The following is a 72,089-nucleotide window of genomic DNA, read 5'->3' as shown; positions in this document are numbered from 1 at the left end:
CCAACAAGGAAGACTAAAAGCACGTAAAGTTTCAGAACTGTATGCAGACCTCAGCTTTTCAAATTGTTCCATTTGCCTCGCAAAATTACAGCAACTTAGCATGAACCTTTGTTGCTCATTGTCCGAATTGCATTGCCAAGCAGGGTCCCTTCCTTTTCCGAAATGAACCCGAGTGTCGTTGAAATTCAAACGCCAGCATTAAAATAATATGATTAGATTTCACTGCTTTAATTTCAAAGTTCAGTAGCTGGCTACAATATTTAGGTTACACGAGCACAAATTTAGAGTGCGAGTTTTGTTAGCATATTTTAGCTTACCTGTGACTGCAGCTCAGCTTGGTACGTACTAAATTTTACTATTGTTAATAGTTCATTTAATTCAAGTTCAAAGTTAAATATCTTGTTTCTAAATTGCGTAGAGTCAAGTTGCTTTTGAAATGATTGTTGAGGTAGTCCAAGACTAACCGTATTTTACTGGATTCCGATGTGCTTCAGAAAGAAAGCTCACTATTAACTTCAGTCACTAAATTAATTTTCGATTTTCCGGTTTTATTAATTCTTTTGCTAAATTAAGTCAGAGTGTAGCGAAATTTATTACTTCTGACAAACTTTCAGTTTTCACACTACACGTGTCAACCTTCAGTTGCCACGCTTCTAGTGCTAATTATATGTGTAATAACCTTTCTTTTTCAGTTACTATAGTAATTGTCCTTAGGACTGGCGACCGTGATTTCCCCCAAATCTCAAATATCTAATTACCGCTAGTTAATTGTTAACGTAACGGCCGCACATTTACTTTCTTTATTAACTTTACCCCTTTTCAAAATTAATTTCCACCAGTTTCATTTGCATTTTTCCTTTCATTTAGATGTAACCCTTTCCTCCCTCTTTACCGATAGATTAACTTCGGTGACGATTGCTTTTCCCAAATTTCCATTAGGTACACGCGGTTTAATTTTTCACTATCATTAAGGTCGGTAAGTGAGGGGGAGGTTACAAACAGTGAAATAGTTAACAGGCACTTATATGCTATTATCTGTTATGAAACGTAGCGAAACTCACACGTTTACAGCTAGCTATGATTATTTACTGTTTCATACTATCGCCACATTTATTGATTTATAATTTATTTTACACTTCAATACGTTTTCTCGTTCTCAGAATTAACATTCTGGGTCATTACTCAATACATAATACATTAATGAAAGTTGTGAAATAGTGTTTCGATAGTACTTTCCAAGCGCTATTTGTGGAACTTCGTTCTTTCAAGTCGCTTATGGTGTGTAGAAGTTATTTTTAGAGTTATCATGTACATCCCCCCAACGAACCATGGACCTTGCCGTTGGTGGGGAGGCTTGCGTGCCTCAGCGATACAGATAGCCGTACCGTAGGTGCAACCACAACGGAGGGGTATCTGCTGAGAGGCCAGACAAACGCGTGGTTCCTGAAGAGGGGCAGCAGCCTTTTCAGTAGTTGCAAGGGCAACAGTCTGGATGATTGACTGATCTGGCCTTGTAACAATAACCAAAACGGCCTTGCTGTGCTGGTACTGCGAACGGCTGAAAGCAAGGGGAAACTACAGCCGTAATTTTTCCCGAGGGCATGCAGCTTTACTGTATGGTTAAATGATGATGGCGTCCTCTTGGGTAAAATATTCCGGAGGTAAAATAGTCCCCCATTCGGATCTCCGGGCGGGGACTACTCAGGAGGACGTCGTTATGAGGAGAAAGAAAACTGGCGTTCTACGGATCGGAGCGTGGAATGTCAGATCCCTTAATCGGGCAGGCAGGTTAGAAAATTTAAAAAGGGAAATGGATAGGTTAAAGTTAGATATAGTGGGAATTAGTGAAGTTCGGTGGCAGGAGGAACAAAACTTTTGGTCAGGCGAATACAGGGTTATTAATACAAAGTCAAATAGGGGTAATGCAGGAGTAGGTTTAATAATGAATAAAAAAATAGGAATGCGGATAATTTACTACAAACAGCATAGTGAACGCGTTATTGTGGCCAAGATAAACACGAAGCCCACGCCTACTACAGTAGTACAAGTTTATATGCCAACTAGCTCTGCAGATGACGAAGAAATTGAAGAAATGTATGATGAAATAAAAGAAATTATTCAGATAGTGAAGGGAGACGAAAATTTAATAGTCATGGGTGACTGGAATTCGGTAGTAGGAAAAGAGAGAGAAGGAAACGTAGTAGGTGAATATGGATTGGGGGTAAGAAATGAAAGAGGAAGCCGCCTGGTAGAATTTTGCACAGAGCACAACTTAATCATAGCTAACACTTGGTTCAAGAATCATAAAAGAAGGTTGTATACATGGAAGAACCCTGGAGATACTAAAAGGTATCAGATAGATTATATAATGCTAAGACAGAGATTTAGGAACCAGGTTTTAAATTGCAAGACATTCCCAGGGGCAGATGTGGACTCTGACCACAATCTATTGGTTATGAACTGTAGATTAAAACTGAAGAAGCTGCAAAAAGATGGGAATTTAAGAAGATGGGACCTGGATAAACTGACTAAACCAGAGGTTGTTCAGAGTTTCAGGGAGAGCGTAAGGGAACAAATGGTAGGAATGGGGGAAAGAAATACAGTAGATGAAGAATGTGTAGCTTTCAGGGATGAAGTAGTGAAGGCAGCAGAGGAAAAAGTAGGTAAAAAGACGAGGGCTAGTAGAAATCCTTGGGTAACAGAAGAAATATTGAATTTAATTGATGAAAGGAGAAAATATAAAAATGCAGTAAAGGAAGCAGGCAAAAAGGAATACAAACGTTTCAAAAATGAGATCGACAGGGAGTGCAAAATGGCTAAGCAGGGATGGCTAGAGGATAAATGTAAGGATGTAGAGGCTTATCTCACTAGGGGTAAGATAGATACTGCCTACAGGAAAATTAAAGAGACCTTTGGAGAAAAGATAACCATTTGTGTGAATATCAAGAGCTCAGATGGAAACCCAGTTCTAAGCAAAGAAAGGAAAGCAGCAAGATGGAAGGAGTATATAGAGGGTCTATACAAGGGCGATGTACTTGAGGACAGTATTATGGAAATGGAAGAGGATGTAGAAGAAGATGAAATGGGAGATATGATACTGCGTGACGAGTTTGACAGAGCACTGAAAGACCTGAGTCGAAACAAGGCCCCGGGAGTAGACAACATTCCATTAGAGCTACTGACGGCCTTGGGAGAGCCAGTCCTGACAAAACTCTACCATCTGGTGAGCAAGATGTATGAGACAGGCGAAATACCCTCAGACTTCAAGAAGAACATAATAATTCCAATCCAATCCCAAAGAAATCGGGTGTTGACAGATGTGAAAATTACCGAACTATCAGTTTAATAAGTCACAACTGCAAAATACTAACGCGAATTCTTTACAGACGAATGGAAAAACTGGTAGAAGCCGACCTCGGGGAAGATCAGTTTGGAGTCCGTAGAAATGTTGGAACAAGTGAGGCAATACTGATCCTACGACTTATCTTAGAAGCTAGATTAAGGAAAGGCAAACCTACGTTTCTAGCATTTGTAGACTTAGAGAAAGCTTTTAACAATGTTGACTGGAATACTCTCTTTCAAATTATGAAGGTGGCAGGGTTAAAATATAGGGAGCGAAAGGCTATTTACAATTTGTATAGAAACCAAATGGCAGTCATAAGAGTTGAGAGGCATGCAAGGGAAGCAGTGGTTGGGAAGGGAGTGAGACAGGGTTGTAGCCTCTCCCCGATGTTATTCAATCTGTATATTGAGAAAGCAGTGAAGGAAACAAAAGAAAAATTCGGAGTAGGTATTAAAATCCATGGAGAAGAAATGAAAACTTTGAGGTTCGCCGATGACATTGTAATTCTGTCAGAGACAGCAAAGGACTTGGAAGAGCAGTTGAACGGAATGGATAGTGTCTTGAAAGGAGGATATAAGATGAACATCAACAAAAGCAAAACGAGGATAGCGGATGTAGTCCAATTAAGTCCGGTGATGCTGAGGGTATTAGATTATGAAATGAGACACTTAAAGTAGTAAAGGACTTTTGCTATTTGTGGAGCAAAATAACTGATGATGGTCGAAGTAGAGAGGATATAAAATGTAAACTGGCAATGGCAAGGAAAGCGTTTCTGATGAAGAGAAATTTGTTAACGTCGAATACAGATTTAAGTATCAGGAAGTCGTTTCTGAAAGTATTTGTATGGAGTGTAGCCATGTATGGAAGTGAAACATGGACGATAAATAGTTTGGACAAGAAGAGAATAGAAGCTTTCGAAATGTGGTGCTACAGAAGAATGCTGAAGAGTAAATGGATAGATCACATAACTAATGAGGAGGTGTTGAATAGGGTTCTGGAGAAGAGAAGTTTGTGGCACAACTTGACTAGGAGAAGGGATCGGTTGGTAGGACATGTTCTGAGGCATCAAGGGATCACCAATTTAGTATTGGAGGGCAGCATGGAGGGTAAAAATAGTAGAGGGAGACCAAGAGATGAATACACCAAGGAGGTTCAGAAGGGTGTAGGTTGCAGTAGGTACTGGGGGATGAAGAAGCTTGCACAGGATAGAGTATCATGGAGAGCTGCATCAAACCAGTCTCAGGACTGGAGACCACAACAACAACAACATGTACATTCAAATCTTCCATCTGCATTATCTTAATTAGTATTCCCTTTACCTAGCCGGCGTTTAGATGCACTTTCGCGTCTAATTTTTATGTTTCATTTGGTGTCATTGTTTTGAAGCTATCAGCTTGTATTGTACGTAGTTTTCGACAGTGTAGTAATTTTGCGGGCTTTGTTTCCAAGCCACGCCGGCACTTCGCAGCACAAGTAGTCATCAACGGCCAAGCTCCCACCGGAAAACTACTCACAATACTCTCCGAGCTAGTTGTTGCGCTTCCACTAATTGACATACTTCGTGGCGCTCCTATTCCGACAGTTTCAGAGGATGCCGTGTCGCCTCCTGGGTAACAGACAGCTACTTTTGCTACCTCCTCGGCTGCAAAGCTTCACCTGTCAAACAAGCGGGCTTTTAGCCGTGTTTAGCCGCTTATGTATCATATCAGCTCGACCGTCAGAATTGCGGAGGTTGTTTATGGGTATCTCATGAGTACCGTGGTCTATAGTCGCTCTTATCAGAGAAACTGTACCTCGTTTTCCTTGCCCCAATTTATCTTTGTATCTCTATTGCACTGAAAATATTCACAACTATGCAAATTTGAGCGCCGTCTCTACTGTTCAGAGACAAACTTTTTCATTCACTGTGGATTTTGACAAAGGTAATGCACACTCTGCTTTTCATCCTCGAGTTTGCGTTGAATACCGTTCGATTCTGTCTCAGGTTTCGCTTTTCAACGGTGTTAGTAGTACATTAAGAGCGATACACAGTAGTTTGGTAGATTTAATAATAATACTAATAATAATAATAATTCCATGTGGCTCAACAGCCGACTGGACGCCACTTCGGCAACTTTCGTCTACCTAACCTGTCTATTAATCCTAACGTGGAAAGGGGATCTACACCGCAGTGTGGAATTCGAACCAAATGATCGTTCTTGGCGAATCTTCACACCATTCAGAGATGAAGGAAAAGTTAGCTGACATGCACTTAGTTTTTGGGTACACTGACAGAACTGATTGCACGTGGTATGATAAAAGTGTACACACATCGTCTGAGGGTTTTTGCATTACTCTACGTTTACTGTTGTATGTTTTGTTGATTGCCTATGCAGTCTTCTTCACTGTTGTGAAGGTATATTCACCGAAATAAAGAACAATAAATCATAATTACACTATTAGTCTGCAGCAAGTCACTGGAGATCGTAGGTCTCTTTGAAGATTTCGGATTCGGATTCACTACGTAGGTGTAACAATCAGGAATGGATAAATAGTATGGAGATACGGAAGGCAACGTAATGCTCTTCAAAAAAGACACAAGAAGTGTATCCATTTGAAATGTTATCATTACAGGATTGTGTAGAACCTTCTGTACATTATCGAGTACTGGTAGCTTCTCATCTCCAGCTAAATGATGTCATGTGAATTTGGTTGGCGAGTTAACAAGTCACTTCGTATCTGAAAGTAATTTCGCTGTGCGAAGATATTTCGAGGCAATATTTGCGATTTTTTACATTTAGCTTTCGCAAATCCTTTTTCAGCTGTATTCCCCTGAGTTTTTGACAACCTAGACAAACACTACACATATTATACCGAACTGGGTCTGTAAATAACATGTTTCAACTTCATCAAAACAGAGTAAATGTTGATATTGTATGTCCAGTTCTAGTCGGCGTTCACTTGTTCTCAAGTGAGTTTGGCGGTAAATTTGAATTTTGTGTACTTTCTCACTCCGTGCCCCCAATTTCTCACCCCATCCCCACTCTTTGTCTTTCAATGTGTGTGTGTGTGTGTGTGTGTGTGTGTGTGTGTGTGTATCTTTGTGTTTGTGCCGTTTTTTCGGTGAAGATACTTTAAAGTGTTAAGCACCGTGGTATTGCTTGGTGTGGTATAGTCTTTAAAATCTGATTTCCTTCTCTTAATGACTTCTGTATGTGGGAATTTTCTTCTGCTGGTAAGTTTATGTCATAGGCTGTGGTTGGGTTATAGTTTTTTAAATCTGTTTCTAGTTTATTTGGTTGTAGGTTGTTAACTAGTCAGAAAATGTACTACGGGAACTGTTACTTTATAGACCTCAGATGTGTTCTGAATATGTTATTTTAAAGAACGTGCGTATAACGACTGACAATGCTCCATGTAAGTTCATATACTCATGATCTGTTGAATTTATCTACAGGTGTTTCTTGTGTTTTGAGCTTTTTCTGTGTTTTGTTGTCTGTCTGTATCCGATTTAAAGTCTCTGTTTCTTTACAACGTTCCTAATTCTGTGAACCATTTTGTTATTAAAGTTGTCCAATGCTTCATACATTCTTTGTTATGTCCAACAACTGATTCTCGTTATGCTTATAGCAGCTTTCATAAATAAAAGTGTGCGACTATTTTTCACTAAACTTTAGGGACTTAGCAGCTTCTTTTCAGCACCTCCAAAAAGAATAGGAATTGTCGATGAAAAAGTATGAAACCAACTGCAATTTTCAGTGCCTGATCGATGGAATTTCTGGTGAAGGAGTATCAATACTGTTTCCAAATGTAGGAACAATTATTGTAAAGTGCATGAATAATGTGAGCAATGGGGTAAAACCGCGTAATGAAAACACCATTCTATCAGCCTGGGGCTTAGTAACGATTTTAAAGGATGAAAGGTTCGTTTTCAGCCTCTCGTTTTTTCATATAATTATCAACCACGTGGATATTTTGTACGATCAGCTAAAGATGATGATGATGTTTGGTTTGTGGGGCGCTCGACTGCGCGGTCATAGTGCCAATTTTTTTCACAGTGCAATTTTTTATATAGTCCAATCCAGCCACTGTCACGAATGATGGTGATGATGATGAACTGGTGAGGACAACACAAACGCCCATTCCCCACGAACAGCTACAGAAAAGGGGGTTTGACACCACCTATGCACAAAATCAGCTGACAGTTTTTGACCGCGAAATTACAAAAATTAGGGAAGAAGTGAATGAAAAGTCAACAGACTTTCACGAGTATCATAAAAGAGGAAGGACTGAAAATGGATGATTGATGCGTAATTTGCTTGGGAGGGAAAATAAATAGGTGATATTATAAGGTACGAGGTGCAAGAAAGATCCAAGTTCACAGGACATATAGTCGCAGCCTCTCTTTTTCTACCAGAGAAATGCGTTACTTGCTCTTCCAGTTTTTGAGAAAATTCCTTCAGAGCTGCTAGTGAAGGGTATTCCTTTTTGGAAGCAAAGAAACTTTGAACGAAACTCTCCGTTATTTATAGAAGAGAAGAGTTTAAAGGTATGTGCGGAGTTTTGAGCTTGCTGGATTACATAACAGACAATAATCTTCGTGATACATTCAGCGAATCTGTGAAACTCTTGAAAGCGATAATTATAACTCCTATGGTACACCAGCAGCAGGACGTTGTTTTTCATCGCTGAAATACATCAAAACCTCCTTCGAAATACTATGGACGAAGATAGACTATCAGCACTCGCAAGGCTCTCTACTGAACGAGACTTCGTTTCAGGAATTCCAGACTTCAGTCAAAGACAAATTGAAAAAACTGCTAATATGAAGGAAAGAAGAACGGAGTTCCTGCACAAGTGATCACCACATCAAAATCCGGTGATATAACTGGACATTGGTCCTGCAGAGGAAGGTTAGTAAAGGTGTCCTACCACTTTTTGTATACGGAGAGTTGCAATTCGTATTAATTTATTTTGTCCTGAGAAGTAGCACTTTAATCTGCCCACACATTTTGGTGTTATTGCAAGTAAATTCTCCAGTGACATGAGCGAGCGACTTTTATATGATGCATTTCAATCGTATGATCAATGCGCTTATTTAGTCTCCTTTGCTCATGTATTTCTTAGTGAAGAAAGTGCACCCCCATCTTATTTGCGAGGAGGTGCCAATGGAAGAGGCCTGTCCTGTATAGTCTAGCGTGGAGAACTGCGTCAAACCAGTCTTCGGGCGGAAGACCACGACAGCAAACCAATAATACACTACTGGCCATTAAAACTGCTACCAAAAGAAGAAATGCAGATGATAAACGAATATTCATTAGACAAATATATTATACTAGAACTGACATGTGATTAAATTTTCACGCAGTTTGGGTGCTTAGATACTGAGAAATCAGTACCCAGAACAACCATCTCTGGCCGTAATAACGGCCTTGATACGCCTGGGCATTGAGTCAAACAGAGCTTGGATGCCATATACAGGTACAGCTGCCCATGGAGCTTCAACACGATACCACAGTTCATCAAGAGTAGTGACTGGCGTATTGTGACGAGCCAGTTGCTTGGCCCCCATTGACCAGACGTTTTCTGTTGGTGAGAGATCTGGAGAATGTGCTGGCCAGGGCAGCAGTCGAACATTTTCTGTATCCAGAAAGGCCCGTACAGGACCAGCAACATGTGGTCGTGCATTATCCTGCTGAACTGTAGGGTTTCGCAGGGATTGAATGAAGGGTAGAGCCACGAGTCGTAATACATCTGAAATGTAACGTCCACTGTTCAAATTGCCGTTAATGCGAACAAGAGGTGAACGGAACGTGTAACCAGTTGCACCTCGTACCATCACGACGGGTGATACGCCAGTATGGCGGTGACGAATACACGCTTCCAATGTCCGTTCACAGCAGTGTCACCAAACACGATGCGACCATTATGATGCTGTAAACAGAACCTGGATTCATCCGAAAAAATGACGTTTTGCCATTCGTGCACCCAGGTTGGTCGTTGCGTACACCATCGCAGGCGCTCCTGTGTGTGATGCAGGGGTAGCCATGGTCTCCGAGCTGATAGTCCGTGCTGCTGCAAACGTCGTCGAACTGTTCGTGCAGATAGTTGTTGTCTTGCAAACGTCCCCATCTGTTGACTCAGGGATCGAGACGTGGCTGCACGATCAGTTGCAGTAATGCGGATAAGATGCCTGTCATATCGACTGCTAGTTATACGAGGCCGTTGGAATCCAGCACGGCGTTCCGTATTACCTTCCTGAACCCACCGATTCCATATTCTGCTAACAGTCATTGGATGTCGACCAACGCGAGCAGCAATGTCGCGGTACGATAAACCGCAATCGCGGTGGTCTAGAATCCGACCTGTATCAAAGTCGGAAACGTGATGGTACGCATTTCTCCTCCTTACACGAGGCATCACAACAACGTTTCACCAGGCAACGCCGGTCAACTACTGTTTGTGTATGAGAAAGCGGTTGGAAACTTTCCTCAAGTCAGCACGTTGTAGGCGTCGCAACCTGCGCCAACGTCGTGCGAATGCTCTGAAAAGCTAATCATTTGCATATCACAGCATCTTCTTGCTGTCGGTTAAATTTCGCGTCTGTAGCACGTCATCTTGGTTGTGTAGCAGTTTTAATGGCCAGTAGTGTATGGTCAATGCGCTAATTTAGTCTCCTTTGCTCGTGTATTCGACGGTGAACAAAGCGCACCACCATCTTATTTGTGAGGAGTTGCTAGTGGAAGAGGCCTGTCCTGTATTGACCAGCGTGGAGAACTGCGTCAAACCAGTCTTCGGGCGGAAGACCAAGACAGCAAAACAATAATAGTATCGGAATGACCCTGGCAGAATATCTATGGTGCACGTCACTTGTACAGCACTGGATATGTAAGGCGGAGATGACTGTCCCGGTCCCGTCCACATCATCTGTAACGGAGGTTTAACTTGGCAAACAGTTCGCAGTGGGCTAAGGACGCCGCTGGTGCGTGGTAAGTTTCCACGCCAGAGCTGCGCCTCTCGTGTCTCCGGCAGGATTTAGCTCCGGACATTTCTGCGTGCTGAGTAAGGCGGTAGGCCGACGGCGGGCGCAAATAGCCTCGCGCCGCCCTGCGTGCTGTGTCCCCACGTCGCACTGTCGCTGCTCTGGCAGGCCGCGGCTCCTGTCCGTCCTACGCAGGCGACGGCCGCATTTACGGCCCCGTAAATCATGTCGCTCTTTCCTTTCAACGGAAACCGGCTCTGGAGATTACGCGTCGTCGCGGTGATACAGCGTAGCGTTCAAAAACGTGTAACAAAAGAGCGTGATGAGGTCAAGGAGAGCTCTACAGGCATGAACAACAACTAACTGCGGATTCCTGCAATAGCCAGACAATTTCTGATAACCTGTTTATAGTGGCTATATATTTTCAATGACTGTGTGTACCATCAACGAGAAACGTTCGAAATTTTTACTGGCATCTAATAATCATTCGACGAGACGTATATCGACAGAGTCCCAGGAACCCACTTTGCAGCCGCGCGGGATTAACCGAGCGGTCTTGGGCGCTGCAGTCATGGACTGTGCGGCTGCTCCCGGCGGATGTTCGAGTGCTCCCGTGGGCATGGGTGTGTGTGTTTATCATTAGGATAATTTAGGTTAAGTAGTGTGTAAGCTTAGGGACTGATGACGTTAGCAGTTAAGTCCAATAAGGTTTCACCCACATTTGAGCATTTGAACCCACTTTGCATATGTACACTGCTCACTACTAAAACTAAAACTCCAGGAAGGTTAGCAAATAATAAAGTTTTCTTCATTGTACACGTGCATACAGGGAGCAATCAAATGGAAACGAGACAGATGGAAAACAATAAGTAAACTTTTTGTTATATCAAAAGCACTCGCCATAACTGTTAATTCACTCTAAGGCAAAAAAAAAAAAAAAAAAAAAAAAAAAAAAAAAAAACCAAAGGAATTATCCGAATGGGACAGAAATTGGTAATTGGTAGATGTGACGCATATGTACAGACAAACAAATGATTACATATTCGCCGGCCGGAGCGGCAGAACGGTTCTAGGCGCTACAGTTTGGAACTGCGCGACCGCTACGGTTGCAGGTTCGAATCCTGCCTCGGGCATGGATGTGTGTGATGTCCTTAGGTTAGTTAGATTGAAGTAGTTCTAAGTTCTAGGGGACTGATGACCTCAGAAGTTAAGTCCCATGGTGCTCAAAGCCATTTGAACCATTTTTGGTGATCTCGCTTGGCCTAGGTACGTTTTGACAAGCAGAAAGACAGTAGAAACACTCGCCGTGTGCGAGCGGGCGATACATTGCTGAAACGTAAGCCCAGGATGGTTTTCCATGAGGGAAACAAAACAGGCCGTAGACTACTGCCGATGTAAGGCTGTGCTGTAAAGGCTGCCGCGGACGACAACCGAAGGGGTCCTACTATGAAGAGAAATCGCATACCACACCATCACTCCTGGTTGTCGCGCCGTAAGGCGGACGGTAGTCAAATTTGTATTCCAGCGCTGTCCCCACGTCTCCAGACACGTCTTCGTTGGTCATCGGAGCGCAGGGCGATGTGACACTCATCCATGAAGACAATTCTTCTCCAGTCGATGAGATTCCAGGCCGAAGACGGGTCTAGATTGGGGAGTATAGTTGTAGAAGGATACGTGATTAAATCGGTATGCAAATTCCGTTATACAGAGCTCCAGATATACTACACAGAGCTGTCAGCTCTGACATCTCTACCCTGCTCGGTATGGAGTCGAACTGAACCACGATGATGTGATATAGTATACAGGGTGGTCCATTGATCGTGACCGGGCCAAATATCTCACGAAATAAGCGTCTAACGAAAAAACTACAAACAACGAAACTTGTCTAGCTTGAAGGGGGAAACCAGATGGCGCTATGGTTGGCCCGCTAGATGGCGCTGCTATAGATCAAACGGATATCAACTGCGTTTTTTTAAATAGGAAACCCCATTTTTTTATTACATATTCTTGTACAAGGCCCTACGTTAAACGATCACCTCAACTCTCACCACTGAGTCACCTTTGCAGAATGAAGTGGTATCAGTTGAAGTGCATAGTGATTTTCCGCTGCTCATGTTCTGTAGTTCTGCGTATCGACATATCATTGGAGGGGGAAATGGACTTCGTCTGTCCACACGACGTTCCACGGACTTTCGTTGACCACTTCCATACGAGGAAGAAATTCCAGACGAATGTGTCTTGCTGCAGGTCAGCAGGAAGTAACTCATGAACATTGGTGATTTTATATGGATAGCAATTCAGGATGCTTCGTAGTATTTTATGCTCCGTGCTCGCAGGCATATCCAACTTTCGGGCAGTTACCGGTGCACTGCATATTTGCACACAACCGCACTTCCCCTCCTGCAGTGCTGTGGCCCCACCTTCGACAGACGGCGGATCAGCTGCTTTCCTCCCTCTGCCACCCTGCACTTCGTAAGTACCTGTTTTTTCGAATTCTGTATTCCTTTTCTCCAAACCCTTAGTAGATATCACGCCAATGTCTTTTTTTTTTTTACCCTCGAGTATCCGTAACTTTTGCAAGGCTATCGGCGCACGGTCATCGTTCTTGTAAAAGAGTTTTACCAGCTGCGCCCGATCCTTCATGAAGACAGTCTTGCTGGACGTCTTGGACGCAAAATGAGGAATAGCCGTGTGGCATGCGTCTGTTGGTGTTCATATTCTGGCGCTTACACTGCCATTTATCGGTGAAATTTTCATTAATTTTTTTTGATCCATGACGTTTTCCTCTGCGTCAATAACATGTTCAGATTTGACAGTATTCTAATCAGTGGTCCTCTTCCCACAGCGCTTTGAAACTGGAACTACGAGGGTCACTCCAAAACAAATGCACACTATTTTTGTAAAAATACAGTTTTCATTCTGCATGTGTGAAAGTTTTACAGTGTGTCGATACATCCTTTCCGCTTGTTTTCAAACTTAGTTCAACCTGTTCCCGTGAGTGGCGCCGTCACAGCATGTCTTCAAGATGGGTGCTACACTTGACGTTCGTCAGAAGCAACGTGCTGTCATAGAATTCCTATGCTGTGAAAACGAGACAGTGGGAAACATCCACAAGAGGTTGAAAAAGGTGTATGGAGATGCTGCTGTCGATCGCAGTACAGTTAGTCGGTGGACAAGCAGGTTACGTGACGAAAGCGGGCACGGCAATATTGAGGATTGTCCTCGCAGCGGCAGGCCTCGTACTGCACACACTCCAGACAATGTGCAGAGACTTAACGAATTGGTGATTGCTGACAGACGCATCACAGTGAACCAATTGCCACGCTACGACGGGATAGGGGAAGGAAGTGTTTGCAGAATACTGAAAGTGTTGGCGTTAAAAAAGGTTTGTGCCAGGTGGGTTCCCAGGATGATGACAGTGGCTCACGAAGAAACAAGAAAAACGGTATGCAGCGAACTTTTGGAACAGTACGAGAATGGTGGGGATGAATTTCTTGGAAGAATTGTGACAGGTGATGAAACATGGCTCCATAATTTTTCACCAGAGACGAAGAGGCAATCAATCGAGTGGCATCATGTAAAATCACCCAAGGGGAAAAAAAAAATTCAAAACCACACCTTCTGTTGGAAAAGTTATGGCTAAGGACTCTTGCTTGTGGACATCATGCCAAGTGGAACCACCGTAAATTCTGATGCATATGTGACGACACTGAAGAAACTTCCAAGCTCGACTGAGTCGTGTTCGCCACATCGGCAAAAGCAGTATGTTTTGCTGTTGCACGACAATGCAGGGCCACATGTCAGTCAAAAAACCATGGAAGCGCTCACAAAACTAGGTTGGACAACACTGAAACACCCGTCTTACAGTCCTGAACTGGCTGCATGTGACTATCATCTCTTTGGGAAACCAAAAGACTCTCTTCGTGGAACAGGGTTTGAGTATGATGACTCCCTTGTGCACGCTGCCAAACTATGGCTCCAACAGGTTGGCCCAGAATTTTACCGTGCGGGTATACTGGCGCAGGTTCCAAGATGGCGTAAGGCAGTTGAGATAGATGGAAATTATGTGGAGAAATGAAAATATTGTTCCTAAAGGATGTATCTACACACTGTAGAATTTTGAAACATGTAGGTTAAAAGATGGATTAAAAAAAAAGTAGTGTGCATTTCTTTTGGAGTGATCCTCGTATAATTATGGGCACCCTGTATGTATACTGAGTCGATTTTCTTAAACTTACTAAGTCTATCAGCGTCCATCTGCATTTTCGGAGCTAAAGGATATTATCAGTCTTTCGGATCTGTTCTACACAGTACCTGCTTTTCTTGAATATCGTATTATGTCCACAATCCGCATGGCCTCTCTGCACTTAAGGTTTGTAGAGTAGAGTTGGGAATGAATTTTACGGATAAGCTTCAACTAGTTGGACCCTCGTTAGTTGTTACTTTAATCCACCTTCTTACGTAGTGGATAGTTTTCGAAGAATTGTTGGTCATGAAAGATTTTCTTTTTCTGATTGAAATGTCGGTAAGAGACGTGTGAAGTTTCTGATCGAGATTTCTTCAAGCGTATTTTTCATGTTGTGGCCATTGTTATCTTCCCCTGTGGTATTGTTGTACTTGATTTCGCGTATTATTTCCTCAGCTACTTTTGTTTGTAAGCTGTGTCAAGCTAAATGGAAAATTTAAACAAATAGAATATAAAACAGAAGCGACGGATGCCTTGTTTAGTCTCTGTCAACTGCCACATTTTTTACTAACTGCAGTCCGTCTTCTCTTAGTAAGCACTATAAAACTCTTGTTTGTTGCATACAGTAATGTCAAATCAAACGAAAACGAGCGAATCTACGAGGGTGAGTCAAATGAAAACGTTAAATTTTTTGTAAAAAATTGAAATCTCGCGCCGTTATCCTGTAAGTTGGTAAGCGTGCTACAAACAGCGTGCAGGTGGCAGCATAGTGCAGATGCACACATACCGCCGCAGTATCAGATAAAGATTGCCGCTCCACTTGCAACTTGCACCAGGGAAGAACAGCGTTCTGTTATTCGGTTTTTGCGTAGTGAAGGTGTGAAACCTATTGAAATTCATCGAAGAATGAAGGTTCAGTACGGTGATGCAAGTCTACGATTGGAGTAGGAAGTTCGCAAATGATGTGACTTCAGGTCAGGCACAACGAATTGTGACTCCACACAACACTGCAGCAGTTGAAGCTATAGTGAAGGAAAACCGCCGAGTGACACTGAATGACATTGCAGCATGTTTACAGATTAGTCATGGGTCAGCACACCACATTGTACATGATGTGCTCCAGTTTCACAAAGTGTCTGCAGGATGGGTGCCACGGCAGCTGACTCCTGAAATGAGAGAACAACGTGTTGATGCTTGTGAAGAACTTCTTCGGCGCTTTGAACCAGAAGGTGATGGCTTCCTTGCAAGAATCGTTACTGGGGACGACACCTGGGTTCACTTCCACCAACCGGAAACGAAGAGAGAGAGAGAGAGAGCAAGGAATGGCGCCATTCTTCATCACCAAGTGATTTCCATATGTTTGTACCACTCAAAGACGCAATGGGAGGAAAGAAGTTCCGTTCTGATGAAGAGGTACGCCACGCGGTGCATGAGTGGTTGCGCCGACTACCAAAGAATTTTTTTCTAAAGGAATTTATGCACTTTGTAAGCGATGGAGAACTTGTATTGAACGTGGGGAAGATTATGTTGCAAAGTGATACAGCTTTGTACCACTAGTGCACAATAAATAATATTTAAAAAATATTTAAGGTTATCATTTGACTCACCCTCATTTTTCCTCAGATACTTTTGTTTGTAAACTGTGTCAAGGTAAATGGAAAATTTAAACAAATAGAATATAAAACAGAAGCGACGGATGCCTTGTTTAATCTTTGTCAACTGCCACAGTTTTTGCTAACTGCAGACCGTCTTCTCTTAGTAAGCACTCTAAATCTCTTGTATGTTGCACACAGTAATGTCAAATCAAACGGAAACGAGGGAATCTAAATTACATTCACCCTCCCTGACTTGCGATAAGCATGCATATCGAAGTTTGAAGCCCTATCGTAAGTTGCTTGTTTTCGATCGCTGTGGAAACCTGTGAGGAGGAACTGATGAAGTCCTATCTTTAAACGTTTAGTTAGGTTCTCATTAATCCGGGGGCTGGTTTGAACACCACTGTGCTTTACTAGATATCGTCCTGTTGGAGGTGATATACCGTACCTTCCTCAAACCTTTCTACTGAAATACACAGCCAGCTATAGTGAATCTCACAATTTATCGTAGACATCGAACCACGGCGCCACTATGCATTCTTCACATTTCCAGAGGCGAGAAAACTGCAAAGTGACAGACAAAAGAATTGCATCTGAGATCTTTCAATCAGCAGTCCAGCACTTTATTTTTCCGTCGGCGTTTGATCTGGGCGGACGCCACTTCAGATCCCTTCATGTTCAAATCTGAATACATCGCTCAGTTTTTTTATGACAGAAAGCTGCCATCCCACTGACCGAAAACGTTGAGCTATCGTGCCGGTAGCATTCAATTAGAGAATGACCTCATAAACCGCTTTCAACTCGAAACCTTGGCTTTAAATAATGTAATTATTCACATTTCCTAGAGCTACATAAAGTATGCAGCAAAATGCTATTGCATCAGTCTAGTTGGAATGACTGCAGTGGGTCCGAAAGATGATCTTATGAAGTACTGAAATTCGATTCGGCTGCTGTTGCATGTACAGGCGGTGAGTGAACAGAAGTTACGACCGTGGAGAGCGATCTCTGTCACACTGTATTCTAGTGCAACGGCGACGTGTAGTACAGCCACGCCTCACGCCGAAGGCCGGCCGTGTGTGACACCTTTGCCTTTCTCATATGCCTCCGCTGCCCACACGGGCTGCGTCGCTTAACATAAACCAGCTGTGCAGATTAGGTTACACCCCTCCGCGCGCCGACGGCAACCTGTTGCACCCGTTATAACGCTGTGCGCCGAGGTACAATTAGCAATAAGGAAATGTTAACAACGCGTGCTACAGTAAATTGAGAGCGAGGTACTTGTGTCACATACTTGGGATACACAAGGTCGACGTAAGGTCATATCTTTTTCTCCTAGCTATTAAACGTCAGTGAGTTTGCCATTACATTCGCTGACAATGCAAAAATGACAAATGACAAATGAGATCTAACTAAAAATGTCTATAAAGAATGTATCCAGTGGCATATAAATGTTTCTTGCACCCAAGAGGTAAGACGGACAAGATTTAGAGTGGTGGTGAGCGGCAGATGTTTAAAGAAAAAAAAAATGGTTCAAATGGCACTGAGCACTATGGGACTTAACTTCTGAGGTCATTAGTCCCCTAGAACTTAGAACTACTTAAACCTAACTCACCTAAGGACATCACACAGATCCATGGCCGAGGCACGATTCGAACCTGCGACCGTAGCGATGTTTAAAGACTAACGTGCGTTCCACACTAGAACTCTTAGTGAATAGTGTACCTCGCAGCTATGACGTGGAGCACATGGATTTATGCTGTTGTGGGGGAGTTGCTGGATAGCGAAGGTATACAGATTATTGTGAAAACATACTGCATAAGCCAATCATTGCTAATTACACTGAGGAGAGAAAAGTCATGTGGTAGCGATATGCGCATATACAGATGGCTGTTGTATTGTACATATTGTATAAAAGGGCATTAAATTGGCGGAGCTGTCACTTGTATTCTGGTGACTCGTGTGAAAACGTTTCCGACGTTATTAGGGCAGCACGACGGGAAGAAACAGACTGAACGCGGAATGGTAGTTGGAGCTAGACGCATAGAACATTCCAATTCGGAAATCACTAGGGAGTTCAATATTCCGAGATCAACTGTGTCAAGAGTGTGTCGGAAATGCCAAATTTCAGGCATTATCTCTCACCACGGACAACGCAGTGGCCGACGGCCTTCACTTGAAGATCGACAATAGTGACGTCTGCGTAAAGTTATCTGTGCTAACAGACACGCAACGCTGCTTGAAACAGCCACAAAAAAATGTGGGACGTCCGACGAACGCGTCCGTTAAGACAGTGCGGCGAAAAATGGTTCAAATGGCTCTGAGCACTATGCGACTTAACTTCTGAGGTCATCAGTCGCCTAGAACTTAGAACTAATTAAACCTAACTAACCTAAGGACATCACACACATCCATGCCCGAGGCAGGATCCGAACCTGCGACCGTAGCGGTCGCTCGGCTCCAGACTGTAGCGCCTAGAACCGCACGGCCACTCCGGCCGGCTAGTGCGGCGAAATCTGGTGTTAATCGGATAAGGGATCAAACAACCGACGCGAGTTCTTTGCTAACAGTGTAAGTAGGCTGTTTAGGTTTTTATGTTGGTAACGCCATGTAGCGCTCTATATGAAGATCACTGCCTGTGGCTGGTTTGCATTTTTGGAATATTTGCTATTGTAGGGTTGGGCAGTTGGATGTGAACAGCGCATAGCGTTGCGCAGTTGGGGGTGAGCCGCCAGCAGTGGTGGATGTGGGGAGAGAGGTGGCAGAATTTTGAAAGCGGACGATCTGGACGTGTGTCCATCAGAAAGAGGAAATTTGTAATATTGGATATCATGAACATTATTAAACATTATTAAGGTAAATACATTGTTTGTTCTGTATCAAAATATTTCATTTGCTAACTATGCCTATCAGTAGTTAGTGCCTTCAGTAGTTAGAATCTTTTATTCAGCTGGCAGTATTGGCGCACGGTGTATTGCAGTAGTTTGAGTAACGAAGATTTTTGTGAGGTAAGTGATTCATGAAAGGTATAGGTTATTGTTAGTCAGGACCATTCTTTTGTAGGGATTATTAAAAGTCAGATTGTGTTGAGCTAAAAAAATATTGTGTGTCAGTTTAGTGATGATGAGAATAAGTAAAGAGAGAAATGTCTGAGTACGTTCAGTTTTGCTCAGCTGTTTGAAAATCAAATAACGTTTTCCAACACTGTCATTCATAATATTTTTCTAAGGGGATGTTTCAACAGCATTGGTTCAAATGGCTCTGAGCACTATGGGACTTAACATCTATGGTCATCAGTCCCCTAGAACTTAGAACTACTTAAACCTAGCTAACCTAAGGACATCACACAACACCCAGTCATCACGAGGCAGAGAAAATCCCTGACCCCGCCGGGAATCGAACCCGGGAACCCGGGCGCGGGAAGCGAGAACGCTAACACAGACCACGAGCTGCGGACATTCAACAGCATTACATCACCTGCTGCGCCTCTCATGGGCTCGTGACCATGTCAGTTGGACCCTAGACAACCGGAAAACAGTGGCCTTGTCAGATAAGTCCTGATTTCGGTTGGTAAGAGCTGACGATGGGGATCCAGTGTGGTGCGGATCTCACTAAGCCATGGACCCAAGTTGTCAACCAGGCAGTGTACAAGCTGGGGGTGGCTCCATAGCGGTGTGGGCTGTGTTTACATGGAATGGACTGGGGCTTCTGGTCGACTGAACCGATCATTGACTGAAAATGGTTACGTTCGGATACTTGGAGAAAACTTGCAGCCATTCATGGACTTCATGTTCTCAAACAACGTTAGAAGTTTAATGGATGACAACGGTTCATGTCACCGGGCCACAATTGTTCCCGATTGCGTTGAAGAACATTCTGGACAGTTCGAGCGAATTGTTTGGCCACGCAGGTCGCCCGACACGAATAACATCCAACATTTTTGGGACATAATGGAGAGGTCAGTTCGTGCCCAGAATCCTGCATCGGGAACACTTTCGCAATTATGGACGGCTATAAAGACAGCGTGGCTTTTCTGCAGGGGACATCGAACGTCTTGTTGATTCCATGCCACACCGAGTTTTTGCACCATGCCGGAAAAATGCTGTCCGACACGACATTAGAAGGTATTGTATGACGTTTGAGCCGGCCGCGGTGGTCTAGCGGTTCTAGGCGCTTCAGTCCGGAACCGCGCGACTGCTACGGTCGCAGGTTCGAATCCTGCCTCGGGCATGGATGTGTGTGATGTCCTTAGGTAGGTTAGGTTTAAGTAGTTCTAAGTTCTATGGGACTAATGACCTCAGATGTGAAGTCCTATAGTGCTCAGAGCCATTTGAACCATTTTTTGTATGACGTTTGACTGTGAATTCGAACGCGCTGCCACTTCGGTGGCCAACATGTTGATGTAACTATTTTATCGATCGAATTCTCATCTGCTGTCACGAGACCTAGTGGACAGTTTTCCACACCTCGTCCACGAGCAATCGAACCTCGACCCTCTCCGTCAGTGGCGAGTAACACTAATCACTAGACGTTACACATTCAGTTGAATATTGAGTAGAATAGAGTAAGTCTGCGCAGTTCGAAAGGCTTCGCAACACATATATCTCATTGCTCGTACTCCTCATGTTCGCTCTTTTTCTGGGTATGAAGCAGGTTCTGTGGTTGATTCCCTTTCTTGCGCTAGTTTTGTTGCTGAACACAATAGGTTATCACTGTATATTTGCACAATATTTTTTAATAAATGCGTGTTACGGTTTACAACTTAAGCATAACTTTCGAACTCTTTTGTATAATAGCCAAAAGTCATACATCTACAGGGATACTCTGCAAATCACATTTAAGTGCCTGGCAGATGGGTCATCGAAACACCTTCACAATTCTCTACTATTCCAATCTTGTACAGCGCACAGAAAGAACGAACACCTATATCTTTCCGAACAAGCTCTGATTTGCCTTATTTTATCGTGATGATCGTTTCTCCCTATGTAGGACGGGTCAACAAAATATTTTCTCATTCGGAGAAGAAAGTTTGTGATTGGAATTTCGTGAGAAGACTCCGTCGTAACGGGAAACGCCTTTGTTTTAATGATCTCCGACCCACATCCTGCATCATTTCAGTGACAGTGACTCCCATATTTCGCGATAATAGAAAACGTGCTGCCCTTCTTTCAACTTTTTCGATGTACTCTGTCAATGCTGTCTGGTAAGAACGTAAGAACCCCCCCCCCCCCCCCCCCGCGCAGCAGTGTCGTAAAAGACGACGGACAAGCGTAGTGTATGCAGTCTGCTTAGTAGACCTGTTTCATTTTCTGCCAATAAAACGCCGTCTTTGATCAGCTTTCCCCACAAGACTTTCTATGTGTTCCTTCCAATTTAACTTGTTCATAATTGTAATTCCTAGGTATTGAGTTGAATTTGTGGCCTTTACATTTGACTGATTTATCCTGTAACCTTAGTTTAACGGATACCTTTTAGCACTCAAGTGGATGACCTCGCACTTTTCGTTATTTAGGGTCAACTGCCAGTTTTAGCACCATTCAGATATCTTTTCTAAATAGTTTTGCAATTTTTTTTATCTTCTCATGACTTTATTAGTCGATAAACGTCGCGGTCATTTGAAAACAACCTAAGACGGCTGCTCAGATTGTCTCCCGAATCGTTTATATACACTCATGCTCATAAATTAAGGATAATGCTGATACATGGTGAAACAACGCTCTGGTGGGTGGTTTACGGGTTTAAATCACCTGGGTATGACCATGCGGTGCATTGACTTGCGGTCGTCGCACGGTGGCGCTGGCAGCAGTCCACATACGCGGAGGTGTGTGGGTGCGTGTTAGAGTGCAGTACAGCGAGTAAGTGTGCAGACGTTTTCAGACGTGCTAATGGTGACTGTGTGTTGAAAATGGCTCAAAGAACGCATATTCATGACGTTATGAGGGGTAGAATACTAGTGCGACTGGAGGCTGGTCAAACACAGCAGGTCGTAGCACGGGCTCTCCGTGTGCCGCAGAGTGTGATACCAAGATTATGGCAACGATTCCAGCGGACAGGAAACGTGTCCAGGCGCTACAGTACGGGATGTCCACAGTGTACAACGCCACAAGAAGACCAATACCGCACCATCAGTGCCCGCAGACGGCCACGAAATGTTGCAGGTAGCCTTGCTCGGGACCCTACCGCAGCCACAGGAACACTTGTCTCCACACACAGAGTCTACAGACGATTGAACAGACATAGTTTATTCAACCAGAGACCTTCAAGGTGCATTCCACTGACCCCTGGTCACAGAAGAGCCCGTAAAGCCTGGTGTCAAGAACACAGTACATGGTCATTGGAACTGTGGTCCCAGGTTACGTTCACGGACGAGTCCAGGTATAGTCTGAACAGTAATTCTCGCCGGGTTTTCGTCTGGCGTGAACCAGGAACCAGACACCAACCCCTTAATGTCCTTAATGTCTGTATGGAGGTCGTGGTTTGATGGTATGGTGTGGGATTATGATTGATGCACGTACACTCCTGCGTGTCTTTGACAGAGGACCTGTAACAGGTCAGGTGTATCGGGATGTCATTTTGCACCAGTATGTCCGCCTTTTCAGGGGTGCAGTGGGTCCCACCTTCCTCCTGATGGATGATAACGCACGGTCCCACCGAGCTGCCATCATGGAGGAATACCTTGAAACTGAAGATATCAGGCGAATGGAGTGGCCTGCCTGTTCTCCAGACCTAAACCCCATCGAGCACGTCTGGGGTGCTCACCGTCGATATATCGCTGCACGTCTTCACACCCCTAGGACACTTCAGGAGCTCCGACAGGCACTGGTGCAAGAATGGGAGGCTATACCCCAGCAGCGGCTCGACCACTGATCCAGAGTATGCCAACCCGTTGCGCGGACTGTGTACGTGTGCATGGTGATCATATCCCATATTGATGTCGGGGTTCATCCGCAGGAAGCAATGGCGTTTTGTGGCACATGTGTTTCGGGACGGTTTTCTCAACTTATCATCAATAACGTGGACTTACAGATCTGTGTCGTGTGTGTTCCCTATGTGTCTATGCTATTAGCGCCAGTTTTATGTTGTGCCACGTTGTGTGGCACGACATTCTGCAATCGTCCTTAATTTATGAGCATGAGTGCAGATGAGGAACAGCAAAGGGCCTATAACACTATTTTGGGGAACGCCAGAAATCACTTCTGTTTTACTCGACGACTTTCCGTAAATTACTATGAGCTGTGACCTCTCTGGCAGGAAATCACAAATCCAGTCACATAACTGAGATGATATTCCATAAGCACGCAATTTCACTATAAGTCGCCTCTGTGGTACAGTGTCAAAAGCCTTCGGGAAATCCAGAAACACAGAATCAGTCTGAAATCCGTTGCCAATAGCATTCAAAGCTTCATGCACATAAAAAGCTAGTCTTTTTCACAAGAAGTATGTTTTCTAAATCCATGTTGACTGTGTATCAAAAATGGCTCTGAGCACTATGGGACTTAACTACTGTGGTCATCAGTCCCCTAGAACTTAGAACTACTTAAACCTAACTAACCTAAGGACAGCACACACATCCATGCCCGAGGCAGGATTCGGACCTGCGACCGTAGCAGTCGCGCGGTTCCGGACTGCGCGCCTAGAACCGCTAGACCATCGCGGCCGGCGACTGTGGATCAATAGACCGTTTTCTTCGAGATAATTCATAATGTTCGAACACAATATATGTTTCAAAATCCCGCTGCATATCGACGTTAATGATATGGGCCTATAATTTAGTGGATTACTCCTACTACCTTTCTTGAATATTGGTGTGGCCTGTGCAACTTTCCAGTCTTTAGGTACGTGTCTTTCGTCGAGCGAACGGTTGTATATGATTGCTAAGTATGGAACTAATGCATCACCATACTCCGAAAGGAACCTAGTTGGTACAGTCTGGACCAGAAGACTTGCTTTTATTACGCAATTTAAGTTGCTTCACTACTCCGAGGATAGTTACTTCTACGTTACTCATGTTGGCAGCTGTTCTCGTCTTCTTTTGTGAAGGCAATTTGGAAGGCTGTGTTTAGTAACTCTGCTTTGGCGGCACTGTCTTCCATAGTATCTCCATTGCTATCGCGCAGAGAAGGCATTGATTGTTTCTTGCCGCTAACATCACATACGACCAGCATCTGTTTGGATTTTCTACCAGGTTTCGAGACAAAGTTTCGTTGTGGAAACTATTATAAGCATCTCGCATTGAAGTCCGCATTAAATTTCGAGCTTTTGTAAAAGATCGCCAATCTTGGGGATTTTGCGTCTGTTTAAATTTGGCATGTTTGTTTCGTTGTTTCTGTAACAGTGTTCTGACCCTTTTTGTGTACCAAGGAGTATCAGCTCCGTCGTTTGTTAATTTATTTGGTATAAATCTCTCAATTGGTGCCGATACTATTTCTCTGAATTCACGCAACATCTGGTCTACACTTATATTATTAATTTGGAGGGAGTGGACATTGTGTCTCAGGAAGGCGTCAAGTGAAGTTTTATCTGCTTTTTTGGATAGGTATATTTTTCGTTTATTTTTGGCTAATTTGGGGGTTACAATACTCAATCTCGCTACGACAACCCTGTGTTCACTAATCCTTGTATCCGTTTTGATGCTCGTTATTAACTCAGGATTCAATGTTGCTAAGAGGTCAAGTGTGTTTTCACAACCATTTACTACTCGCTTGGTCTCATGAACTAATTGCTCGCAATAATTTTCAGAGAGCGGGTGTAGCACAATTTCGGATGATGTTTTATGCGTACTTCCGCACTTAAACATATATTTTCGCCAATATATCGAGGGTAAATAAAAGCCACCGCCAACTATAATTGTATGAGTCGTGTACGTGTTCGAAATTGAACTCAAGTTTTCTTTGAACCTTTCAGCAGCGGTAACATCTGAGTTCGGCGGTCGGTAAAAGGATCCAATTATTATTTTATCACGGTTACCATGAGTGACCTCTACCCATACTAACTCACAGAAACTATGTACTTCAATTTCACGACATGATAAACTGCTTCTAACAGCAAAAAACAAGCCACCCCAACAGTGTTTAACCTATCCTTCCGGAACACCGTTAGGATCTTCGCAAAAGTTTCGGCTGTGCTTATCTCCGGCTTTAGTCAGCTTTAAGTGCCTATAACGATTTGTGCATCAGTGATTTCTATTAGCGCTTGGAGCTCTGGTACTTTCCCAACACAGTTACGATAATTTACAACTGTTATACCGATGGTTTCTGTATCTACGTTCTTCCTGTGTTCGGCTAAAATGTCAATGTAATTTGTGGGATATTCTTAAGTACACTGGTGTCCAAAACTAAACAGCAAACGGAAATTTTCCAACGTTGCCTTTATTTTACCTCAGAAGAGTATAAAAAGATAGTAGTATAGTAGAAACTATGTGAGGAACACAGAACGTAAGCAACTAAACATGCATAACGGTGTTCTTAGTTTTTTTCCAACTGAAAGGATCTGCACACACATTCCGACAACTGGTTAATGTGCTTGGTTTGTGATGTGATGTGACCTGTTTCCCTAGTGCACCCCAGACATGATCTATCAGATTCATGTCGGGAGAGCAAGCAGTCCGCCCATGCGTGCAGTATCTTACGTTTCCAACAAAACATCAACAATCCGTGCTCAATGAGATCGAGCATTACCATCCATCAGTATGAAGTCTGGACCCACAGCGTCTCACAGCAACCGCAAATGAGCTCCAAAGATCTTGTCACGATACCCGACACCAGTTAAACTTTGCCGACTCACCCATATAATTTCAAGAAGAGCTGTTCGAGTGGTCAACGTAATCTTTGCCCACACCATTATGGCTCCTCCTCGATATCGGTCTTTTTCCACAATGCTTGCATCCTGAAACCGTGTTCCACGTTCCCTCCAGATGCGAATCCGTCGAGAATCACTCTCCAGACCAAATTGGGACTCAGCTGTGAGAAGATCATTGGCCCAGTGTTCGACTGTCCAGGGGTTTACGACCCCACTCTAGATTTTCCCTTCTGTAAAGATGCGTCGGGTGTCTGACAATAACAGCCACTCTGCCGAAGCCTTCTGCACACCATTTGCCTCGATACAACAGGTTCGTTGTATGCTGCGAGATCAGAAGCCAGTTGTGCTGCAGTACCAAGACGGTTCCATAGTGTCTTTACAGCCAAATAAAGGTCTTCTCTTTCTGCTGTCACACATGGTCGGTCCTGTCCTGGTCTCCCGATGCAGTTTCGGTCTTTGTAAACTGTCACCACATCCTAGAAAGAACAGAACAATTCACATTAAGCTGTCGAGTCATATCAGCTTGTGACTGCCCTGCTTTCATTCTTCCTATGATCCTGCACCAGAGAGAGTCTGGTAGGCGTCAGTAGTGGAACAACCTTCACGTCATCTCACTGTCCATTGTTGCCAGATTTATTCAAGATGGTGAATCCAAAATGGCGGCGATAGATATGTCAATATCGCAATGACATCATGGCAGGAACTTCAAATTAGGGAGAAAAATAGGTCAATTGAGCTACCTCCACTAACCTAACGCCTCCCCTCCCCCCTCCTCTAACCAAGAAAATGGCAGGAAGTTCAAATTTTGGCACAGAAGAAAGGTCACTTGGGCTACCTCCACTAACCTAAGAAAATGGTGGGAAAAGGGCCACTTGGGCTACCTTCACTAACCTAAGTGACCCAACCACCACCCCTTCCTACGAATTGGAGGGAAAAGGACTCTGTGTTGGGCTGCTGGATAGGATGGAAGAAAAACTCTTTATCTTGCAGGCAGTGTTTATTTAAACAATTTGAGGCAGTAGCTCCATCCAGTGTGTTCACCATGACGTCTGGAGTCCAACTGACCTAGTGCACAGTACCGCCACAAAAGGGCGCTGTCAGCCCTTGCACTTTATGTATTTTCTAACAGTTTATTTAGGGATAGAGTTAAAGTAGTTTTTTTATAACACTGATACAAAACATTCGCTCTGACATGCTTGGGGTCACAATACATAGTCTACACACCTGTAAACTACTCATAAGTCACCGAAATAATGCAGTAGACTGATGTGCAGATACGAAACCAACTCGTAAATTTCCGAAATAATGCAGTACACAGCATACAGACCTGCAAACTGCTCATAAACCACCGAAATAATGCAGTACACTGATGTACAGACACGAAAACAACTCGTAAATTATCGAAATAATGCAGTACACAGCCTACAGACGTGCAAACTACTCGTAAATCACCGAAACTATGCAGTACACTGATGTCTAGAAATGCAAACAACTCGTAAATTGTCAAAATACTGTGTGTAAAACGCTCTGCAAACACGCTCACTAATAATAAACAGGCGAACTGATGAATTCCATTGCCTGCACACCTGTTCACAAAATAATTCAACTGACACAAATCAATTCGTAAATTGACAAAACATAATGCATGTGTAGTGCTGTGCATACTCACTCACAATCATTAAACAGCCGAAAATGATGCAGTGCACAAACACTCATTGCACGTAAAATGCTTTTGACCTATCGTTAATTGCAATGTATCAATGAACTGTTCCCTACAGAGCTCCAAGGTATGCATGCCGAGTGGCGAGTTCACGCCGATCCCATACGTGAGATGCTTCCAAGCCACATGCAGTGTTTACCGATGTTGCTGCTACCAAGCCGGCCGGAGTGGCCGTGCGGTTCTAGGCGCTACAGTCTGGAGCCGAGCGACTGCTACGGTCGCAGGTTCGAATCCTGCCTCGGGCATGGATGTGTGTGATGTCCTTAGGTTAGTTAGATTTAATTAGTTCTAAGTTCTAGTTCTCAGAAGTTAAGTCGCATAGCGCTCAGAGCCATTTGCACCGTTTTGCTGTTGCAATGCCCCTCTACCTACGGTCCAGCTCTGAGAGAGATGTTTACATAGTGGCTCGCCCTCGCAGTCGCAGCTAAAAGGTTCTCAAAGTTATACTGATATCATAGGTCGCGCTATAGAAATATGTTGCAATGCTTCCCAGAATAGCACAGGGTGCATTGTTCCTAGCGATCCTAATGGGACATGTGAGCTGCATATAGCCATGCACTTGTTTACCTCCCCATTGTGGCTCACGCATTGCCGCAAAATGTGCGCGTACTGACTCACCATCACATGTACATCTAAAAGGTTCTCAGTGTTATACGCAGGTCACATGACTATATAAAGAAGAGGCAAGTCCACCTCTCAGAAATAGTAACGTGTTGCAGAAATAGTTAACGATCCCTTTGTAGGAGCTTTCGTGATGTCTCAGCTTGTTTGGATGGAAATTCTGGTCCTAACAGGACCTGTTCACGAAAATAGCCCAGAATGACACCAACTGCATTCTCCCTCATGGCCCTAACAGGACAGCCCATCCATTACTTATCACTCCCTTCTCAGCGTTGGTAAAGTGCTGCAGAAATAGTTAACTGTTGCTTTTGTGTGAGCTTTTGTGATGTTTCAGCTTGTCTGAATGTAAATTCTTGTCCTACAAAGATCTGTTTACGAAAATAGCCCAGAATAATGATGAAAGCATTCCTCCTGATGGTCCTAATGTAGCACCCTCTCCATCATGTGTTATCCTTCCTGGAAATCGTTAAGTCCTGCTTTCAACAAACATCTCCAAAACGCAAATGTTCTCACCACTATGTAGAGGCTCCTATGTCCTGGCACAAAGGATGTCTTCTGAATGAATGGAGCATTATGATTAGCTCTTACTGACAGTTAAATCCTGTAATAGAGAGTCAAATATGGATAGACTCTTATACAATTACACTGCTCTGCCACTGAGGATGTAAGATTGAATATTAGAGTGTGAAACCGATCTCCAACCCAACAATATATCACCATGTAATGTGTCGACGTAGAAAACATACTATTCCTGCCTGCCACTCCTGATGCATGACCAGAGTGCCATCAGCGGACCAAAATCACTCTCTGAACTGTTGTACAAAGACGAGCTCGTTTCCCCTTGGCCCCAACCTATTTGGTTGCTTGCTTTCTACACACATCTGCAGACTCTGAAATTACAAGAAGATATGTAATTTAGTGAGGTGGTGCGTGCTGGAAACAATTAAGTAACTAGAACCTTATCCTGACTGCGAAGGCCTATATGAGAGAACTTGAAAGAAAAGAAATAGAGGAAACTGATATTTCCACTTGCGAATGCCGTTGTTCTAGAGAACCAGCAAATGTGTCTTCCATCCATATTTCACCTGATAGATGCACACACTACAATCGATGTCCCCTCCACTAAATAAAGGCGCGAAATGTGTAGAAGCAGTTAAATGAGCTATTTACATGGGAGGGAATAATGGTCCAGCACAAACACATGTCCATAATGAATCTTCTCAAATTTCCATGCGATCACAAAAACTATGTAGCACATACTATGTATTAGTTCCCTATTCGGCCGTATAGAGGATGGCACCATTAAGTCAGCTACATTCCTGCATCCCAACATGCATCTCCATTCAGACAGCTCATACCGTTAGCCAGAAATGTGAATTATTCCCGACTCAGGCCACTGACACAGACAGAATCATCCTAGGGAACCGGCCACATATATATTTTGTCACTGTACCTACAATTAAATATTACTATTGCAGTCTCAATTGGACGACATTGGACAATGAGAAAAGTATCAGAAATACCCCCTGCTGATGGCTGTGACTCTGGAGATAGAAATGGCTCAGAGCACTATGGGACTTAACATCTGTGGTCATCAGTCCCCTAGAACTTAGAACTACTTAAACTTAACTAACCTAAGGACATCACAAACATCCATGCCCGAGGCAGGATTCGAACCTGCGACCGTAGCAGTCGCGCGGTTCCGGACTGAGCGCCTAGAACCGCTAGACCACCGCGGCCGGCGGAGATAGAAATATCTGAACAATTCTTATGACTTGACATTCTTTCCCTTTGCCATCACAGTATTCCATATCAAATCCATACCTTCCTTACGACTGGATATAGTTATTCCCTTTGCACATGTCGAAACACAGACTCATACTTTATAAGGCTGATGCTTCCGATGTTTCCATGTCATCCCTTCCTCGTATTCCTTTTGCTGTTGCATACTCGTTCCCAAGTACAAGAATTCTTCTGCACCAGCCAGAAGTACAACCTCAATTTCCCCACATGTCGGTGTGTTTTCTCATAATTTATACGTATTTTCCGTCATTTTTCGCAATTCTATCGATTTTTTTATGTCACTTCTACCCATTCTCTCATGACATGGCGTCTCGTCTCGTGTTCTAAAATTGCTTTAAGTGTAGAAGAGTTGCCAACATCTAGCGCAAATGCACTATATTCTTTTCTGATTGGGAGGCATAGTATCGCACTGTACCTGACTGCATCCCATCACCTCCTACCCGCAATAGACCCGAGTTAGTGTTTGAGTGTGGATCCACTGCACATTATGTCTGGAGTGATGTTGGGATGCAGATCCACAATATGCCACGTCTGGGATAGGCTTTGAAGGTGGATCCGCCACACACAATCTACAGAGGGATGTTAGGATGCAGATCCACAATATACTACATCTGAGTTAGCTTTCGAGTGTGGATCTGCCATGCACTGTATATCCAGACTGATGTTCAGAGGCGAATCCACTACACGTCACATCTAGGATAGGGCTGACTGGTGGACCAACAACGCGTTAAATCCGAATATTTGTTCTGTGTTTGAAGTTGGGTTCATGTGTGGGAGGACCGGGCCCTGGGAGCCATCTGCACATACACAAACAAATGGAAACCAGAGCAAATGCACTGCAAATGTGGAATATGTGGATGGAGGTTACTGGATGCAACCGAGTACAGAAAAGAAATTAGTGCATTTGCGCTAGGTGTTGGTTTCTGTACTACATTTACAAGCGATTTTAGATCACGCGACGTGACGTCATGTAATGATCCAATGAATAGAAGTGACATAAAAAATCGATGGAATTGCTAAAAATGAGTATAAATTGTGAGAAAATACACCGAAATGCGGGGGGACTCGCAGTCGAGCAGCCGACCCGAGCGGAACGCTTCTCTCTGCACCTGGCGTAGCTGCCCGCGGATAGCTCCTTGGAGTGGTCCCTAATAAGCTACAACTGGCGTAGCTGCCAGTGACGCTCTTCTGAGCGGCACGAACCCGCGCAAGCTGCTTAACGCTTTCGGGCGCTGAGTGGCAAGAGCTTCGGCTCCACTTCCTGCGACTTCGGTTGCAAATCTCCCCAGCGGGACTCTCCCGTTCTTTGGTAGGGTAATCTCAGTGTCAGGGGCCCGTTCACGTCGGATAACCCCGCGCACTGTAGGCCGCTCTCTTCAACCCGCGCTCTCTTGCGCCGCGCATTGCACTCCGCGCAGATAGGTCGTAGGGACACCCCTCTTCTGTAGGAACAAGGTACACAGCGCTTTCGCTAAAAAGCATTATTGTCGCTCCTTAAAAAGAGCAAAATTGTCGTGCTCCATCCTTCCCTATCCAAATAAATAATTATTCCTGAAACAGCGAAGATGTCCGATCTTTCCTGTGCTTCCCCACCACTCACCCGCAGCAAAGCTGCAGCACAAGAGGCGGTAATGCCGGCTACTCCCGCCATCATTTCCGTCCCGCTGTCCACCTTCCAGGAGCAGGTTGCCCTGAAGGACCAGCAGATCGCGGAACAGCTGGAGCTGATCGCAGAGCTGATGGGCAGCGAAAACACACGAACAGAAACACCCACACCACACACACAGGCACCTGCTGAACAACAGAAGGACATGCCCCCTATTTGACCTCTGGCGGCCCAGGCACCGACGGAACCGGATCCAGAGCCGACAGAGGACACAACAAACACTGATGAAGACGGGCCGTGGCAGCAGGTCGGCCCAAGGCGCAAACAGCAGCCAACTACACAAACAAGTGAGCCCACAAACTCACGAGGCAACGGCCAAGCGCTGCTGCCAACACCATCCACGCCGCGAACAAACAATAACAACACAGGGACCAACACAAACAACCCTGCGACTGCAGCAACCACAAACATACACGCAGCTACGCAGAACACTAATAACACCGCGACTGGCTTCCCACCGGTCATCATTCACAACTATGGAGACCTAAGTCTCCTAAACAGAGAATTTAACAATAAGCACAGCCCCACAACATACTACTCCAAGCTCACCGGGGAACACGCCGCACTGTACGTGGCGAACAAGGCAGACTACACGAATCTACTGGACTTTCTCAAAGAAAGGAAGGTAGAACACTTCACGTACAGGACAGTCTTGGAAAAAACACAACAGTACGTGATTAAGGGGATAGACTCACGAACCCCGACCGACACGGTACACAACGAACTCTCTGCTCTCGGGTGGGAGTGCATTCGGGTAAACCGGATGTCAGAGTTCGGCACAGCGAGACCGTCACATAACTACATGGCGGAGCTGGCCGACACGGCCAAATCCCGCGACCTGCTGAAGTTAAAATTATTTCTTCACATGGTCGTTAATGTAGAGGTGTACAACACGCCGCGCACCCCCCAACAATGCCACAACTGCCAGCGCTATGCGCACGCGGGTATCAGATGCGGTCTCGCACCCCGCTGCCGCATTTGCGCCGGCGGTCACACAACCCAACGCTGCAAACTCCCCAATACAGCACCTCGCAAGTGCGCCAACTGTGGTGCTGCCCATCCGGCAAACTACAGAGGGTGCATTGCATACAAAGCAGCTCTGAGGCGCAAAATCGCCAAACATGCGAAACCAACCGCCATCACAGTTCCAAAACCGCCCCCGCGCCCAGTAAGAAGTGGATTATCCTTCGCTGGAGCGGTCTCTGGCAGCCCCAGCAGCGCGGGACGGTCAGAGGAGCCCCAGAGCTCAGAACACGCTCAGCAAACACCCCCAGCAACAGGCACACAACAGACATGCACAACAAATGACACCACACCCGCACCGGGCACACCACACGAAACAAGCAACAACACCACCCTACCCCCTGAGATCGCGAACTGCAGCCCACCACAGGCTACAGAAAACGCACACACACAGGGACAACCACAGCGCCAGAGGAGGAGGAGAAGGAGAAACAGCCGCAGCACGAGGAACACGACCGCACCACAACAAGTACACAGTCAACAGAACACCAACACCCACGAACACATCCCGGACACCAACTCAACAACCCACATAACACACCTACTCACCTCAGAAAATACACAGGCGCCCACAACTGCCACACGAACAACCGACTCGCAGGCCAGCCCTCACCAAACGCCAACACTGGAACAAGCGGCCGCTAACACGACCAACAACTCCCAGGCCGACATGACCAACATCACAACAACATTCCAGAGAATAATGGAAACATTATTCCCCGGACGCACGACCACCGAAATAGTCACGAAGATTATGGGGTGTGTCTCACAACTCTTTATGCAGTTCATGTCGGGTACGCTCAACTGGACTAGCTTCCAAGCCACTATCACACCGCTCTTTACACTACTACATGGATAATACACCACACCAGCCCCGAAACGCAGACTTAAACACAGTCACACAGATCCTGTTTTGGAATGCCAACGGGATCGCAAACAAAAAAGCCGAGATGGCCGCGTTCATGGAGCGAAAGGGTATCCGAATCGCTCTTGTGAACGAAACACTGCTTACGCCTCGCAAACAACTAAACCTCCCAGGTTATTGCGTCTATCGTACCGACCGAGCGGATGGCAGGAGGGGAGGCGGCACGGCGATCATTATACACAGAGACATAGACCACACGAACATCGAGCTCCCAGCACTTGAAAGACTGGAGGCTACGGCCGTTAGGGTCAAGTTCAACGGAGCCAACACCACACTGGTATCGCTATACAATCCTCCTAAAAACATAGTAACACGCGATATCAGCACAGTACTCAACATGGCACCGCGGGTAATAGCCGCTGGAGACCTCAACGCAAAACACCCCGATTGGAACTCACGAATACGAACCTCCAACGGCAAGAAACTGTACGAACACGCACTAGGCCGAAACTACATTATACTTGGGCCGGACGTTCCCACGTTCGTGCCTACACAGGCCCGACATAGGTCAGACGTGTTAGACATAGCCCTCATAAAGGGCATCACATGCACACTCAACCTAACGGTTGAAAACGATCTGGACTCAGACCACATGCCTGTAATACTGCAAATGGAAGAGACACTGCAGGACATTGAACCACGCAGGATGCTTAACTACAAACGTGCGAACTGGACACTGTTCAAGGAAACGCTTGATAGTCGCATTCCTGACACCCACGAAATTAACAACACACAGCAAATCGATGAGGCTGTGGAGGCTCTCACAACTGCCGTCCAAGACGCAATGACTGACGCCATTCCATTTACAACACCAAGACAACACTCGACGGCCCTGCCCCAGGAAATCCTGGGCCTTATCTCAATGAGGAACCACCTCAGGAGATACTGGCAGCGTACCAGGCGCCCGTTCTATAAAATGCACGTCAACAGACTCCAGGGCATAATACGGAATAAAATCCAAACATTCAGAAACGAACAATGGGGACAGAGACTCGCTCGGCTGGATACCACACGTCCTGGCGTGTGGCAGCTGGCCAGACACTTCACCAGGGAGAAACATTACACTCCCACGTTACAAGGACCAGACGGCCCAGCCTACTCCGCGACGGAGAAGGCAGAGCTTATGGCCACAACACTTGCAGCGTCCTTCATGCCGAATCTGGTTCCTTCAGACCCAGCATTCACACTTGAAACGGACCAGGAGGTTACACGACTTGTAGCCCAGCCCTCGCGCGACGTAATCAGACGTGCTAGCACAAATGAAATCACATGGGCTATCAAGCACACCAACGCTAGAAAAGCCCCTGGGCCTGATGGCATTCAAAACCGTGTCCTCCAGGAGTTCACGGATAAAGCCGTAGAATACCTCACACACCTAACGAATGCCATCCTGACACACCAACACTTCCCTGACTTTTGGAAGGCGGCCAAGGTCCTGATGTTCAGGAAGCCAGGGAAAGACCACTCCCTCCCACAAAATTACCGACCCATCAGTCTGCTGTGCTCGCTCAGCAAGATTGTTGAGAAGGTAATACTAAAACGTATCACTAGGCATTGCATCGCCAACGACACCCTAAGACCGGAGCAATTCGGCTTTAGGATTCACCACTCGACAACACAACAACTCCTCCGCGTAGTCGAACATATAACACACGGCTACAACATGAACAAAGCCACAGGGGCCGTGTTCCTAGACATCGAAAAGGCTTTCGATCGTCTCTGGCACAACGGACTCATACGCAAACTAAGCGAAGCTGGTTTCCCAGACGGACTCGTACGTCTCATACACTCATATCTCACGAACAGATGTTTCAACACTAACGTGCAGGATAAACAATCAACACAACACGGTATCCAAGCTGGAGTACCCCAAGGAAGCATTCTGGGGCCCATCTTGTTTAACCTGTACATTAATGACTACCCAGCGACACGAAACACGACGTTAGCCGTCTACGCGGATGACACAGCCATCCTCGCGCAAGACTGGAAACCGTCGAACATCAACTCACGAATACAGACAGCACTCAGAACAGCTGAGCCTTGGCTGGAGCGATGGCGTATTAAAGTAAACGTCGACAAGTGCGAAGCAGTTCTGTTCACACGCAGACCGAAACTACTGCGCAAACACCAACACTGTAGACCGATAACACTACATACACGCCCAATACGTTTCCGAGAGAAAGTCAGATACCTTGGTGTCTGGCTGGACCGGAAACTTACATGGGGGGACCACATCGAATACGTTGCCAACCGAGCACACGCGAGGCTCAAACAGCTCTACCCAATGCTCAACAGGGAAAGCACACTGAATAGGAGGGTGTCGAGGTCCTTATACACTACACTGATTAGACCTCTGATGACGTACGCAGCTCCCGTCTGGGGATATGCAGCTCCCACACGACTGCGCCGCCTGCAGATCATACAGAACAAAGTGCTACGAATCATTAGCAATGCTCCACGCTACACACGCACCGTGGATCTTCACCATGAATACCGCCTTGATACCCTCAAGGAAGTATTCAAGAAACACGCTACACGACTATACAGGAACTCGAGACACTCGAACAATCCTTTCATCCTCACTCTGGGAAACTACGATCACAACCACAGGTGGAAACACAAGCGACCAAAGACACTGCTAGCTAGGGCATAACCACCTATGGTAAACTAACATACGCAAACAGCGACAAACGTCGGTAAGCCCCTGCATATCAGCAATACTGACTGGCAAATACCAGCTGCTATTAGAGCCGACCAACAGGCCACAGCAGGGACACCGACGAGCTCGCCCACAGACGCACGAACAATCTCCCAACACTCCCTCACACTGTGCCTCCGGTATATGACCTATCGGACACAAGACCGATAACAAACATAACTGTTGCAGGTTGCAGGACGCTGAACGAGGACTCTGCACCAGCACCCAGCGCCAGCCGCCGAGCAGCACAAACGCACAACGTCAAGGTATCGACATGCATGATACCCACTACTAACAAAGCCTATCCTAGCACAACCTATCGCAGGCAGCAAGACAACCGCTACTGCTCTTGCCGCCCGACCTAACTCTCGCAGAGGTTTTTTTCCCTTGGTTCTTGCCTTGGCACTTTTTTTCCTCTGCCCTTCAATCCGCTACCCTTCGTCAGATTTCGACCAATCTATCTCCAGATGAGCGCGTATTAATGGTTAATCCTAACCAGACGTACGGAAACATCGCAGCACCCACATCCTGCGACACCTCACTTTAGTGAATACTAACCCTTATGCAGAGATGGCAGTAGACCTTTTGTGTTGGCCATCATGCCGGTGTGGGCGTGGAGGGGCTCCACCTCTTGAAAAAAAAAACCGAAATGCGGGGAAATTGAGGATATACTTCTGGTTGGTGCAGAAGAATTCTTGTACTTGGGAACCAGTATGCGACAGTAAGAGGAATACAAGAAAACGTTTCTTGTTCTTCTTAACCATCTCATGTTACATCACAACACTTTCAAATCTGGTACTATACACTGATAAGGGGTGCTAACCTCTTCGGCATAGGCGCATCTGGAGAAATCTTGTGTAGTTTTATGGACGAGGATTCGGCTAGCTTCATTCACGAGACACGGAATATAGCGGTCTACTTCTGATTAGCTGCAGATTAAATCGGTAACGGTGCTGCAGGGCGGGCTAGTCAAAGACAATGTGAGGGGGTCTTGCAGTCTCTAAATTTATCCTAAGACTGCGAGAATGCTCTGTGACTCCCATCCACATAGGGAAACATCGCAAATTATGCTCTATGCTCAGGGTGCTAGAAATATGTAGAGTACTTTCTGGAATGCTTTAATGTGCAGGTGTTCGAGAATTAACAATGAATGAGCGTACTGCACAGTCATCTAGCTACATTTGCAATGATACTCGCAGAGTAGAGAAGGGGCAGTTTAGCTATGATACTGAAATTGGGAAACATACTGTCGTACCATTGATCGGTGTTGAAATTACTGTAAAATTGCTAAAATTGTTGGCACTATCAACTGTGATGCTTATTATTATAGTGCATCGACGGTGCATTTTCCATCCCATCCGTCCACTGGTGCGCTGTTGGTTATCACATAATGAATGACTGACAACACTTGTTTGAGATGGAGACAGAGTTTTGGTGGAGGGGCAACACTTTCTGGGGCTGGCTAGCACCGAAACAGTGATCGCTTACATGACTGCAGTATGAGGAATCAGTCGAAACAGAATGCAGAGCCATCAGCTATTCCGTCAAGTGACAGATGAGTTTAAATGTAGAGGTCGTCAGTCACCTTCGGACAGCAGTTTGGAAACTCTCCACAACATTTACAAACTCTTCTAGTGTCCTTATGTTGTAACTGTCTTTTATTTAAAATCATCCAGTGTGTGTGGTGTGTTATGGTAGCAGCAGTAACAACATGACTTACACCTTGCGATGTCTAGTTTTGTGTGAGAAGCAATGGATCAGAACGTGTTAATACCAGTTTAGAACCTGACACAGAAGTCGTGCTGAAAAAAATAAAATGTATGGCAGTGTACACAGGATGTCACAGCATAAAAAAAAACAAATGATTCAAACAACGACACCGGGTCACAGGGAGGGTCTCTTGCGACTTACAGTATGGTTTGGAGGATACAGTCATCCTCCTATAGTACAGGCAATGCGACTTCACACTGGTCCATTCTATGGCTTAATACCTGTGTATAAAATAGGATCGTCACATGTGCTCAACCTGGGCACACAGACAGGATTTGTTTTTGATATATTGGAGGAAAGAGATGTGGTAAAACTCTTATTGAGTTCTCTATTGGATGAAGTTAGTGGACCTTTTATAGTTCCTGTTGGACGATACAGAATAACAATGATAGCCTGGTGGGTTGATAGACATGAATGGGCCCTGAGGGACACGGATCTGCTTTGGATGGCAGTACCTGTATGTAGCTCAGGGACGCACCACAAGGCAGTAGCAAAATCCTCATCCTTCCCCCAGTTCCCGTACTGTGTTTTGTACTACCTCGTGTTGCAGGGGCAGGCTTCGTTTGGTACTGATCTTGCACATCATACACTGTTGGCAGAGCTATGACAACTTGTTCCCATTTCCATCAAATGGTCAAAACACGGTCCTGTCGCACTAACTCAGGTCACCCTGTTTCTACACGGGTTGCAGAAGGTGGTGGATATAGCTCTCTCAGACTTCTACTCACAAGGGGGGCCGCCAATTGTGAAATTCAGATTCGATTCATACTGTGCATAATAAAAGCTCATGGCCAGAGGTGTAATGTGGCAAAGCACCAAGATGCACCTCTCAGCCGCTGTCGAGAAAATCGACAGTTAAAAGAAACCGTTGCGGTGAAATACTGTCTACGATTAATAATTCTCTACAGCGTCGTGGCGCAGCGGTAAGCGCTCAGGTTTGTAATCCGAAGGGCGCCGGATCGAATCTCGCGCCATGCAATTTTTTTTATTAGTTTTTTGTAATTCGAATGCATATATATATAGTATTAATGAATTGCTTATGCATGTTGGTGAAGGCGGATCGCTCTCCAATTGTACCGCCTCCATTTTTCCGTTATTTTTAACAGGGTGTACCAAAGCTCTCCCGTCCGCACTGATTTTCGACAATGTTATAAGTTGCGCTAGGGACCGCATCTACCTTCTTTCGAAGTTAGCAGGCAACTACGCTGTTATGCGGCGGCTCGTTTCGGCCCATTCAACATCTGTCATTCAAGTGTAACGAGCGAGTAACGGAGTTTATATTTCATACCTGCCACAGCAAATTCGTGTTCGTGCGGTCTCTATTCTAATTCGAACGTTTGACTTACGCTATACCTATTCGTTTCGGAATATCGTTTCTACGTCTTCCGTTAACTATACGTGGTTAACATTATGAAGACAATTAATAACATTTGTGAAATACAACTTTGTTTGCGGAAAACATAATGATGTTCGAAGTCGCCAGTTTTTCCACGACAAACGACTTTCAACAACTTATTATATGCATAATTGTTGCAACTGATTGCCGGGAATTATATATATACATATATATATATATATATATATATATATTGGAATTATAAAAAACATAATACTAAAAAAAAAAGGTTGCATAGCGCGAGATTCGATCGGGCAACCTTCGGATTACGAACCCGAGCGCTTACCGCTGCGCCACGACGCTGTAGAGAATTATTAATCGTAGAGATTATTTCACCGCAACGGTTTCTTTTAAGTGTCGATTTTCTCGACAACGGCTGAGAAGTGCATCTTGGTGCTTTGCCACATTACACCTTTGGCCATGAGCTTTTACTATCTACAGTATGAATCGAATCTGAATTTCACAATTGGTGGCCTCCCCTTGTCAGTTCCAACTTAAATTGGAATGATCACATGCGCAAAGCTGCAGGGAGGCTCCACAGAGTCTGAGTGGCCAGTTGCAAGATGCATAACGACTATCTAAAACTTTACTGTAGCTGATAGGTTCGAAACAGGTGTCTCGGTTCGTTGATTCACTAGTGACACTAATCATTAAGGGACTTCTCATACGATCCAATGCATGTATGTAGTTGAATGGAACGACTTGATTCCAAATCCCATTCAGCATTTCTAAAGGAGAGTGTAACACTAGAGGTCTGAAAAGCCTGTGTACATTTCTTACTACCTCAATCAGCACACTGTCTACTGTTTGTGACCCTTCTCAATCCACCATCGCCTACAACCCAGTGGATATATCACTGAACTTCTGATGTGGCATTGAGACAGAATGCGTTACAAATACTGGAGAAGTATCTAGTGGTGGCATGAGGGAGTTGCAAATACTGGTTTCATACCACACTCCTTAACCGAATCACATTCTAAATTCTGTAATTTTATTACGAGGTTGCACCGGTGTGTAACTACACTGTTGGTCTGATAATAATATACACACTCCAGCGGTCACAGTCTATATTCAGTATCGCACTATTTGTCTGGCAAAACCACTTCATTTCGCGGGAATGCCGCAGCTCGATTTATAAATCCGGTATAGCTTTTAACATGGAAACTTGTGTGTACCTGTAGATCCAAGACCGATTGTGACAGTGATATAGTCGTATTTTTTAACATCTGGCTGCTTGTAAGATGGTTAAGCCTCTCTTTCTAAGACACAGTGGTACCACTCACAAGAAAAACTTATGAAACATGTCCTCTCAGTATTATTTCATTACGCCAGCAATCGGTTATTGGCGAAGTGTTATACTTGTCAGTAGGGGATGCATGATAGGTCCACTTTGAGCATCATTCTTATAAAGTGTGAGTGTATGTTTCGACATGTGCAAAGGGAATGGCAATGTCCAGTCGTAAGGATGGTATGGATTTGATGTGGAATACTGTGAAAGCAGAGGGGAAAGTATGTCAAGTCATAAGAATGGTACAGGTATTTCTATTTCCAGAGCCACAGCCATCAGCAGGATCTATTTCTAATACTTCGTTCATTGTCGAATGTTGTTCAATTGAGACTGCGATAGTAACACTTAATTTTAAGTACAGTGATAAAATATGTATGTGGCCGGTTTCCTAGGATGGTTCTGCCTGTGCCAGTGCCCTGTGGCGGGAATGATTTACGTTTCTGGCTAATGGTAGGAGCTGTCTGAATGGAGATGCATGTTGGGACGCAGGAATGTAGCTGACTTAACCGTGTCATCCTCCAGGTGGCCGAATAACAGAGTAATATTTAGTATGTGTTGGATAGCTTTCGTGATCACGTGAAAATTTTAGAAGATTCAATATGGATGTGTATTTGCAATGGCCCATTATTCCCTCCCATGAAAATTGTCCAGTTGACTGCTTCTACACGTTTCGCGCCTCTATTTAGCTGAGGGAACACTGATTGTGGTGTGTGCATGTAGCAGGTGAAAGTTGAGTGGGGTTCGATTCCCGGCGGGGTCAAGGATTTTCTCTGCCTCGTGATGACTGGGTGTTGTGTGATGTCCTTAGGTTAGTTAGGTTTGAGTAGTTCTAAGTTCTAGGGAACTGATGACCATAGATGTTAAGTCCCATAGTGCTCAGAGCCATTTGAACCATATGAAAGATGGGTGGAAGACACGTTTGCTAGTTCTCTAGACATGAGAAACACCTAAGTTGACTTCATAAATTATAACAATGATTTGGCATGTGTTACCTCACTGACATCAGTATTCGCGAGTGGAAATATGAGTTTCTTCATTTTTTTTTGTGTTCTCACGTAAAGGTGTTTGAAGATCGGATATGCTTCTAGTTACTCAGTTGTTACAGCAAGCTCCACCTCACTAAAATTTTTGTTTTCTGGAGGAATACTTTTCAGTGTATATCTTCGGAACTATACTGTGCGTGTGATACTTCTGCTATGCAAGTGATATTGCTGTGTGCTTGATATCGAGAAGTTTCGCGTAAATGATATGATATTCTGGTGAACCACGTGAAATTACATATCTTCTTGTAGTCTCAGAGTCTGGAGATGTGTGTAGAAAGCAAGCAACGAAGCAGGTTGGGGCCAGAAACAGTAATGTTTTTGTGCTGATAGGCCTGGGCCCGTCTTTGTACAACGGTTCAGAGAGTGACTTCGGACCTCTGAGGGTACTCTGGCCACGCATCACGAGCAGATGACTTGTGACCGTCGGCTGCGGTGGATGACAACCCGACCCTGCTGAAAATATCTAGTGCTGCAATGTGCATGTGTTTATGCTGCCTGTCTTTACAGTATATGTATGAGTGTCTGGCGGTCGATAGCTATATGAATGATGCAGAAGGGGTGATTTGATATGGCGAATTATAGGAATTGTATGTTTACTATATCGATATAGTATGCGGTGATATATTGCTGGGTTGGAGATCGGTTTGCTGCTCTAACATTAAGCTTCCGTCCTCAGTGGCAGAGCAGTGTAATTGAGTAAGAATCTTTCCATATTTGACGATCTATGGGCTACTTTTCCAGGGTTTAAATGTCAGTGGAAGATGGCAATCTGTACAAAATAGTTTTCCACTGAAAGTGTTGTCTGTAGAAAGAAAAAGGTGGAAAGTGTTTCCACACTGGCAGCATCAGTAATTTGGCAGGTAAATGCAGTAAGAACCTACCACATCGCTGTATTTATTCACAAGACATTCTCTGTGCCAGGATGTAGGAGCCTCTACATAACGATGAGAACTTTCAGGGTTTGGAGGTGTTTATTGAAAGCAGGACTTAACGATTTCCAGGAAGGATAACATGTGATGGAGAGGATGTCACGTTAGGACCATCAGGAGGAATTCATTCAGCGTTTTTCTGCGCTATTTACATGAACAGGTCCGTCAAGAGAAGCCAAAGCAAGAATTTACATTCAGACATGCTGAGACATCACGAAATTTCCTGCAAAAGCGATGGTTAACTATTTCTGCAGCACTTGACCAGTTCCGATAAGGGAGTGATAAGTAATGTATGGGCTGTCCCGTTAGGGTCGTGAGGGAGCATGCAGTCGGTGTTATTCTGGGCTATTTTGTGTACAGGTCCTGTTAGGACCAGAATTTCCATCCAGACAAGTTGAAACATCACTAAAGCTCCTACAAAAGCCACCATTCACTATTTTTGCAGCACTTTACGATTTCCGAGAGGTAGAATTGGCTCTTATTTACATAGCCATGTGACGTCCATGTGACGCTGAGAACCTTTTAGATGTACACGCGATAGTGAGTCGGTATGCGGACATTTTGTGGCGATGCATGAGCCACAATGGGGAGGTAAACACGTGCACGGCTAGATGCAGCTCACATGTCCCATTAGGATCGCTAGGAACAATGCACCCTGTGCTATTCTTGGAAGCATTGCAACAGATTTCTGTTGTGCAACCTATGATGTAAGTATAACTTTGAGAACCTTTTAGCTGCAACTGCGAGGATGAGCCGCTATACAAACATTTCTCTCAGCGCTGGACCACAGGTAGTGGGGCATGGCGCCAGCAATATTGGTAAACACTTGCATACGGCCTGGAGGTGTCTCGCATATGGGACTGGCGCCAGCACGCTGCTCGGTGTGTATACCTTGGGGCTCTGTAGGGAACAGTTTGTTGACGTGTTGAGGTTGACGATAGTTCGAAAGCGTTTTTTCGTGCTATGAGTGTTTGTGCATTGCATCATTGTCGGGTGTTTAATTGCTGTGAGTGTGTTTGCATGGCGTTACACATGCATTATTTTTTTGACATCTTAGGAGTTGTTTTCGTGTCTGTTGAATTATTTTGTAACCAGGTGTGCAGTCTGTGTGATGCATTAGTTTGACAGTTGATAATAAGTGAGCGCGTTTGCAGAGCATTTTACACACATGTTTGTGACAATTTACGAGTTGTTTGTGTCTGTATACATCAGTGTACGGCATTGTTTCGGTGATTTGCACGTCTGTAGGCTGTGTACTGCATTATTTAGGTAACTTACGAGTTGTTTCTGTGGCTGCAGATCACAGTGCTGCATTATTTCGGCGATTTAAGAGTAGTTCGCAGGTCTTTACGTTGTGTACTGCATTATTTCGGTAATTTACGTGTTGTTTGCGTCTGTACACACCGGTCTACTTTATTATTTCGGTGATTTATGAGTAGCTTGCAGATCTGTATGCTGTGTACTGCATGGTTTCGCTAATTTATGAGTTGTTTCGTGTCTGCACATCAGTGTAATTCATAATTTTGTTGACTTACGGGTAGTTTGCAGTTGTGTAGGCTGTGTGTTGTGACCCCAAGCATGTCAGAGCTAGTGTTTTGTATCAGTGTAATAAACAACTACTTTAAATCTATCCCTAAATAAATTACACCACAATAAATAAAGTACACTACTTCCTCTCTCCAGCAGCCCAGAACAGGATCGGTCTTTTTCCCACAATTTTTCCCACAGACCGCCATCTTCGATTACATCATGGAAGTGACGACAGCACTTTCTGGTGGCACTACTGTGCACTAGGTCAGTTGGACTCCAGATCTCATGGTGAACACACTGGATGGAGCTACTGCCTCAAATTGTTTAAATAAACACAGTCTACAAAATAAAGAATTACACCCATCCTATCCAGCAGCCTAGTACAAACTGAGCCCTTTTGCCACCAGTTCATAGGAAGAGGTGGCGGTTGGATGATTAAAGTTGGTAAAAGTAGCCCATTTGACCTATTTTCCCGCCAAAATTTGAACTTCGCGCCATGGCGTCATTGTTTCTTTGGCATATCTATCGCCGCCATCTTGAATAAATTCTGCAACAGTGCAGAGTTGGGTGATGTGAAGGTTGTTCCGCTGCTGGCGTCTTGTCTGTGCCATAATGCACCGTCTGTGACTGTGTACACAGCGTTTGTGGATGCGAGACTATCTGGCAAACACTATCTCTCTTGGTAGGTGCTTTGACATTATCGTTGACGTAATTGTCCGATGACCGGAATGCCGTCTTCCGTGCAGAACGCGATCTTACGGACATACGGACATCTGTTAACAGTTTGTATGATTATATCATGAATTAGACAGAGGTCAGTGAAATAGCGTTTCGTTGCTTTTGCATAAACGTTCCTCACTTAATGCACTTGGGTAGAGGTTTTGTGCATTGTGGCGGCGGCTGCAATTACCAGGTGAACTGTTTCTGTCGAATCACCTGACTGCAGCAAACGTTATTTACTACAATATTTACGTGACGTTTAACGGGGTACTAAAGTCAAGTTGTGTGTTATTGGGGTGGTAATTGTTTCTAATTGCATAGGTTAACTACAAATAATACACATTGTTGTTGCGGTCTTCAGTTTGTAAACTGGTGCGACGTATCTCTCCGTTCCAGTGTAGCCTGAGCCAGCCTCTTCATCTCTGAATAACTGTATTCATCTCTAGATCTCCTTCCACAACTTCTGCCACCCCTCTCTTCCCTCCATTACCAATCTTACTTTCCTAGATGTTTCGGGATGTGTTCTATAAGTGATACCTTCCTTTAGTTAGGTTGTGCCCTAAATTTCAGTTCTTCGCAATGTGAATCAGTACATTTTCATTAGTCGTTCGAGATAACCACCTAATTCACAAAATTCTTCTGCAGCCTATATGCTCTTTTTGTCTTTACTATCTTTACTACTTATCGTCCACGTTTCACTTCCGAACAAGGCTACACTCCCTACGAACACTTCCATAAATTACTTCCTAACACTCTTATTTAAATTCGATGTAAGTAAATATCTCTTTTCTTGCTATTGCCAATCTACATTTTATATCCTCTCTATTCTGTCCGTAGTTATTTTGAGGTCCAAATAGCAAAAGTCATCGACTACTTTCAATGTATTTTTTCCTAATTTAGTTCCGTTAGTATTACCTGATTTAATTCGACTACATTCCATTACCATAGCTTAACGTTTCATGATATTCATCTTATAATCTTTTTTCAATACATAACATATTCTTTTCAAGTACCCTTGCAAGTATTTGCCATCTATGACAGAATTACAAACCTCAGTGTTTTAGCAGACAACCTCGTATGCAGGACAACCACAGCTTTGAGTAGTCATCTTTGGTATTAATAAACCGCTTCAACTGTATTTAGTCCTTTATTATTGGACCACTACCGGTTTCGTGGCACTAAAAGCCACATCTTTATGTGAACATCTGTGTAATAATAAACCCAGAAGAAATACACCTAAGATAAACACTGGTCTGTTAGATTATTTTAAGATTAAAGAAAATATTAAATCTTAAAATCCTTAAAATAATTTACGATACATTAGGTTTGTTATTCCTTCCGGATTTATTGTTATACAGATGTGGCTTTTAGTCCTACGAAACCGGTAGTGATCCAAAAGAAAGGACTAAATGCAGCTAAAGCTCTTTATTAATACCCATGACGACTCGATGTTTTAATTTATTCTCCCTGAACTTTAACTACCCTCCCAAATTACTCATGTGTTTACTTTTCCGTTCAGTACAAAGACTGGATAACATTGCGATATCCTGTCTCACTCTCTTCTCAACCTCTACTTTGCTTTCGTCATTCGACTCTTATAACAGGAGTCTGGTTTCTGTGCAAGCTGTATATAGCCTATGGTTTCCTGTATTTTACCTCTGCTACCTTCAAAATTCTGAAAAGTATACTCAATACTGTCAAAATATTTCCTAAGTCTACAAAAGCTGTAAACGTAGCTTTGTATTTTTTCATTTCGTCTTCTAGGTAAGTCGTAGAGTGAGTACTGTCTCGCGTGTTCCTACATGTCTCTGGAACCTAAATTGTTATACCCTGAGGACAGCTTCAACCAGTTTTTCTGTTCTTCTCTAAATGAGTGGTGTCAGTATTTTGAAACCACGATTCGTTAAATTGGTAGTTCAGTACTATGCACACCTGTCAACACCTGCCGTCTTTGGAATCAAAAGAATTATATGTATATTTCATGAAGTCTTAGGATATTTCACCTGTCTCATGTATCTTGCACTCCAGATACAATAGTTCGTTAAATGCTGACTGTCCCGAAGATGTCAAAATTCTGAGGAAATGTTGTCTACTTCAGGGACGTTACTTCGACTTAGATCTTGCAGTACCACCTCCCACATACCCGTCTTCATTTACTCCCTCCACACTTCCATTTCCCTTGAATGACCCTTCTAATTATTTCTTCCACCTTTCAGCTTTCCATTCTTCGTTTAATATTGACTTGGCATATGAGCTGTTGATATTAATACAGTTGCTTCTATTTCACTTCAAAGATCTCTTTTTTTCCGTGTGTACGACATCTGTCTTTCCCATACTAATTTATTCCTCTATAACCTTGCACTTGTCCTCTAGCCGATCCTTCGAAGCCACTGTTAACTACATGTATTGCATTTTATGTTTACTCCTTTTGTCAACGATATTCAATATTTTCTTTGTTAACAATAAGGTTCTTCCAGACCTTGTCTTTTTATCTATTTGACCCTCTGCCGCCTTCACTATTTCATTTCCTAAAGATACCTGTTCGTCTTTTCTTGTATTCCCTTACCTTGTTTCAGTCAGTTGCAGCCTTTCTTTGATACTCCCAAAACCTCTGGTTCCTTCATTTTATCCAGATACAATTGCCACCATTTCCTATATTTTTGCAGTTTATCCACTTTTAATATGTAGTGTTCTTCCATGATTCTTAAACTGCTGCTTTTCCTTCTCTTCTTTTTCCTAGTATCGAGTTAACATCATTTGCGGATTTAGCTGGCACATTAACTAGCACTGCTGTGGTAGATATTGGATTCAGGTCTATTTTAGCTGCGACAGTGCGTTGACTATGTTGTTCATAATAGAATATATGCATTCTTTTTATCTTAGACCTACTCCTGCTTTACCTTCAATTCATTTTGTATTTATGTCTGTGTTCTCGTCTGACCAGTATCCCTGTTCGTTCTTCCACCGCACTTCACTAATTCTGATAATATTTGATGTGCATTTTTTGTGGAAACATACACTTTTTAAATGATAAAATACCTATTGACCTTAACAAGCTAAAAGAAGAGTAAAGTAAAATGTCAGTGATGTTTCTTGCAGGATTCTAGTGCGAAAGAGATATCGTAATTTGAAAAGTTTCCCCACTGACGGTTCTTTGTGCCATTCAACCTGCATTGTTGCAAGGTACGATATTGTTATGTTTGCTTACAGTGCGCTTGTGCATTCCGTGAGTGCACTGGGACTTGCTAGACAGAATATGACAGTCCAAGCAGTAGTTCATGAGTGGAAGATGGGACTGGCCACTGCAGAAAACGCCATCATGATCATGGTGTAGGGAGAGTGTAGGAAGAATGCAGTTCATTCTTGTACGGTATAAGCAGCAAGGTATTCCAATAGACGTCAAACATTCCGGAAATTATTTATCAACCTCTTCAAATAGCTACTCGAAAGTGATAGCGTAACACCTATACACCGTAACAGAAGGAAACAAGTGAAGAGAGGCAAATTAATGTTCTTGCTGCTGTTGCAGTTGATCCGCATGTTAACACCCGCGCTATCGCACGAGGAAGTGTCATGAGTCACACAAGCGTCTTACGCATTCTCCATTGATTTAGGTTCCATCCCTATCACATTTCTTTCCAGAATACTCGAGGTGTATCATGTAGCTTGTTTAGCCACATTTACCAATCATGGCCAGGTAAATCACCGAAACATGCACTACTGGTCCATGGCAAATGCCCGTTGGGTTTGTCAGGTGCAAACGTGTGGTGTGGGTTACCAAACTACCACCTCATAGGCCCGTGTTTCATAGACGGATCACCGAATGCGCAAAAGCATCGCAGCTTTCTACCAGACTATCTTTTACAGATGCTAGAATACGTTCCTCTGCAAACTAACAGGCACCTGTGGTACCAACACGCTGGCTGTCCAGCCCATAGAGCACGAAGTGCTGCAGTGTGTCTTCACAAATTGTTTCTAAATCGTTGGACTGGATGCAGAGGACCTGTACCTTGCTGGCCCTATCCCCGAATTTGACGACTGTACACTTTTTTTCTGTGGGGGAAAATTGAAAGATGCTGTATACAACGACATACTAACTACACCCAATGATATGCAACGACTTCTTACTGTCGCCTTCCCGGAGAACTCCGCTGAAATTCTAGCACATGTGCAGCAGTCGTTGCATAGCAAAAACGTATACGTCGTAAGAGAAGGAAACTAGTAATTTTGAACACAAACTTGAAGGTCATTGTCTCGTTACTGGTCAGAACCTCCATAACCAGTGTATGCACTTAAGTTGTTCTGTGGTGTGTGCTACCACAGGTATTGTACAAGTGTCGGTGTGGGAACTTCTCAGCATACAATATCTCGTAAACAACTCGCACTAGACTCCTCTAACAAAGACCACTGACATTCTAACTTACCCTAGTTTTAGTCAACAGGCTTTGTTCCACGGAAAATAGTGTATTTTTGCACAAAAAATACACTTTCTACATATTATTACAATCTGTTGTTGGCTAACAATACGAGCCCTGACTTCCCATCCAATCTGTGAAAACCGCACATGAGTAGCACTTTCCATTTCCGCAATATTTGCCGTGCTAGTTTTAGGTAATTCACGATGTATAGAGATGCTCCATCGGCGAAGTGCATTTGAAAACAATATTTTAGAAAGGGAAGAGGAAGTAGATGGATTTGAGAAAGATAATTTGATACTGCAAGAAGAATTTGACAGAAAGACCTAAGTGGAAACAAGGAGCAGACGACATTAACTCAGAATTACTGAGATACTTGGGAAACCAAGCCATGTCCAAAAATATTCCACCTGGTATGCAAGAATATGAGACAGGGGAAATATTCTCAGAATAGATCTTATAATTCCGCTCGAAAGAAAGCAGGTGCTGACAGGGTGTGAGTACTTACGAACTATCAGTTCGGTAAGAAATGCTTGTAAAATACTGACACGGATTATTTATAGAAGAATGGAGAAATTGATAGAAGCAGACCTTGGGAAAATTTGCGCTCTGGAGAAACGAAGGAAGCCACCGGCCTTGCCGCTGTCGTGTCACCGGTTACCGTCAGATCACCGAAGTTCAGCGCTGTCGGGCTTGGCTAGCCGTTCGATGAGTCACCGTCCAGGTCTGCCGAGTGCTGTTGGCAAGAGGTGTGCACTCAGTCCTTGTGAGACCAATCGAGGAGTTACTTGTTGAGAAGTAGCGGCACCGGTCACGAAAACTGACAACGGTCAGGAGAGCGGTGTGCTGACCACATGCCCCTCCGTATCCGCATCCGGTGACGCCTAAGGACTGAGGATGACACGGCTGCCGGTCGGTACCGTTGGACCTTCACAGCCTCTTTCGGACGGTTTTTGTTTGTTTGTTTTAGAAATGTAGGAACACACAAGTCAGTACTGTCTCTACTACTTATCTTAGAAGATGTGATAAAAAAAGTCAAACCTTCATTTATAGAATTTGTAAGCTTATACAAACTTTGTAACAGTGTTTACTAGAATAAACTCTTTGTAGTTTTGAAGGTAGCAGTGATAATATATAGAGAGCAAAGGACTATATACAATTTGTTGATGAACCACACTGCAGTTATAACAGTCGAAGGATGTGTAAGGGTAGGTTAGTTGCAAAGGGAGTGAGACAGAAATTGCACCTACATCCAAAATCAAGCAATCTGTCGGCTGCGCAAGCAATAAAGGAAACCAAAGAAAAGTTAGAATAAGAAATTGCAGTTCAGGAAAAATATAAAAACTTAGCATTCTGACTATGACATGGTAAAGTTGTCAGAGACGGCAGGAAACTTGGAAGAGAAGTTGTTGTACTGAATAGAGGTTGTAAGACGAAAATTAACATAACTAAAACAAAAGTAATGGAGTGCAGTCGAATTTATTCAGGTGATCCTGAGAGAATTAGATTAATAAATGAGATACTAATAGTGGTAGACAAATATTGCTGTTTGAGGAGTAAAATAACTGACAGTGGCTGAAGTAGAGAGGATGTAAAATTCAGACTGGTGACACCACAAAAGCATTTCAGAAAATGAAAAAAGCTGACAGCACTGAATTCAAATACGAGTGTCAGGAAGTCGTTTCTGAAGATTTTTGTATGGAGTGTAGGTTTGCGCGGAGATGAATCGCGGACGATAAGCAGTTCAGACGAGAAGAGAATGAAACTTCTGAAATGTTATTCTACTGAATAATGCTTAATATTAGGTGGGTGCAGTAAAATAAGGGATCGGTTTGATAGGACACATTCCGAAGCATCAAGGAATTGTGAATTTGGTACTGGAGGGAAGTGTGTGCTTGAGTGCGTGGTGGGCGGGAGGAGGCTGTTCGGGGGGGGGGGGGGGGGGCTGGAGATACAGTGATGAACGGGGTTGCACAGGGCAGGTTACTGTAGAAACCTGAAAAAAACTAGTCTTTGGAGTGAAGAAACAACGGAGAGCGATAGTCCACACAACAATAGTTCCAGTTGCATCTAATTACGAATAATAGGCAAACGGTGAAAGAAATTAGGATTTGTTGTGTGTCATTACTGAAAAATACATTACAGTTCCTACACTCAAGCAGCATAATAGCTTCAGACATTTCTGCAATGGCGCAATTTAGCTTCACATTAACACGGTTACTATTTGTCGTTGCTTTAACTGCAGCGAAAGCTATATTCGGTTTAAGCATGAAAATAGTTTTTTTTATTAGATGTATTCCATGGACCTCGTGAGGTGGAATGTGTAATTGTGAGACGTGTAAATTAGTCAAAGCTGTACTTTTTACTTAGGTGCAATACAGTGAAATGACTTGATATGACGAAACATTATTTATTACAGAGATAATCTTTATCACGAAGTAACTTGAAGCACTAATTTTAAGAATTTTTGTGAAGATACCCTTGATTGGAGTAAGTGTTTGTCAACAGAAAAATTTCATTCGGTCTTATACTCCACCACATTACTTACCAGACATTTAGTATGCACTGTCACGTTCTTGATTTTGTCCGTTCCCTTTTATCTGAATCCTTTCTCTACTAATGTTAACCTCTTGAAATCTTTGTAGATGTTGTTTTTGTTCCTAATGCCATACTCTTTATTTTTTGAGAAAAGGAGAAATATTGGTGAAGAGAAAAAAATATTGGTGAAGAGAAAGGAAATTAATGAGTACACGTAATATGAAACAGTAATAAAATTGATACATTATTTAAGTCTTTATAGGATGCTATAGAATTAACACTAGATGTTCATACAATAGCTTCCGCATTTCGTAAATAGTGTACTTGCTAGTTGAGTTCCCCCCTCCCCCCCCCCATCCAAAAAAATGTCCTCCTGGGCTCATTAGTGGGTGACAATGCGCGAGATACTCTTCTATTTGAATCACTTACATCAGTAATCATGCATACTGCAGACGTAGCTGAACTAAGGCCCTCTTTAGTTATAGGCAGTGAGTTTCCCAGTTAACGCCGTGATCTACCTATAGTACCAAAAACCAAACACATTCTACTTCATGTACACAATTTTTATCGCTTCAGGCTTTGAATGAGTATTACTGATTTGTGTGTAATGAGTCCTGTGAACATTTTTTGTTAATCCATTTGCACAGGGCCATTACGTTAGCTATAGATTAAATCCTTAATCCGATTACGAACTGTTTATACATCTCAAATACTTACCGAGATGTCGTTAGTTAATCGTCTACACATTATTAGATGGTTTTACGTTGCGTTGTGACGGAAGCGTAGTATACGACATTATCAGATATACTAAAAATGTAAGCTCCAAAATTAGCTGTTATAAGATAATTTATTTAATATTTTTCGTGAATGGCCTGTTTCCTCTTATTTGCCATTACCAAGTGACATACGAAAATAACATTGGTAAGATTGTGTATTCCAGAAGTGTCACATTTGAGGTTGTGCCGGAACGAAATTTTACTGCAAGATTTTCTGTATAATACCACCTGAAAATTTGCGAAGACGACAACCGTCACCCTTCTGACGTATACAGAAATTCGAGACAACCATACATAACATAAAAAATGCCAACTCTTTCCGTCCTAAAACACAAAAGCATAGTCTCCTCCACTCAGTGATTAATGGAATAATCAGTTTACCTCCAGAACAGTCAGCTATACAAAAGAACTGAAAACACTCTGTTACACAGCTTACACAAATTATTTTCATCCAGATATAGTAACAAAGTTGTATAAGTAACCCACAAAACCGAAACCCTTTACAACGCATAATGATATACATCTTACCAGAGAAACCGTAACAAAACACAGAACAACATATCTACAATTTACCTAGGAGCAATATCAAATAAAATAAATGTACCATGCAATCCACACACATAAAACTAGCTTTCAGTGCAAATAACAATCTTATAACGAAATCATATTTAAGTACAGCCAAAAACTCAGAACAAGCCACAGCTGGAATATACAAAATCACCTGTGACGATTGCAACAATTTCTGTATCGGCCAAATCGGACGAAATGCTATCACCAGATTTAAAGAACATACTAAAAACAGTGTAAAGTAATCCTGCAAGCTTATGTTTACAACTGAAAACTCAACACCACAAAACCGACAAAACTGAAACTGCGTTAGGAATGTTACACCGAATACCGAAAGGACTTACTATGAACATTCTCGAAGGACTAGAAATATATGTTCATACAAGGAAACGTCAACACGAAATTCTAAGTGAAGCCACAGGCTAACAAGACAAAGACATTAAATACCACTGCAGACTGGTAAACACCGGAAGGCATTGTGCAAATGGTGGACAAATTTAAATACCTGGGAGAATTTATAACAGGAAGGAACAGGAGCAAGGAGGGAATAACAGAGAGGACAAAGAAGATGAGGTCAGCCTTCTGCATGACGAGAGAGATATACGATAAAAAAATACATCCACAGAGGCAAAGATAAGCCACTACAAGGCAATGGTGAGGAATGTAGTATTATATGCTGCTGAGACGATGACGCTAGGAAGAAATGGGGCAGAACAACTAGAGAAAGAAGAGAGAAAAATACTGAGAAAAATAGTAGGTCCCAAAAGAGGTGGAGAGAGGTGAATGCGAAGACCTTGGGAAGAATTGTACCGGAGCGTGCGAACAATATCCGGGGAAATCAGACTCAAAAGCGCACGGTTTGCTGGACATGTAGTTAGAATGAGTATGGACAGAATGACGAAGAGAGTGTGGGAAACAACAGGGAGGACAAGGGGAAAGACAGGAACCAAGTGGGTTGTTGAACTTCGGAAGGACTGGTTGGAAATGGGGATCAAGGTTGAAGGAAAGGAAAATTGGAGGAACAAATATACACCGACCAATATGCCGGAGATCAATGACAGAGAAGAATATAGTAAAATATTAGTGTCACCAGTGGAGCCGACAGGAGAAACGGAAACTGAAGATCTCGGAAGAAGAGCGGGAGAGAAGAAGAGAAAGAATGAAGAGGTTCTGGGAGAAGAAGAGGAAAATGCAGTCCACGAAGGGGCTACCCGTGGTCCTACAGAGGCCGTAACGCAAGAAGAAGAAGAAGAAGAGGAAGAAGTACTATCTCTAAAACTTTATTGACATAATAGCACACGTAAGGGGATATTCACATGGAAAACAAAACAAAACATAGACAGACAATACATAAAATTAAAAGGAAAATAATGGCAACGAAATGTGGCATCATTTCTAATAAGCTGTATATACTTTGCAAATATGTAGTATCGCAGTAACTAACTATCAAAATGTTGAAATGTCAGAATATAAGTATACGTCAAAAACTTATTTTTTGTGTTTTGTAACTACAAAAAGCATTGTACGTACCACTGTTTGACAGAAAAATATTTACTACACATGCAATTTGGTCGTCACTTCCAACTAGACGTAAGAACCAATGCAAATGTAAACATAAAACAGTGTCGATATGCGTATAGATAATATTACCAATATTATATTCGCAGGTCACTTGATAATGGCAGTTATGCCGAAAGCGGCCTGTGGAGTAAAATATTACATGTTGCATGGGGTCTTAATTAAATATGATTGAAAATATTTTTAGTTTTTAGTAGCTGTATGTCCGATTACGATATGTCTCGTAAACGGTTGGCCCTGACTAGTATTATTACGCTATCTGACTGCAAAGAACAACAACAAGAATGAAATGAAATTTTTCATAAACACAGTTAATTAATTAAGTTCCCAGCAACTATAAAACCTACAAAACCAATAAGCACAAGAGTAACTGTTCTGTATGTGGGAGTGTGACTCAACGTACACATCTGGCACGGTTCTTCTCCAACAAGACAATAATTTTTAAATACCAATTATACTGACGTGATAAAAGAAAATTAGAAAACCAGAATTCACTCTAATACAAGAACACAAGCCAGATGCTTTGTTGACTGAACCTGTAATGACGCATTATTTAAAACATGGATAAAAAATGAAAAAACACGCAATATTTTACCTTCATATATATTGACGAAAAGCACTCTGATCGTTACAGTATTTCCATTCGAACCATCTGCTGTCTATCCCATCAAACAACTGCATAAAACATGGAACAAGCACTCCTTACTACAACATCTCGACAAGCCTTGCCCACTAGCACATCTCAACACGAACTGTCTTCTACGAGCTCTGCCCACGCACTGACTGCTACGAGTTCTTAACAGGCACTGACTTCTACGAGCTCTCAACAAGCACTGTGGAGGCGGCTTAATAATACTCTTTGGCGCAATCTCTGGCGCAGTGGCTCAGTGTAGCCACCTTTCATATGCCCCTCCTCCACAGGCCAGAATTTGATGGTATTTTTTCCAGCATTGGTGGTGAAAATACCACCAAATTCGTCCAGAAAAATACGGACAAAAATAAAAGATAATATTAATACCTAAATATCACATAATTAGTTAAAATTTTGGCTTTGCACTGACCTTTTAATAACCTAATATATGAAATACAGTAAGCAATATAACTTCTTTTCATACATGTGACTTTACATAAGAGTTCACACAATACACAAAAAATCAGTTTATACAAATGTTCACATAAAATGCTTTCAATGATTAGTTTATACAAAAAAAAGACACCAACAGGTGACATCTTTTCAGTAGAAGCAGTCCATCAGTGGCACCCAGTAAAGTTTAGCAGGTACACCCAGCAACAAGTCACATTAGTTCAGTAGACGCAATCCATCAGAGGCACCCAGCAATGTTGAGTAGGTGCAGACAGCAACAAGTGACTTCATTTCAGTAGAAACAGTTCCTCAGTTGCACCCAGCAATGTTGAGCAGGTGCAGACACCGACAAGTGACATCATTTCAGTAGAAGCAGTTCCATCTGTGGCACCCAGTAAAGTTGAAGAGGTACAGACACCAACAAGTGACTTCATTTCAGTAGAAGCAGTTCCATTAGTGGCACCTAGTAATGTTGAAGAGGTACACACAGCAACAAGTCACATTAGTTCAGTAGAAGCAATCCATCAGTGGCACCCAGCAATGTTGAGTAGGTGCAGACAGCAACAAGTGACTTCATTTCAGTAGAAGCAGTTCCATCTGTGGCACTCAGCAATGTTGAGCAGGTGCAGACACCGACAAGTGACATCATTTCAGTAGAAGCAGTCCATCAGTTGCACCCAGCAATGTTGAGTAGGTGCAGACAGCAACAAGTGACTTCATTTCAGTAGAAACAGTCCATCAGTTGCACCCAGCAATGTTGAGCAGGTGCAGACACCAACAAGTGACATCATTTCAGTAGAAGCAGTTCCATCTGTGGCACCCAGTAAAGTTGAAGAGGTACACACAGCAACAAGTCACATTAGTTCAGTAGAAGCAATCCATCAGAGGCACCCAGCAATGTTGAGTAGGTGCAGACAGCAACAAGTGACTTCATTTCAGTAGAAACAGTTCATCAGTTGCACTTAGCAATGTTGAGCAGGTGCAGACACCAACAAGTGACATCTTTTCAGTAGAAGCAGTTCCATCTGTGGCACCCAGTAAAGTTGAAGAGGTACACACAGCAACAAGTCACATTAGTTCAGTAGAAGCAGTTCATCAGTGGCACCCAGCAATGTTGAGTAGGTGCAGACACCGCCAAGTGACATCATTTCCATAGAAGTAGCTTCATCTGTGCACCCAGTAATGTTGAGTAGGTGCAGACAGCAGTCCATGATATTCACTATCACTGATCACACAGTTCATCAGCAGAAATTAATCATTCCTAAGTGTCACACATTACGTTGAAAAGTGCAGGTAACAGTTCACAATATTTACCTTCACTAATCAGACAGTTCAGGCATGAACAATAGTTTGAATACACATACAAATGCTTTCACAATGCTCTTAGACTAAACATACAAATTCTAATAAACACACAAATAATATCAGAAAATTGTCGTAGTAACTATTACAAATACACAAATATCAGTAAACCTATAATATTTATGGGTGTCAGTGCAAGCCACTACAAACAAATAAAATAATATTCAGGAGATAGGTGGGTAGGATTAGGAAAGGAAAACACACAAAACACACTCACTCATCTTTCATCCACATTAAGTACTACTGTGTAACTGAATAGTGTTAACTGTGTAAATGCAATTCTGTCAAAATTTGATGTTCATCACGTGTATCAAGTAGTAGTGGCAGCAATGTATAACAGTCAATAATAGTTAGTCAACGTCATAGTCATCATGTCAAGACCAGTGTTTGCCAAGCCAAATCAAATGTACTGTTGTTGAACAACTGTCAGTGAGCCAAGATATGCAAATACTTCCTCTCTTCAAAAAAAAATATATACTGCTTAGTGATTTAACAAAGTGTGTGTATAGACTATCTTCCTTCTACTTTAGTGTTCTAGTCTGCTATCTTCATCCTCCTTGTTCCATAAGACCAAGAAAAAAATCTGCATCTCACTTACTTTACCTCTTATCCACCAAAACTCCAATAATCATCAGCTTCACACAATCTCAATAATACCTCAATAATACCTCTTCAATACGTCGATACATATAAACCTTATTGCCAATATATGCTCCTCACTTACTTTACCTCTTATCCACCAAAACTCCAACAATCATCAACTTCACACAATCTCAATAATACCTCAATAATACCTCTTCAATGCGTCGATACATATAAACCTTATTACCAATATCATTTCACTTCCATAACAACTCTTTCCTCTAGTCAGTCTCCTCGAACAAGTACAGATAAAATCCTAATGCAAACCTCATCATCCCATACAATCCGAAGACACATTGTCAACACACAACCTCTGTGTAATCCATCTGACCAAAATCTTCTACTCATTATGAATTATAAACAAAAGAAATGCATACATGTCCTCTAACAGACTTAGTTCGAATAACTCTCAGTAATTAAGTACGATTACGGAGTGTGAATAATCATAATATTTCACAGTGTGCACACCACTTCAAGAATTATGGAAAACAGAAGCAAACATGTGGTGTATTTCTTGTGTCAAGTGTCGCTTCCTATTTCAATTGCTCACGAAGAATGCAGTGTAATAATTGTTAATGGTCTAAACCTAGTTTCGGTATGTCATGTCGTTAGCTTCCTTCCTATTAGCATAAATTTATACAGCTTTCATAAAACCTCAGCTCATGTGACTTCTATGAAGTTTCTTGTACTAATGTCGTTCGTCGAATTATAGCAGTTCATTTTCTTATCTTAAAAATATAAGGCACTGAGCGTAAGCAAAACATGCAATAGCGAGTAAATATACCAGTAGAGAACAGAATGTCAACAAGTGGATGCAGCACAATTCTTACAATGAGGCTCTGCCAAGCGAACAATCTATAATTAATCCAATAGTGTGACCTAAACTCTCTGTTTGTACACAGAATATCAGCATTTCTATACACCAAATTAAAGAGTAGTTATGACAACAAAACAGAAATGTATAAATATGCAATCCATACGCATAGCAGCAAACATATGTTATCTAACATAATAAACAGGTCATTAGCATCATATCAGCATAAGCAAATAAATGTTCATATGTCATCTTAATAAGTAAACATGAAGGCGCAAGCAGATATAGTATAACTTACATACCTAACCACATCAGCACAATTAATCAGGTTACAATTATAATTTAAATAAATAAGCACAGCAGGCACATAGTTAAAACGTATGACATCAGTGAAAAAGCAGTGCAGCTAAGCGATGCATAATATATACAAATAACAATCCTGTTCATTAATAAAACATTGACAAAAATCAGAAAATGTACGCAAGCATGTCGCTTCACACGTAAATTCATAGAACATGAAATTAGCACAAAGTATGAATCACGTAATCGCGAGCAGCAAATTACGTCTAAGGTACGTATCTAAGTGGAAATATATTACCTGAAAAATAAACTCAATTAATAGTTACCCTTTTTTAGTTTATTAGTTTCTTCTTCGAAATTACATTCTTCCTGAAAATTTCTCGATAGCAAGTCGTCTTAACGTCGGACACGCACAGAATTTACCTGAAGTTCTTAAATATTTTATACAACCGTATCCTGAAAAATACTGAACGTTAATAACATAATTCATCAACTCACTATAGCTTTATACTGAATTTAATCGGAGAAATTAAACTGTGTATTTGTTTACGGCTGTCAGTGCATTCGCACTGAGCGCTCGATCAGCTGTAGGCGCGTGACGTAGGAAGTAATTGTTTGCGGTCAACCACTGTCTTCTGCGGCGCGCAGACTTGACTGTTGCTTTGAGTATGTGCCGCCGCCAAAACACAGCGCGGTATCCTTGTATTCTCCGCATGTTTACATCTAGCTGTTGGTTTCTCAAAAGTATGTCATTCCACAAAAATTTTTACGTTAGATATGTGATGTATTCCCTTAGAGCGTCGAGATTTAAGAGTTTCTACTTCGACAGTGTTATCATGAATAATTTTACGAATTCTATATGGACCGTTATAAAGCAGAAAAAATTTGCGACACAAGCCCTTTCCTTTGTGAGACAAACGGTGAGACTTAATTAACACTTTTTGACCAACTGACAAGATTTTTAAACGACCAGGTCGCTTAGCTGATCTCTCTCTTCTAGCAGCCGCAGATGCAATATTTTGTAGAGCCAGGTTGACAACTTCAGAATGCCGCAGTTTCCATGAAGGCGGAAAAGGAACGATTTCAGATATGCAATTTGTCAGTGCTTTATTTTTTTAATACCAGTATAGGCGGTAAAGAAGTTGAATCATTAGAGAGTTCATTCAGAATGTTTTGAAAAATATGAAGATACTGATCCCAAGTTCTGTGATTCTGATGACAATAAAGACGACAAAATTTATTGATTTCCTTCATCCATCTCTCTGAAGCGTTAGATTGAGGGTGAAAAAGTGAAATGAAGATTGGTTTAATTTTACGACGCTGTAGAGTACGAAGCCAAATTTTAGAACGAAACTGTGATCCATTATCTGATATAACCTTATCAACATGACCAACTTCTTTAAGAAAATGTTTGATGAAAGCGTTAGATACTGAACGAGCTGTTGCTTTGCGTAAAGGTGTAAAACACACATATTTTGACGTCAACTCCACTGCTACGAAAATGTACGCAAAACCATTAGTAGAACGAACCACTGGACCGAACAAATCGACTGCAGCCATCTCCTTTAATTTCGCTGGAACGATAGGAAACAAAGGTGCTCTGTGAGAAACTGTTGGCGGCTTAGCCTTTTGACATAATTTGCATTTGGCAAATTTTCCATATTACTGAAATAACAATTTTCTCGTAATTTATGAAAGCATTTTCTGGGACCAAAGTGTGCATAACTGAAATGCGTATACCAAATCAGCTTATTAACCCACTCATCAGGAATACAAACTAACCAAACAGAGTTGTCGACCGATTTTCGTTTAAAAAGAATGTCATTGCGAACTGAATAGCATCTAATTTCTCTGGACCAGGAAGAATACCTTCTGTAGAAATAATGTGACCGAGAAATTTCACCTGAGAACGATCAAATTCAGATTTTTCCAAGTTCTCTGTAATACCAACTCTTGCAAAGATACGTAATAATGAATCCAAAATTTTGTTGTGTTCACTCCAAGAATGTTTAGCAATAAGAATGTCGTCAACATATGAAGTAACATTGTCACGAAGATAAACAGGTAAAATTTTGTTTAACTATGAATGAATGCTGCTGAAGGTACAGTAAGTCCAAACGGTAAATTCCGAAATCACTTTTGGGTAAATTAGTCAAAACCGGTTATTGTTTACTTTCTCACTAGATAATTGATAATCGAAGAGTTGTTTTGACAGATGCAAAGAATAGTAAAAGAGTAGGCAGCAGTACAGAAAACTAAAAGGGAAATAGCACCACTACAGCTCGGGGCCCTATGCTTGCTACGGCACATATTCACTTAGAGTAGTGAATCCCCTGAGGACTTTAATAACTGCACATAATTTCCAGTTTGTGACTTTGTGGCACATCTGGAGGAAGTGCGTACGTAAACTGATCTAGCCATGAACATGGATGTATGTCATTCTTAGAATTACGGAAGATCTTAAATTTCTGAACAGTCAAAAAGTGTTTATAGTCAAAGTTTTCGCCTCATGGCGACAAAGACCTACCGCGTCTGTCCCAGTCCCAATGACGATTATTGTCAAGTTCGCGCGCCTGGCGCTCTCTTGTCGCATCCCGTAAATGAAACAAATTATTTTCTTCAAACCCCTCTGGTATCTGTGATTCTAAATTTCTTCTACTGTCTTTTCCTACAATTTCGCCTTCAATTTGTTTGACTTGCTTTTTTAATGCCTCAAATTCCCTTTTCACGCGTTCATTAAATTTTCCCTGATTTTCAACATGTTTATTTATGTTCTGGTACTCTTCGGTTTCTGCGAATGGTAATGGAGCTGTATCATCCGAATCTCTGTCCCCATGTAAACTTAGATTTGTCAATTTATCTGATATCTCCTCAACTCTTTCCGCTAAATCACCTATTTTTTCTTTCTGTTTATTTACGTCTTCTGTAAGTGTCGTGACTCGGGTTTCGGTATTGACACATTTAGTAGTTAACTGTACACACTGTTGCGTTAAGTTATTTATTCTATCATTTGGTACGGATTCCTCGATTCTTTCAATTATTTCTTCCTTATCGTATGCACATTGTAGATTTAACTCTGAAAATTTCTGTACTATCACGCGATCTCTACTGCAACTAATCTATTATTGTGAGCATTCAAAATCGGTTGTACTTCTTCTCTGATTTCTTTCTTTAATTCATCTTTCATGTTTTTGAAACATGTCCCTATTCGTGAGTCTAACCGTGTTTCCATTGTTCCCATCTCAGTTTTAATTGTCCCTATCTATGTTTTTAATTCAGATCCTAACTGCGATCCAACTGAGTCTAACCGTGTTTCCATTGTTCCCATATCAGTTTTAATTGTTCCCATCTCAGTTTTAATTGTTCCCATCTCAGTTTTAATTGTTCCTATCTCTGTTTTAAATTCAGATCGAAAATTTAATATTACACTCATCAACTGCTCCATATTAACTTGTTCGAAATTCCTTTCCCCCCTAACATTTCCCGCAAAACTAACTTCCTTCTGCATAGCCATAAGGCTATCTGTGTTCGATACTATTCCAGAATCTTCTGTCGTTAATCTCAGATTCTGTGAATTTTCTGATTGAGAAAAATTTTGAAATGGTTCCGGACTATTTTCCCGACCTATTCAATTGTTTTCCACTTCATTATTCATCACACTGTTTTCCTCTGTTGGCGAGTTCGCCATGTTAACAATTTCGTCATTCTCACTATTCATCATTTTTGCCTTCTTCATTGACCGCGTAATCATTTACAAAACATAAAAAATTCGTCACTGTTCGAAAATTACACACAATGCCTCCTTATCTCCAACAAAACCATTTACCTGCAATGTCTCCCTCAAACACGATCAATCGAACAATTGAAATAATTGCACTAAATTGTCAAACCCGTAGACAAGACAACAAAACAAAAAAAAAATTTGAAAAATACCATTAGAAGAATGCCAATTACCAAATCTACACATTCAATACAGACTACAATTACTGAACTACAAATTACTACAACAATACTACAGTCTACTATTTTTACAATCAGAAGAATTTCAAGGGACGATCCGAAGCAGCGGTCGCCACGTGCATGGGGTCTTAATTAAATATGATTGAAAATATTTTTAGTTTTTAGTAGCTGTATGTCCGATTACGCTGTGTCTCGTAAACGGTTGGCCCTGACTAGTATTATTACGCTATCTGACTGCAAAGAACAACAACAAGAATGAAATGAAATTTTTCATAAACACAGTTAATTAATTAAGTCCCCAGCAACTATAAAACCTACAAAACCAATAAGCACAAGAGTAACTGTTCTGTATGTGGGAGTGTGACTCAACGTACACATCTGGCACGGTTCTTCTCCAACAAGACAATAATTTTTAAATACCAATTATACTGACGTGATAAAAGAAAATTAGAAAACCAGAATTCACTCTAATACAAGAACACAAGCCAGATGCTTTGTTGACTGAACCTGTAATGACGCATTATTTAAAACATGGATAAAAAATGAAAAAACACGCAATATTTTACCTTCATATATATTGACGAAAAGCACTCTGATCGTTACAGTATTTCCATTCGAACCATCTGCTGTCTATCCCATCAAACAACTGCATAAAACATGGAACAAGCACTCCTTACTACAACATCTCGACAAGCCTTGCCCACTAGCACATCTCAACACGAACTGTCTTCTACGAGCTCTGCCCACGCACTGACTGCTACGAGTTCTTAACAGGCGCTGACTTCTACGAGCTCTCAACAAGCACTGTGGAGGCGGCTTAATAATACTCTTTGGCGCAATCTCTGGCGCAGTGGCTCAGTGTAGCCACCTTTCAATGTATTACCTTATTACAGCTAGTTTTTGAACTTTAAATTCCTTTATTATTAGATGGTTTAAAAAACTTTGTTAAAGGATGAGCCACGTATTTTTTTTTCTGGGAACTGTCAAAGTACGAAACGACTTAAGCGAAAAGCTGCAGCAGTTGCGTTAATGTCTGTGACTGTGTTTAACAGGTCCGGTCCCTTATGCGACCAGGTTCCGGCTGAACACTGCATCTGCCCGAGGAGGTGCGCTCCGTAACACTGTCCAATCAGGATCGTGTTTCGCCAATCACGAGCGCTGGCGTCAATTACACCGTGGCTGGTACCCGAGGCCAGCTGCTCCACGCCACGGCAGTGACCTAGCTAACTAACTCTCTGAGCTCCGCACAGTACAGACAGCGTTGCTTTCGGAGGAAGGATGATAAGAACGAGGAAAATGAATGATTAATATCCTGTCTGCGTCTGAGGCAGAGATCCAGTCCCCTTTCACATTATTCTTTTTCGTAATATGTTCTTTTCTGCCAGAACAGAGAACGATCAAATTACGGACGGCACATTTGTGAAGTTAATTTGGGCACTTTCCGAATTAAAGTCCTCACATTTACTTCAATTTCTAAGGCATTTTTAGTTGTATATTTTAGAAAGAAAATGCCACATTATATTTTTGAACAGAAACCCAAAATCTGTTTGCAACAAGTCTTTCCTCACATTTCATTTGCCAAAATACACATTCGAGTTACAACGTAATGAGTACTTGTTGGTATCGGGAGTAACAGACAATAGTATCATACACAGTAATTGAACAACATGCAAGTCGCTCAGATGGTTGGTGATACATGTCCAATAATGGAAAAAAAATTAAATAATCCTATGGAACTTTTGACCGGAAGACCCCAGCTGGAGTAGTTCGACCGCCTAGTGCAAATGCTTGTATTTGTCGCCCTTCTGGCGACTTACATGTCAAGGATTATGGTTTGATGCTGAGCATAATACAAAACTCAGCCTCCGAGCGAAGAAAATGTGCTACCAGACTGATAATCGAATCCGGAACCCCAGGATCGAGATGCAGCAACGCTACCCACGAGATGCGGAACTAGTAATGGAAGTAAGAGGAAACGAGACGCAGTGATAGGGTTTGTCAGCATAGAAAAATCATTCGTCGTTGTAAAATTGATCCAATTGTCCGAAATTCTCAGAAAAGTATGGTACTACAGTAATAGCCGGTTGATACACGTTATCTACAATAACCAAGAGGAAGCAATAAGAATGCAAGACTAAATATTCTGATTAGAAAGGCATAATGTTGTCTTTCACCCCTACTATTCTGTCTATACCTCGGAGAAGCAATGAAGGAAATAAAATTTCAGGAGTGGGATTTAAAATTCTGGGTGAAAGGATACACCAGTGACTTTTATGACCTCAGTAAAAGTGAGAAAGAATTGCAGAATTTATTAAACGGGATGAACACTGTAATCAGCTCACTTTACGGACAGAATAAATCGTACAAAAACGAAAATAACGAGGAGTAGCGGAAATGAGATTAGCTACAAACCTAACGCCAAAATTTCGTACAATGCAGTAGTCGAAGAGGTTCTGCCTCCAAGGAAGCAAAATAACACATGATGGACGAAGCTTAAACCATGAAAAGCAGACTAGCACAAGCAATTAGGGCTTTCCTGCCCAAAAGAAGTTTGCTACTATCAAACACTGGCTTTCATTTCGGTACGAAAATTTCTGGGAGTGCATAAATGGAGCATGGTACTGTATGGAAGTGCATCGCAGACTGTGACGAAAACGGAAAAAAAAATCGAAGCGTTTCATATGTACTGCCGGCCGCGGTGGTCTAGCGGTTCTAGGCGCGCAGTCCGGAACCGCGCGACTGCTACGGTCGCAGGTTCGAATCCTGCCTCGGGCATGGATGTGTGTGATGTCCTTAGGTTAGTTAGGTTTAAGTAGTTCTAAGTTCTAGGGGACTGATGACCACAGTAGTTAAGTCCCTTAGTGCTCAGAGCCATTTGAACCATTTGATACGTGCTACTATGGCACACTAGTGTGTGCACTAAGAAGAATGGAAACGAGGAAGCTATTCACAGGATCGCTGAGAAGCGGAAAAAGTGAAAAACCCTGACAAGCAGGAATGGGACTATGCAACAACGTTAAGTCATCAAAGAATATGTTTCAAGAAAACTCCAATCAGCTGTAGAGGGCAAAAACAGTGGGGAAGGCGGAGATTATGATACGTGTAACAAGTAATAGCGAACGCTGTTTGCAACTGCTAATCTGAAATGAAGATGTTGGCACAACAGCGGCATTCATGGCAGGCTGCGTCAAAGCAGACGAATAACTGATGACCCAAATGAAAATTTTTACGAATATGCCTCTCATAGCTGACGAGACTCGCGTGGCGGATGACTGATACACCGAACACGAAAAAAAGGTGATTCTTACAATTTTCAGCTCGGTTAAAATTCGAAGAATGAAACCTTGTTCGTTATGTTTCAGACATTTGCGAAAAGGATGAGGTGGGGGGATGGAGGCCGGGTGTTGCTGTTGCATTGTTCTAAAAATGTCACAGCAGTTAGGCTTTTCATTTAGGAGCTTGAGCTCCCCATTCATTTTCAGGAAGTCCTCAAACAGAACACAACTATTAGAAAATAAAAGGTTCACATTGTCTCAAACATATACTACACTCTGGCATTTCAGTTTACGGACTGTTCAGCGTGTTGAATACCTTGAGTTGAAAGATATTTTCCGCAATATCACCGCAGATGACGACGATCAGGACGCAGAGTCGTTCCACAGTGCATCTGGTTTGTTTAGCACTCTTAATAAAACTCAATTCCTTTTCCTGTTTTACCTTTACAAAGAAATATTTTGTATATATACTTCTTCCACACAAAACTGTATGTGACATTAGTATGTGTAATCCTGAAATCAAGAAGATCAACAATTTGTTAAGGGATACGAGATCAGAAAAGACTGAGACCTCATGTATTAAAGGCTGTAACAAGAAATTACACAGTGAAATAACTGTTAGTGAGTGTGACTTCCAAAATGTTCAAATGTGTGTGAATTCCTCAGGGACCAAACTGCTGATGTCATGGGTCCCTAGACTTACACACTACTTAAACTAACTTATACTAAGAACGAAACACACACCCATGCCCGAGAGAGGACTCGAATCTCCGGGGGGAGGGGCCGAGCAATCCGTGACATGGCTTCTCAAACCCCGCGGCCACCCAGCACGGCTGTGACTTTAGGTCTCTTAAGGTGTTAACTTATGAGATCTTAGATAACATGATAGTGCAAACGGGAAAGCATTCTGGAGATCTTAAGAATATTCAGTTCATAGAGTTACTTGATAAGAATCAGTTTGGAAATTATAAATCAAGTTTCCCAACAATAAAACTGAACAGCCTTCTCACAACTTACTCATTCTTCAACAAAGAATGGCGAAAAAGAGTTATGAAACGTTTGTATTGACAGACATAAATATTAATCACCTGTAAATCTTAAATTAATAATGGAAAATGATCTCCAAAAATTTATAACAAAGAAACAAAACTTATCGAATTGATTCTCACATTCCCTGTTACTATAGATTCTTCTGAAAGACGTAGGAGCGCCCTTGAGAGAATTAAAAATTTTTTAAACACTTCAGTGACAAAGACAGATTAAGTACTCTCTACACAATTGTCTTAGAAAACAAACCTTGGTTAAAAAATTTACAAGTGTTGAGAAATTTAAACGTAAATGCTACCAAGAAGAATTAACGCATAGATCTCCTGTACGAAAATATATAAAATAAGCCTATCGCAATTATTCCATTAGCTTCGCCACTGGTTTCCAGAGTTGTGGGTTCCACTGCAAAGCTGGAAAGATTGTGTAACATTCTGAAACGATTTCTAAGCACATGTGGTTTTACTATAGGTCGATCCACGCAGTTAGTGTTTATTGACCTCAAGGGACATGGATATATTATCATATTTGGTTTTTACTTGCAATTACTACTAGTAAAACTTTTAACAGACAATTTTGATGTCTAATGGCCATCTTCAAATCTGATTAAAAGAATGAGTGCTAATGCATCACAGTAACATACTTGGATATAGCACAGACCAATTGCAGAAGTAAGTCAAGCGGGCTACATTTTCCTTTCTCGAGAGCAAACACACACAAAACGTAATATAACAGGGGACATTACGTGACAAATATGTACACATCTAAAAACAGCTGATCTACTAGTTGTTCTAAAACCACGTCAGATATTTATCGGTAAACTGCTACATAAATTCGTGAATGTGACCGTGAAGCTATACCAATGCCATTAAGTATGAAAAGCAAGATTATTTCAGAGAACGGAATGTCATTAACAAACCATCTGCAGAAGAACAGAAGGAAACAGTACCCTGCGAAACGCAGATGTGTAGCACGATAGTGTTATAACAGTGAGAACCACACGTGGAACACTTCCAGATAAACAAAAGAGAAGCACCTCACTTGCACCAGCGAAAATACTTCAGTTAAGAGTGGAAAAACAGGGCTCTATTTTACACTTCGATCTCGTGTAATTGATATTTTCATGATTTTGTGATGCCGTTCTTGTGATTAGGTAAAGTCGTAGGGCATTCATTGCTGGGAGACACACGTTGGTGGGATTTGGGGGTTGTTAAGTAGTCTAATTGGAAAGGCTTATCGTCCTGAGCACAATGGCCCACACGGTTAGCCGTGCGGCCTAACGCACGGCTTTCCGGGGCGGGAAGGAGCGCCTGGTCCCCGACACGAATCCGCCCGGCGGACTTGTATCGAGGTCCGGTGAGCCGGCCAGTCTGTAGATGGTTTTTAGGCGGTTTTCCATCTGCCTCGGCGAATGCGAGACGGTTTCCCTTATTCCGCCTCAGCTACACTTTGTCGGCGATTGCTGCGCAAACAAGTTCTCCACATACGCGTACTTCACCATTACTCTCCCACGCAGACATAGGGGTTACACTCGTCTGGTGTGAGACGTTCCCTGGGGGGGGGTCCACCGGGGCCGAACCGCACAATAACCCTGGGTTCGGTGTGGGGCGAAGGAGGGGTGTACTGCGGTAGTCGTCGTGGGGTTGTGGACCACTGGGGTTGTGGCGGGGATGGAGCCTCTCCGTCGTTTCTAGGTCCCCAGTTAACATACAAAATACAACAAATAAAAACAATAGTGAAAAGTATCCAAGTTTTACGAGAATTATTTAAAGCGACGTAGCATTGTATTCCTTTGTTTCCACGGTCTTCGTGAAGGAAGTCAATGCCGACTTAGGAAGATACGCACGGTGAACAAAGAGAAGAACATCGATGGCGACTAATGAATTAATATTGTGGCAGAAGAACTAATTCTATGTTTCAGGTGAGAACTCTGAATAAATCAACAATGACGTAGAATTCAAAAATATTATTAATCGGAATTGTAAATTATATTACAGGCAAATTTGCCGCAGCACTGAATTTGTCCGCGTTCCAGCCGGTCAATACAGTCCATAAAAAAGCCTTTTAAATCTTCTAAGGTTAAAGAGCCAATCCATTAAAAAAAAATCAATAAATTTTTGTTTTTTTATTTATTTCACCACACAAGTAGCATAGCTCGATGAAACTTGAACATTATACAGAAGGGAATGCCACAGTATAGTAGAGAAGATAGCTGAAATAAATACGCAGTGAGACGAATAAAGTAATACTTTTACTGGAAAACAATAATTACAGGGATGTCACAGCGATTTATTATGGTCCCCTGGGTATTACAAAAAGCAGGACGCGGTCGTTAATCCGGTGTGTGATCACCATGGACGACAATGCATGATCTACAACATACTCCCTTGTCGCCCACAAGGTTGGTAAGGAGATCTTGTGGGAGGCGTTCCACTCCTTCGGCAGCGGTACTGGCAACTGCTGGACCGTGGCTGGTGCATGTGAATGTGCTGCACTGCGTCTGCCACAACGCATCCCACACGTGATGTTGGGATTCAGTCAGGGGAACGGGAAGGCCAGTCCATTCGCTGAATATCCTCTCTCTCCAATAGCTCCTCCACCTGGGCTGTTCGATGCGGCCTCGCATTGTTATCCATAAAAATGAAGTCAGGACCGAATGCTTCTCTGGTACCGCGCGCCGCGGAATTTGAATCCGCGCCAGACGTCATGAGACGTCGAAGACCCCTAGAGGTCTCTGCACCATCGCGCGGTTAGCTGTGGCGAGGCGCGCGTACTGGCCTGCATGTAGTGTGAGGGCGCCACAGTGGAACACGTGTTCCCAGCGGCCAATAGCGGCGCCCCAGATAGAGTATTTTAGAGCTAGCCTCTCGCTCTGCCAGCGAATCTAATCGTTGCGTGAGTCTCGACACATCGCCTCGACAAGACTGTGTTTATCGTACTTTGATCTCGCTAATCGTGGACGTCTTGGATTCGTTCGATTGTCTCTGTCACTCCGTTGCGTCTTGCGTGTTGTCGTCGTAAGGTCTTTCTCCATCGTCCGTCGTTGTTTCGTGTCCGTCTTTTCCGTTCGTTTGTTTGTGCAAGGGCCGCTCTCCGGTTGGTCCCGCCGCACTTTCTCGGCCATCCCGCGACCGTTCCGGTGGCGGTCACAACAGGTTACAACAGTACCCTTGAAAAGACGCAAGTGGGGAAGGGACCCACATCAAACAACGGGTGCACCTGAAACAGCATTTAACAGGAGTGCAAGGCATGCAGTCTCTCGCTCCACTGTGATACGGCGACTGAATGAGGTGCTCTCTTTGCACAACGACGAGTACGTTGTCCACGACAACCTTGACTGGTGACTGTGCCGTTTCCAAAGATTTGGACGTCAGTATACCCGTGCAAAATTATGCCTGCCGACAACATACCCATCTTGACTGCCAAAACGATCATTTTAAACAATGTTTCTGGGTGTATTACGTATTTCCACCTCTCACCATATGAGGGTACCTCCATAATCAGTGCTGCTCTCATCTGAAAAGAGCACATGACACCGTTCCTCTTTGGTCGCTATGCTCTTCACACCAACGAAAACGGTACTGTCGATAGGCGGTGTCAACGGAACACAACGTACTCGTAGTTGTGCAAAGAGAGCACCTCATTCAGTCGCCGTATCACAGTGGAGCCAGAGACTGCATGCCTTGCACTACTGTTAAATGCGGTTTCAGGTGCACCCGTTGTTTGATGTGGGTCCCTTCTTGCCTGTTGCGCAATGTAGCGCTCATCTGCTGCTATAGTTGATAGACTGCCTCCTCTTCTACTGGCAGCAGTGTCTTTGGTTTGGAACGCTCAACATACACGTGAAACAATGTTGTGAGCAATACCAGACTCATGGGCTACAGTCGTCGCACTTCGTCCTTCATCCATTTTCCCGGATTCTTCCCCGTGTGAAGTCATCCAGATGTTGTCTCCTGGTCACATTGTAATGAAGAACACCACCGCACTGCAGTGTAACTGCTCACTGATGGACACACACTGTATTTCTAATTCATTCATCTGCCTGGTGTTGTGGGGCCAGCCCCATTTGGCGCTATAGTCAGGCTGACCTCACGGTCGCGATGTCCAGCTTTCTGTGGACGATTGGTAGACTCGTAGAAACGTGCTCCCGCACTTGTATTCATTTCCACCGAATTGTTAATATGTTATGTTACTTAGTTATCTCGTCCTTAAGTTATGCAGAGTGGTGTAGTGAAGTAAGTATTTGATAACCTAGAACTTACTGACGACAGGAATCAGCAGAGTTGAGAAGTGGATATACTCCTCTTCGTCAAACTGGATGTATAGAGTGATCCCAAACTCCGCCGACAAAATTTCGGACATCGTTCAGAGATTTTTCTGAGCATTTTGGTATGAGGTACCCGTGGTCTCGCGTTCGTCGTCGCAAAAGAGCTGTAATTTGTTTGATTTGTCATTCAAATTTAGCTGTACTGAGCGAAAATTGCTGGACAGGAGTGCAAAAATCGACGGTAAGCGCTGTGTCTCGTTTGGAAGTAAATTTGTTCATACAAGCCCACTTTGCTCTACCACCTTGCATTCAGTATTGTTCTGTTTCTCACAGTGCCAGTTGTTCTTTAATGGTGATACGCAGCAGTGTGTATAGATCTGCTGATGAGCAGTTGCTCACTATGCGCTTCGTGTATGGGCTCACTGAATCCGATGGAAGGATGGCACAATGATGCC

The sequence above is a fragment of the Schistocerca piceifrons genome, chromosome 1 (assembly GCF_021461385.2).
Source record: "Schistocerca piceifrons isolate TAMUIC-IGC-003096 chromosome 1, iqSchPice1.1, whole genome shotgun sequence".
NCBI lineage: Eukaryota > Metazoa > Arthropoda > Insecta > Orthoptera > Acrididae > Schistocerca > Schistocerca piceifrons.
The sequence above is the reverse complement of the archived record's forward strand: the minus strand, read 5'-3'. Positions refer to the sequence as shown.